General features: G+C 40.1%; 1 protein-coding gene across 1 annotated transcript; it reads right to left on the bottom strand.

Annotated features, from left to right (window-relative positions):
* Positions 1–13,627: 13,627 nt before the first annotated feature.
* On the bottom strand, positions 13,628–71,757 carry LOC122558096 (glycogen [starch] synthase, muscle-like). Its single transcript, XM_043706416.1, has 16 exons — positions 71,700–71,757; positions 70,262–70,281; positions 69,871–70,062; positions 62,906–63,091; positions 55,800–55,944; positions 54,887–55,004; positions 53,207–53,327; positions 42,466–42,572; positions 33,049–33,108; positions 30,666–30,744; positions 28,514–28,627; positions 27,052–27,178; positions 26,010–26,105; positions 21,859–22,022; positions 18,114–18,194; positions 13,628–15,484 (listed from the first exon to the last, which is right to left on the bottom strand). The coding sequence occupies exons 1-16, from the start codon at positions 71,755–71,757 to the stop codon at positions 15,188–15,190; spliced, it is 1,965 nt and encodes a 654-aa protein (XP_043562351.1). The 3' UTR covers positions 13,628–15,187.
* Between the last annotated feature and the right edge of the window lie 332 nt (positions 71,758–72,089).

The following is a 72,089-nucleotide window of genomic DNA, read 5'->3' as shown; positions in this document are numbered from 1 at the left end:
ATTCCATTTTGCCATGCAGTATATTCCTGGCAGAAGTGTAGTTCATACGCAACAGTTCGAAGTATTGTCCAGCTCTCTGGGAGTTTCACATCTTCCTGTCATGGTAGATTGAAATTTCCAGTGTCCTTGAAATATATTCTGCTGAGCATGAGTATGTTGGTTACAATTTTCAGCAGTGACACTTGCCTTGCTGACTCTCTTCCTTAAATTTCCAAGAACTTTTTTTGTCCTGTTCCACTTGGACAGAAACAAGCCCTCAACAGCATTTTGTTTAGTTGTTAACAAAACAGACTTTCTCCACTTCACCGTAGCAGTATCTTCTTTGTCTCCCTGTTTCTTAAAAGAGCAGCTGCCTTTATTTTATGAGTCACAGTATTAAAACTGTTGTTTGACATTTCAGTTAATTTCGATTTTGGATTCCTATTCACTGGAAATTGGATCACATGGACTCGTCTTTGAGCAATGTGTTTATTTGGAATTCATCACTTTTTCAGAACATTCTGTCTCTCATTAGGTTAAGCAGGATGTCTTGCAACACAACAGTCTGGTAAGGTTCATGATAGGGTGCATATACTTGGTTGAGGTACTAGGGATCTAACATCAGGAATGATACTCCCACAAGATTTGTACTTGGAGAGAATATTTGAAAGGGTATTTTGGTCAGTGTATGAAGTGAGACACTCATTATCAGTAAATACTAGGATCTGTATTTTCAAAGACTTATAAGCTGATAAGTCATGTGATTCCTTTGTTTCTTCTTCTCTTCTTCAGAGATCTGGAAAGCAGCAACACTTGCACTCCCTGAAACTACTGTAAGTAGAATTAAGTTATTTTACATGCACAAATGAAATATTGAGGCTCCACATAAAACTGATGACTATCCCCACAATTTGAAGATGCATCAACACAAAGCAGGATAGGAGAAAGTGAGGACTGCCAATGCTGAAGATCAGATTTGAAAAGTGTGGTGCTGGAAAAGCACAGCAGGTCAGGCAGCATCCGAGGAGCAGGAAAGTTGACATTTTGAGCATAAGCTCTTCATCAGGAATGAGCTGATTTCTGATGAAGAGCTTATGCTCGAAATGTCGACTCTCCTGCTCCTTGGAAGCTGCCTGACCTGCTGTGCTTTTCCAGCACCACACTTTTCAACAGAGCAGGATAGCCAATATAAAGTTTGAAATGTGAAAAAGCAATGCCATGAAGCAAGCGTCCCACAGCAATCAGAGGCCACTTGCCATCCAATCAGCCCTATCCTCTTAGCCAACCGATACATTGCTCCTCCCTTGACTTGGTATTCTTGTAAATGGTTCTGATGAGCGCAAGCCAAAAACTTCAATGTTTCTTTCAGCAATACTGGACAGCAAATGACAATTTGCATAATTAGTTTTCTTATGTCAAAGGATAAAAGCAAATTACTGCGGATGCTGGAATCTGAAATCAAAAGAGAAAATAGTGGAAAATCTCAGCAGGTCTGGCAGCCTCTGTAAGGAGAGAAGGGAGCTGGCGTTTTGAGTCTAACTGACCTTTTGTCAAAGCTTTGACAAAGGGTCAGTTAGACTCGAAACGTCGGCTCCTTTCTCTCCATACAGATGCTGCCAGACCTGCTGAGATTTTCCAGCATTTTCTCTTTTGGTTTCTTATGTCACAGTCCTGCTGAGTGCAAGATAAATACTTCCACTTCATGTCCCTTTTCAGCAATCTCACAAAATATGTAATATAGTCACAATCTACAAGAGAGGGCCCAGTTTTATGTACAGACTAATCTGTGAGTTGTGTTTCTGTGTAAATTTGTGTAGTGATGTAGCAGTGACGTTGGATTAACAGATGTATATGCTATCGAATCTCTACATTTGATGGCATGATTGTGTTCAGTCTCACATTATATGCTTTTACTCATTTAAACTAATCTGCTATGAACTTTCATAAATCGGCAAGCAACTTGTCTATAGCTTTTTTGTTTAGCGATGTCTGTAATGCAGTTCTTTTATTTGTGCTGTCAATCTGGTGTTTCAATTCCTCGCAACAGACGATTACAAAGAGTGCAACACTCAAATCAATAAACTTACCGGTTGCTGTCATCGAATGTGTTAGGATTGTCAAATCTAATTACTGAGTATGTTTAGTTTAGATTTTGCTGATGATTTATTTAATTCGGCGTGCTCATTTAAAATTGAGCTTTACCAATATTCACAGCCAGCACCCGCCTCTTCGCTGGTTTATCGATGGATTTGAGCTCGCTCATCCGTCACTCCATGTCCCCGAACACAAATAGACATTAACAGGGTCATGTCTCACTTGTCTCCGAGATTTGTGGCAAACTTTTGACAAATTGAATTAAGTCCTTCTTGCACTCGCTCTGCTCATGTGTCAGGGCTAGCGATGACGTCCTTGCATTGAAGTTGAGATGGTTTATAGAGGTCGCCCTCCTGTCCATACACTGGAGTCGGAGGGAGGGGAGGCCGGGATACCTGTGACTTCAGGAACCTTGCCGGCGTTCTGTATTTTCCAACAGAGTTCAGACTTGAGCAGGGCATGTCTGTGTGTGAGCAGTCTGAATGAAATCACATTGAGAGAGCAACTGAGAACTTGTGAGGGCCGCTGCTCAGAAGAAGAAAACATATGATGATGGTAAGGAAACGGGAGATTTATTTTGAATTAATTATTTTGAGAAAGAAATGTATAGTAATACAGGAGGGCTGTGAACTTAGTGTAAAGTGACGCTGACAGTCGCAGAATGCCTGAGAATGAGGAGGATGCTAAGTCATAAAATTGGGGAGAAATTATATTTCTTAAATACTGAAGAGCCATTGTACGGAATGGCAGGTTGATGGATTGTCAAAACCGGGCCTTCAGGAACAGAGACAGCTCTTGGCAAACATCTCGCAATTAAGATCAGAAAGAGCAAGTTATTCCTGTATTTATGGAAGAATAGTCCAAAACCTTCAATATGTACAGCATTTCAGAAAAAGGTTGATGAATGATTTCAACCTCGTCAGATACATTGTTCTGGATTGATTTCAATATAAAGAAGTAAACGGCTTAGATAAACCAAATTCTGATAAATTAAATGTTCAGAATTCTCAAACTTGATGTTACTCTGCACTCAAGCAGTACAGAATGTTCTGCTTTCTTCAGAGCAACACTTAACTGCACTTGGTATTACTTTCCTTGTGTGAAGACTTTTGAAATAACTGGTTACTTTATAAATGCAATTTTTCCATAGAAACCTTGTTCCTATATGCCTGTCAGTTATCATTCCCCCTGCTGTGAAGGCTATAGAAAACATTCCACTTACAGCATCAATATAAAATTGACTTGGCGTTATGTTCTACAGTATTGTGCCAGATGTGAGCCACCGAGCATCAGGTGTATGTTGTACCTGTATATGTGCAGAAGCTGACACCAGATATGCTGGAGCTCCACAGAGCAGGCTGCCTATTTGGAAGCAAGGACATACTGAGCCCGTGGTGAAATGTTAACGGTTAGTGGGTATTACAATGGATAAAAAGGTCATATCATAGCAGGCTTTACATGTCAAAGTAATTCATATCACACTAGCATTTTAAACTGACATTGAGAGGCTTGATAAGGCGCTCGATTTGGTGTGTTTTTTTTTAATTTTCAAAAGCGCTTTCCTTTTTCTATTTACAAATGAATTGTGTGAATTAGTACCAACTTTGTATTTTCATGTAAGGTTGTGACCAACTCACACGCTGTCTTTTCTCTTCCCAAAACAGGAAGTTTGCAAACTCTTGCTAATGTTGCTGAAAGTAACAGTGAATGGGTTGGATGTTTGGGGGGAGTTGCTTTGATGTCTTCAGTACATCGCTGCTACACAATGGTGCACGTACGCAAAGCAGTTTTCGCCTTGCATTTAGGGGCAGTACAAAAATTGGAACTTGCATTTTGTAATGCTTGAGTGCTGCGTAACGTCGAACTGCCTCGGACTCCGAAAATTTAATTTGTTCAAATTTAGTTTATCTAAGCTGTTTATTATACTGAAATCTCTCATTAACCCTTTTCAGCAATGCTGTACATATTTAAGGTTTTTGGGGTATTCTTTAATCTAGGTTTATCTTGAGTTGGTTAACCTGAGTTGGGACAGCTATCGGATGACCTGTTGTGTGCGTGAGTGTGTGTGTGTGTGTGTGTGTGTTGGGGGGGGGGGGGGTGTCCAAAGTTTTAATTCAAGATTTTGTACAATGTGCATGTGCATGTGCATGGATGTTGGGTAAGGAGAGAGTCAAGTTCAGCAGGATAACCACCCCACTGTCAAACAACAAGCTGATAGTCACTGCCATGACTGACTTTGGAAAAGTGGTCACTTAAGGCAAATATCACTGGCCTGTTGCATTACTAGAAACAATAGTATCAGAGGTAGTGGGCTGGTGAAATAGCAGTGAGCAGTTTTGATCAATAGTCCTACCCAAAGCACTAACTTAATTTTTTCTCTTTGAAGTTGTTTCACCCATTGTGTATTTGCAGCACTTGCTATTTTTGATGAGTACCATTTTCTACATCAGGTTAGCAATCTCTACAATGCAGAACAATGTATCTGACGATGTACACAGACTATCTTATCCTATTTCTTTTCAATTCTTTCTCTATAGAAAGTTAAAATGGCAGTAATCTACACTTGTGCTTTTTTAATGATCTTTCTCGTCGTCGAATCCTGCTGCACACCAAAGGTAAAGTTCTCAAATAAATGCTTAATTCTTGGGAACTTAATTCTTGCCATATTCGTTTATACTTGTTTACATTTCTTTTTTCTCTTCCCTAGAGTAAAGTTATTCCAAAAAACTGGGGTCCACAGTCCATGCTGTACCTTAAAGGAAGGTGTAAGTAAAACTTATTCATGTAATTGTTGAGTTGTAAGTGGCATGGATAGAATGAGAAATCTGAGAGAAGGGCAAAACCCATTCTGCAGAGGTCAGACTATGATAGCAATAGATAAACAAAAAAGCATCAGTTAAATGCTATACTGCAACCATTTTCTATAGTCATGGCTGCTTCTCCTAACAATCTTGTAATTCATCTAATCAAACCACTTTTATTGCAAGGCAAACCAAAGCTGATCACAGCCTTCTTCTGTATTAATTGTTTCAGTAGCATTTGGACAGTTAAATTACCTTTTGCCATTGAGTAATGACCGCAGTAACACTGGTATTAAAGTCCCCAGCTTCAGATAAAAAAAATCAATTACCACTGATAAGGCATCACACCAATTATTGACCAAAGGAGGTAGTTCATGGTTGGCTGAGCAGGACATAGAAAGGGAATAAGGTTGTAAGTGTCAGTGCAGTGTATTATTTTAATAGATCAGAGCATTACAGCATCAATGCCAATCCACTCCATGCAAGTTTTGTATTAAGGTCCAGAGGGTACTTGCAAATTGTTTGTACGATCTTGGCTCTTTTGCAGACATTACATATATTCATTGATAAACACATTAGAAGCAAAGTGATGTGTTTCTTCTCTTGCTGAAGGAGAACCATTATTTTATTTGTTAATTTTTCTCTCCTAATGGCTTATATTCAACTGAAGGAATTGACTCTGGAACAGTTGCACTAGCTGTCACAGTCTTTGATCAATGCCCATTCATTGCACTTTCCGTAGTGACCAAGTGGGTCACTGTGCAGTCAGTAAGAACGGAAATCACAACTGAATGGTTGGGGCACCTCATTTGCTGCCCAGAGATGAACTAATTTTATGATGTACAGGATCATTCTTATTTACAGCAAAACCTAAAATTCTATAATGCTACAAAATTCCAATAACAACTTATTTAAGTCACATAGTATCTAATTAAACTTGGTTTGCTAAGGATAAGCAAGACTACAGTTAAATAGAAGAAAATGAATATTTCTTTAAGAAAAGAACATGTCCTACAATTTTCTTTCCTCTGCTATGGGAGGCAGCAACTTACACTGAAGAATAATTATGTGGGTGTCAGGGCTCTTTGTTATTCCTCAATTCTGAGGCACGAGGCTGGATTCCAACATAAAACAAAGGTGATTTGCTCTGTTTCTACACCATGCTGATCTGACAATTGACTCAGTCATGGGCAGGGTAATCTGGCCACACTATAAACAATATTATTTGAGTAGACCGAGAATGGAGAGTTTTATAATACATCTAATCCATAACATACTTGAACTGTGATGGCCTTATGAAAGAAGCTTCAATATACTTAAGTATATATTTTGTACCAAAATGGGAGAGTGTTTTGATCCTCCAAAATGACATTTACTTTAACCTGTCAACAATCTCATCATTATCTTACCTATGGTCTCACAGAAACTTGAAACATGAACCTAAGTAGTTCTCTACTGACTAACAATCCTATGAAGAGAATAACGCTTCATTACTAAAATCCAGAATAACTGTGTTCTTCTTCCAGATGGAAGAAGATCTGCTGAAGGCAATGATTATTATCACTATGACATAAACACCTGGAATCTTCTCCTTGGAGGTAGTTGACCATTTCAACTTATTATTGTCATAGAGTCATAGAGATGTACAGCACGGAAACAGACCCTTTGGTCCAACTCAGATTTGCTTGCTAAACTAGATGAATGATGGTGGTAAACAAAAACAAAAAAAGTTACTGGCATGGAATGGCTTATTAGAAAATATATATTTCAGGTACCATTCTTTTAATAAAGAAATATTTTCCCACAATATTGTAGTCTTTGAATGGACCAGATTAGGATCCAAGACAATATTTTTTAAAATAGTAAAGCGCTGAATAGAATAACATTAAAACCTGAAATTATCAGAGCATTCCTGAAGAAGGGCTTATGCCCGAAACGTCGATTCTCCTGTTCCCTGGATGCTGCCTGACCTGCTGCGCTGTTCCAGCAACACATTTTCAGCTCTGATCTCCAGCATCTGCAGACCTCACTTTCTCCTCATAGCTACGAAGAGAAGGGCAGTAGGTATATGGGAACACCAACATATGAAAGTTCTGCTCCAAGCTCGCAATCCTGACTCAGAAATATATCGCCATTCATTCACTGTTGCTGGGTCAAAATTCTCGAACTTCATCTCTAACAGCATTATATGTATCTATTGCAAATGCACTGCAGCAGCTCAAGAACACAGTTCACCATAATCTTGTCAAGCGAAGTAAATAGGGATTAGCAATAAAGCAATGCCCACATCCAATGAATGAATTTTTAAGGAAGCCTGGCTAAAGTCCATATGAACCATATAGTATACATTACCCTCGTCAATACATATGGTTACTTCAAAACATTTGATAAAATTTGTCAAACAGGACTTTTGCTTAACAAATCCATGCTGACTAGCCATAATTAACTTATCCACTGTTACATTGACTTGCAATTTCCTGGTCTATACTTGCCTTACTTTTTAAATAATGGGGCAATGTTAGCAGTCCTCCAATCCCCTGACACACATATCTGAAGAAATTGCTAGGCCGTCCAAGAAGACCTGCTTCTTACTCTTGGAGTTCCTCAACAGAAATTATTGCAGCTCAGATGAATACCCCTCAAACCTTCTTTGAAATCTTCAAACTATTAAAAAGGTGATGGAATCCAGGTAAGATTGAATTGTTTACTCTAAGGGAATCCTGGCATTTAATGGGGTAATTTTTTAATCTTTAGTTGTTTCTTTGACTCAGAAAAGGCTGAGGACAGATAAGATTGAATGCCAATAAAGTGCATAAGTAGCTATTCACAGCACCTTGATCCTGTAATTTGGAACAATGGTGACAACAGGGATTCTGCTTTATTCAAAACAATGGAGCAGAACCTCCAGAATCTGAGACCCTTAGAACCATCTTAAACATTAACAACAATTGTGGTTTAATTTAATGCTGTTATAACCTTGAAGTGCATTGTAGGTGAATCAGTATAGTCAGGACTGCTGAACCACATAACACATTTTCCACTTGGGTAGATTTGTCGTGAAAAACATTCTGATACTAGTGTGAGTCACGCTTTGGAGAGGTGACTGTTCCGTCATGGTTTTGTATGAGACCTAAGAACATTTCTATTAATGAATAAATAGAAAGTCTAATTTTAAAAAAAGTTCTCTAAATCATGCAGGAACAAAACATGACAGCTTAACTGGGGCAGATATTGGATCCCATTGTGACATAAAGAAAGATACATTTATATAATGCATTTCGTCACTTCCAGATGTTCCAACATACTTTACAGCTAATGAGGTACTTTCTTAAGATTAGCACCTCTTGCTGCACAGGGAACATGGACAGTGAATTTTTACACAAAGAAGTTCCACAGCTGGCAATGAGATCATGATCAGAAAGTAGGCCTCTAAATGTTGGATGAGGGAGTAAAACTGGCCATGACAGTGAAGATGTTCCTTGATCTTCTTTGAATTATAGATTGGGATTATTTACATCTGAGAGGTCAGATGTGGCCTCAGGTAAATCTCTTACCTGCACTTTCTCAGCACTTCACTGTAATGCCAGTCTAGAGTTTAAGCTCAAGGTTCTGAATTGGGAACAAAAACGAAACTTGCTGGAAAAACTCAGCTAGTCTGGTAGCATCTGTGGAGAGAAAGCAGAGTTAATATTTCAGGTCCAATGACCCATCTTCAGAGCTGATTGTGGCTAGGAAAACGTTGGTATATATACTGAAGATGGAGGAGGGAGTGAAGTACACAATAGGTGAAGATGGGGCCCAGACAGAAAGGAACGCAATTGTTTTTGTTCCTGATTTCCAGTATTTGCAGTACTTTTTTTTTGTTTCTGGAGTCGGGTTTGACAGAAAACCTTCTGATTTGGGGGGAGAATGAGTATATCAAAAGAGGGAAAGCGAAGAGGATCCTAAAGGAGACCTTAAAAAAACTGTACCGATGAAAGCATAAATATTGCAAATAGGCTACAAATTGAAGTTTAGTACAAGAAAAATATACCCAAGTGTGAAAGTCAATGAGCTGAGTAATATTATATATCATCAGTATTATTTAAAAATAATTCAAGCCATTAACCTCTGCTATTTATGGGACCTGCCATGCTTCCTACATTGAAAATGCAAATGAAAAATGCAACAAATACTCAGCAAGTCAGGTAATATCTGTTGATTGAGAAGCAAAGTCAGCATTTCGATTGATAATCTTTGAGTAGAATTTTACATCCCTATTTCAAAATATTGACTATAACTCTAAAGTACATCATTGAATGGGAAGCATTTTGGGATGTCTTGAAAGACATTGTCAAAGGTATTATGTCAGTACAAGTTGTTTCATCTTCATGACTTTAAACATCTCAATAATAATAAACACCTCTTAAAATTCAATGCTTTTGCAAGTAAAAGTACCAGCTCTGTAACTGAGAATATTAGGATATTGCCCATCTTGTAAATGGAATAAGATAGCACACAGTATTCTAGATTTGGCTAAAGGTTTGTAATTTTAGTTTCATGTTTGAGTGTTCCAGTAAAATGTTTCAGCAACCTAGATAGTTTCACAGAAATATCATCCATAGTTATTAGTTCAACTATTGACCTATATCAATAACGTCTTCCTGAATATCCGTACCTCTATGGTCTTGTCCAGCTTTTCTTCATTACCCTAAAATTTGTCCTGGAGGCAAAATATAAAATTGAGTCATTTTTATTGGGATCAATGCATTTTATATGATTTTGTGATCAGAACATACCTTAAATATTGTGTTGTTCTAGTCTCAAATGAGCAAAGGACTCATTCTAATGCTGGATACAGTGCAAGTAAGAGCCGTAAGATTGATTACTGGTAGGTGTCCCTGATTTTGTTCTTGATGGATACTGCAGCAATCAGTGGCAATTGTACATGAGTTATCCAATCTTCTCTCCTGTTACTGTGTTCATCGTTATTGATAATAAGAGGATTGTGGAAATACTAGATTCCCTCAACTTTACATCTTTAGATCTGTCTTCAAATCATTAAAACCTGACTATTTAATACAGAGCATGTACAGAGTAAATTTTGAAAACTGGAGTTGCAGGGTCCTCTGATCTTATGCCATTTCTATTACGCTACACCACTCCACGATATGTTCTTCTCCCTAATGTAATCTTTTACAGCAAAGGTTTCTTGCCGTTCTGAAGTGCATGTTTTGGATTTTTGATACTGGTTTGAACTCTGTAGACAATTTATTTATATTCTTTTTAAAAGAAGTACAGTGAATTCATTTAGGTTGGTTTTGATACTTCCCCTTTTCTTCCAGATTACAAACGCATACGAGCACTTTTGGACCAGGATTACTGGAAGCAAGCAAGTGCGAAAAATATGAAGTTTGTGAATATGAAGTAGCACAGTCATCAACAAATTCAATATGTGGAAACCATTCATACTGTTACTTTATTTAAGCTCCAGGTCTTATAGTGACCTGTAAGAGGTGGGTAGGAGTAAAGTAGGGCCCAAAGGCTATCTGTATCAGAATCCTCAATATTTAACCTTATGTAGAACATAACTATGGAATTAAAATTCCAATTTCTAAGAAACAAAACTCTGACACTTCTTGGGCGCAATAATGCACTCTACCTTGTTTTCCTTGCCTTTTTTCAGTAGTAAATTGTATTACAAATAGAATACATTTGCAGGTGTTTCATCTCGGAAGGCTACACTCAGTCTCCCTGTAGAACTTACAAGAGTGGTCAAGCTTATGTTCTTCAACCTTTAAAGCTACCTAAAAAGTTACATTTAGGAATAAAAGACACTTAACAGTGCAAAATACATACATCCAAAAACACTGTTTCAAAGTAAATTATAAGAGGGCAAGGTCCGCACAGAATAAAGTGAAGTTTGAGCTAATCTTGGGTGATCAACATATTGAATAGATTTCGGATAGAGTCCAATCGGCAAGAAATTCTCGGCATTAAGAATGAAATGGATGCAGGAATGTAGAATGAAACCCTATTTCCCAATAGATGACCTATAATAAACTAATGACTTTGCTCATCTGTATTATTCTATGATTTCATTCTGATGTTAGACCAAATCTGGCAATAGTGTATCTCCTCTATCTTACCACCAAAGCTCTGGCCCGTTTCATTTCAGAACTAGCAGACAACTGGAATGTTTTAACAATTTCATTAAACTTTACCTCTTGAACACTACTTTCATAAAAATCATATATGTGACCACTGAATAGCATTACTTGATATGTTCACAATGTTTATTATCATGCACCGAATCTGAAGACTTGTTCTTTTTTTGAGCAGTTGAAAACTCCAGCTCTCAGTGTGTCTCACTGGGATATGATTGATTGCGGGTGTTGATTAACCCACTTGGTTTTTACATCATTGTGTTGTCCATTACTTATGGATCATTGCAAATTGTTTCTCAAAATGTATTTGCTGCTGCTTTTCCTTCCAAAAAAGATTCCAAGATTGTCAATGAATTTCCAAGAGTTTTGAGATTTCACCACACTTGCCGCTGCAGTATTCAATTTGACTGGTTTATTATAGGTTCAGAATATTACAAATTTACTTGTGGAAGTGGGGAATTTTAATGCCATTGTATTACATTTTAATAAAGAGTCTCATGAGTTGTGTGATAGTACAAATTTAATGATAATAAATTAGCATATTTGCAGCACTTTATGACTGGAGTTTTAATAATCAGCACAATTAGATGCCCTGGTAACTCAGCAGATTAACATTATACTATATCATTTTACCAAGACTCCCCAGGTTCAGGTTGACTTTTCAAGGTACCTCAGTGGAGAAATGTTAATGGTGCTGTGATTAGCCTGTGATATCTGATAACCTCTCGTATGTTGCAATTAAGGATTGCCATTGTGAGAGAATGGTTCTGACAGAGTTACTGTGACATTGTCTCCACTCATTCATCTGCTGTCATACACGACCTGTGGGTGGAGACAAAAGAGTTCTACTTCAACTTTTGGAGGGAGCAAATGTCTCTCTATCAGCTCCCTGAGATCCAAGTAATTATGCCTGACCAATAGCGATGAATATTACTATCATGCAAAAAGCCTACTTTAATGCATCCTCTTTTGCTAACTATATAGATCTAAGGCAAAGGCTTGTTTGGTGGCATGGAACTACCTCAAACAGGCCTTACCCACTACCACATATTGTTAGAGGTTGTATACCACCAAGTACCAAGAATAGTCACCTGGGAAAATACCACAGTACCTTAGCAGGAATCTGTACCTTTGAAAGTGGAGCAGCTTAGGATTAATAAAAGCTTGAAGAAATAAATACGATCGCTTGTGCAAGATTTACAGACTATTTTTGATGTTTGGGTTGAAGAGAGATGGCTGAAGCATATATTTATTTCAAGCAATCTAGTATATAAATGTTTTATTGCATGAGAGGCATATCACACATGACAAGTTCATAGCCAGCATACTTGCCAAGATTCAGAAGTCAAAACTAAGGGAAGCAACTTTGTATTTCTATCCCCATGTATTTTAGTCCTTTGGCTATAAAGGCCAGCAATCCATTGGTCTTTTAATTAGTTTTATGCTATGATTTTATGCTCCCATCAACACTTACAATAGTGCCTCTCTGTGTTATTGGTAAATTTGAAATGTGCTTTGCTATCTCATCATCCAAGTTGGCAATAAGTACAGTAAACAGATGAGGCCTCAACACATGTCTTTTAAGGCCATCACTTGCCCTATCCTGCTAATTACAGTATGTGCCTCTTGTACACTTAATATGTCCTGTCACTCAGGCTTTTTGAATATCTAACTAGTACTCTGCTTATAGAACCTGTATATATGTCTCTTACTCTTCCTTGATTGAATGGGCTACCACCCCGAACACAGCATGACACTTCCATTAATAATAAATTCTGTAATAAATCACCACCACTTGTCTCTGCCTATAGTGGTAACTGTGGCCTTTTAAACTCTATACCAACACCATACACTGTGACAACCAAATCCTTTTACCAATGGGCACCCCGAATACAAATCTGAAGGTTGCACATGCTTGATGCTGCCTTTACCCAAGTGCATATTATGGTATTAACCGATTCAGATGATGTAGGCATTTTGTCTCTATTATACCAAATCTGCTTGTACACTGAGTTTCACAGTTAAAGACCTTATACTTGCACATAACGCTAATATAAAGAAATTCCTTGATGTATTTATTAAAATTTGATAAAGATGTTGAAAAGCAGTTTTTCACTGTTGAACAGGATATAAGTTACTGTGTGAAGTGTGGTTTCTTTTATAACCTAAATTCCCAGTTGAAATTTCTCTCCTCACATAGAATGCATGTTCCTCCTTTCTTGGTTCAATTAAGCTACAAATATGTTGTCATATACAGTTTCCCTCCTCCACAAACTTGCACTTACATTGAAACCAAGATTAATTTTACTGTTTACAATTTAAATAATTTTGTCAGAATATAAAACATGGAATTTCTTACCTCTCAATTTTACAATTATGGAATTTTAAAAGTCAGGTGGAGCTGATTTGATGGAACAAATGATCTCCTGCGCCTACTTCTTGCATGCTTGCGCATTAGCAGTGAAAATTGCAATTGTACACATAAACAGATGATACCATGGCAAAACTTTGCTCATACACAAAGCTGGACAAGTGGCATGATGCTTCTATGGCAATGTGCTTTAGCCCAGCCAGCGCTTTCGAATGAGGCAAGAAAAAAGATTCACCTCCAAACTAAAAAAGTACTTTGTTTTATTTGCATGCTTTTAAAATAACTATTTGCACACAGTTTCACTTTTCACTGTCACTTAGAATATGCTAATGCATTACAATTTTCCAAGTTTACTTTCAACAGAGAAAATACACACAAACTGAACATCAGGAGTTAGGAGAAACTGCAGATGCAGGGAGGTCTGAAAGCTGTCATCAAGGTGCCCACAATGGAAAAATATCACTGAAACAGTATATTTCATAACTCGCAAATTTTAGAATTCTGACATTTGGAGAACAACAATTCTTGCCTCTCTTTAGAGAGTAAAAGAAACTAAAGGTCCAAAATTTCTTGATTAAAGTGCTGTGTCCTATCCGAAAAGACTTTCCATCCTCCAATTCTCTGTATTGTCCTGCAAACCTTGGTACTTTCCTCAGATCGTAGCAAGGGAAAATTACACACATTTACATCCACATTTGTTGGTTGGTTGTTTTATGTTTTTTTTAGATTAGATTAGATTAGATTAGATTAGATTAGATTACTTACAGTGTGGATGACAGGAAGAAGAAAATGTTTCAAGATTGGGCATCACCAGATAGACTCTCAGGACTGTCCAATGTTACAAGCCCCAAATAATTTTGGTGGTGTTGCTCCAGGTTGCTGGTGTCTTAAGAGGAGTCTAACAGGGAAGCAAGGCCAAGCTCACTTGGCTCATTAAAAAAAAGCACAATTTCTTTGTGAATTAATTTTGTACCTGAATAAAATGGAACAAAGGAAGTACCTTGAGTATTTTTCAGTTATTTCCAATATTAAAATATGAAAGGAGCTCCATTCCTTTAAAAATCTTAAAAGATACACATAGCAATCAAAGTTATTTTGCAAAATTTTCCATCTGATTGTGATAACATATAAATCACAGCCTTATAGTGAGGGTAGTGAGGAAAGAGAGCTAGTAACTGGGAGGTTTCTGAGTTGGCGTGTTTCAATTTAGAGTTCAGATGATGATTGGTCATTCAAGAGTACAATTTTAAGTAACGTGCAATATTTTGAAGTCCTTCAATACAACCGTGCAACAAAAGCATCTATTAGTTTTCCAAGGATTCTGTTCTACTTGCTGAAATACCTATTTCAAAAATACCATCGACTGTGAACAGGTAATGACACGTTAATTTATACAGAAAAATGTGCAACAAAGGCATTCGTGCAGATTTTGTTCAGTGTAACTATGTCACTCTGGGTATACAATCTCTAAAGCAATCTGACTATTTTAGGTTGCCACCCATCCTGTTTTGAACAGACAGTAAGAAATGTCTGGACAATCTATTCAAAACCTAAGGCCAGACTTCAGAAGTGCAGTTTGTCTGTCATTACTTCTATGTCTCATCATTTGGAAGCATTAAGCATTGAGGCTATCATTTTAAGTAATTCTTCCATACTAGTCAAACGTAAACATTAAAACTCAAGTCATGATCCCATCCTCTGTCTAAATTCTTAACCTTGCCAATCATCACAACCAGTTTTGGAGTTGGCAAAATATGGCAGCCCAGTGGTTATCATTAATAATTTCTCACATGGCTCTAGTTCCTTTCATCTATCCCCAAGTCACTATGGTTTTCAGGGTCACTAGAGCTGTGGTTAAGGCTTCCCGGTGATGTAGGCTCACTGGTCTGGCTCTTTTTCCTCACCCTTCTCTTCTCTAATTTTGAATTGATCATAGCAATTGGTTTTATGTTCATTCGGTCTTTTTCTGCTTCTTCCTCTTCATTATATCGTTCTTCATCTTCCTCGGTTTCACTGTGGTAGGGACTGGAATGAAGGGAGGTAGCAGGGGATGGTGGTTTGGAAGCAGGCCTTGGATAGCAGAAACCTTCACTCTACAATTTAAAACAAAGCTTAGTCATTCACAACACAAAGGAAAATGAAACATGATATATTTACATGATATATCAGATATAAGATATATGATATAAGATATATCAGCCATTCAGCCTTTCAAGTCTGCTCCATAATTAGATCATGGTTGATATGTTTCTTAACCCCATTGTCCTGCCTTCTCCCTATAACCCTTATTCCCTTTAATAAAGAACATATCACTCTCTGTTTTAAAGACACTCAATGACTTGGCCTCTACAGCCTTCTGTGAAAATGAGTTCTACACATTCACCACACTCAGTTGAGAAATTCCTCATCTCAGTTCAAAAGGGTTGCCCCCTTCACTCTGAGGATCTGCCCTCAGGTCCCAGTCTCTCCTAATTGTGGAAACATCTTCTCCATGTTCACTCTATCCAGGGCTCTCAGTATTCTGTAAGTCTCAATTAGATTACGCCGCATCCTACTAAACTCCATCTAATACAGACCCAGCGTCCTCAATTGTTCCTTGTATTACAAGCCCTTCATCCCCAGGATCAGTTGTTGTAAACCTCCTCTGGACCCCCTCCAACATCAGCACATCCTTCCTCAGATATGTTCACAATATTCTAAATGTGGTCTGACCAAAGCCGTATACAGCCTCAGCAGTCCATCGCCCTCCCTCACCCTTTGGAACAAATGCTGGCATTACATTTGCCTCAATACTACTATTTCCTCCATGTATCTTAGTGTTATCTTCCAACTGAGCAACAATAACTTCAGTTCTATTGTCCACAGCATTAATGTATAACATGAATAGTTGTGGTCCCAACACTGACACCTGTGAACTCCAGTAGCTATCAGCTGCCATCCTGAAAATGACCCCTTATTACTACTCTCTGCCTTCTGCCAGTCACCCAATTCTCTACCCATGTCCATACCTTGCCCATAACACCATGGCCTCTTAACTCATTTAGCAGCCTCCAATGCGGCACCTTGTCAAAGGCCTTTTGGAAATCTGAATAGATCACATCCACTGGTTCTCCTCTATTTAACTTGCTTGATATGGTCTCAAAGTCCCTTGATAATCCCTAAGCTAAACACTAGAAAATTTCCAAGGTCCAAAAGTAAATACTCAGTATGAAATCTCTTAATATTATGACATTACAATAACTTTGTAACTTTTGTGGTTAACGTCTAACATTTAAGGTATGAACACCATGAAAAGCCAAATTGTTTTTTGATACTCTGCCAAGTCACAGTTCCCATGCTTGGATTAAATGCTTAGGGATTTTTCTACACTGTGGCTCTCCATACAACCATTCATACCACTTAATTAATACACATCACACTTTTTCAGATATTCAGTAGTCCCTTTTTCCAAAAAGTAAACAGAAATATATCAATTCCACACAGGAAAACAGGTGTGCAATTGAGAAAAGGAAATAATCAAATACCAACTAAGTGCAGAATGAACAGCCTTAGTATGCAAACCACGATATAGAGGATATAATGCTGAAGGGCAAGAATATCAATACAGTGGAAACTCGATGATCCGAACATGATGGGCAGCCAATTTTTCGTTTGGATAATTGATTATTTGGAAAATTCATTAAATGCCTTTCCTCTGGAGCTCGGAGTTTTTAAAGTTTGTTCCCCGTTCAGGAGACTGCAGCAGCACACAGTGCACGAGACCCCACCCCAACATGGCCCCTGGCCAACCCCACCCCTAACCCGGTCCAAACCCGCCCCCGCCCCGCTCCCTACCCGGTCCAAACCTGCACCCAAGCTGGTCCAGACCCACCCCTCACCCGCAACCTGGCCCAACCCCGCCCCCGAACACCAGCACAAATCGTGCGATTCCCCGCCCCAACACAGCCCCCCGCCAACCACCTTCGGCCCCTCTCCGGGGCATCCGGGCTGTACACCAATAAGACTGATGCTGGTGCAGCTGCCTCTGTGGGATAAGTCTCCAAATAGCGCGCAGACACAACCACAGCCACACATACAACTTTTATACTGCAAGTTTTTGAGAGGTTCCACATTTGCCCTGCACAGGACAGTGTTGGAGAGATTATTCCTGGGAGGCAAAGTTGTGTGTGTGTGTGTGTTTAGGGTACACCCTTCTGTAGAACTCCAGGGAAAGTGTGGGGAGAGAGAGAGGGCAGGCAGTCAGGCATTTGGAGATGGTGCCTCTTTAATCACTGTAAACAAAAGATGCATCACTGCTGGAAACACATCTTTGATGTAACGTTTCTACCGGGACCTCGAGATCGCCTTCAGATAATCCAATTTTCAGATAATTGGTATTCGGATAATTGAGGTTCCCCTGTATAAGGACTCAATTCCCCAACATTACAGAGAGCTCCATTATGAACTGAGAGGGATGTAATGTAATATAGTCCAAAGGCTGGAGCAAAAAAGGGTCACATCAAAGCACAGGTGTGACACAATGTCATTGATGGAATTGTAAAGAAATTTTAGCTTGAAATTCCAAGATATTACAATTTGATCTTATTTTGCTTGAAGTAATCATAGACAGATAGTAAGTAGTCTGAACAACAAGAATGAACATTTCCTTTTAGGCAACTCCTAAAGCAGTGCTAATAATTAGCATTACAAACAAACACCCACATTAACAAAAATTTCACTTACTACTTCAGGTTCCCAGAGTGAAGATGTAAAGGAATCCGGAAAAGCCTTTGCTAACGCCATCTGTCTTGCATGTATGTAATACTGAAAACATAATCAAGAATGCACTCTATTAACAAAGAAGCAATCTCTCCACATAGTTTGCGCAAAGAAATAACATTGCTCTCATTTAGAGAGTACTCATGTATAGTGAGAACACAAAACGCAAACAATTCTGTACTGCTCTTCATGTGCAGAATGACCTCTGAAAGTACTTTACATTTACAAACAAAGAGAACAAGCAGTGAGAGTAATGGGAAAAGCAAAGCTCATGATGCAATGGTCAACCTGAAGGTTTTGAAGGAAGTAGCATTTAAACATAGGGAGAAGGTGTCAATGTGGCAGGATCTCAACAGAGATTTGCAAAGAGCAAGATGTAGTACTTGGACATCAGGATAAATAGGTCATTTTCATGTTGTGAACCTGGAACTATGGTTACATTATCACTGGTATTACATTGGTTGCTGCTGGGGGCTTAACCATATACAATCTATATCAATGACTTGGATGAAGACATCAACTACATTATAGCTAATTTAGCAGATGATACAAAGATAGGTAGCAAAGCAAGTTGTGAAAAAGATAAATTACTTGGATGAGGAAGTGGAAGGGTGGGTTAGTAAGTTTGCGGATGACATGAAGTTTGGTGGAGTTGTGGATAGTGTGGACGGTTGTTGTAGGTTGCAATGAGACATTGACAGGATGCAGAACTGGGCTGATAAGTGGCAGATGGAGTTCAATCTGGAAAAATGTGAAGTCATTCACTTTGGAAGGTCGAACTTGAATGCAGAATACAGGTTTAAAGGCAGGATTCTTGGAAGTGTGGAGGAACAGAGGGATCTTGAGGTCCACACCCACAGATCCCTCAAAGTTGCCACCCAGGTTGATAGGGTTGTTAAGAATGTTTATGGTGTGTTGTCTTTCATTAGCAGGGAGATTGAGTTTAAGAGCCGCGAGGTTATGCTGTAGCTCTATAGGCATCCTGGTTAGACCACATTTGGAATATTGTGTTCAATTCTGGTCGCCTCATTATAGGAAAGATGTGGAAGCTTTAGAGAGGGTGCAGAGGAGATTGATGAGGATGCTGCCTGGACTGGAGGGCGGGCCTTATGAATAATGGTTGAGGGATCAAGGGCTTTTCTCAGTGGATAAAGAAGGATGAAAGATGACTTGGTTGAGGTGTACAAGATGTTGAGAGTTAAAAATCACACAACACCAGGTTATAGTCCAACAGGTTTAATTGGAAGCACTAGCTTTCAGAGCGCTGCTCCTTCAAACACCTGATGAAGGAGCAGCGCGCCGAAAGCTAGTGCTTCCAATTAAACCTATTGGACTATAACCTGGTGTTGTGCGATTTTTAACTTTGTACACCCCAGCCTAACACTGGCATTTCCAAAAGATGTTGAGAGGCACAGAGTGGACAGCCAGAGACTTTTTCCCATGGCAGAAATATCTATCACAAGGGGCATAATTTTAAGGTAACTAGAGGATGTTTTAGGGGAGATGTCAGAGGTAGGTTCTTTACACAGAGTGGCGTGAATGTGGAATGGACTGCCAGCAGTGGTAGTAGTGTCGGATACATTAGGGACATTTAAGCAACTCTTGGATAGGACATGGAAGTTAATACAGTGAAGGGTATGTAGGTGAGTGTGAACATAGAGCAGGATAGAGGTCCGGCACAACATAGAGGGCCAAAGGGTCTGTACTGAGCAGTACAGTTCTATGAACAGTCTGCAAAGGGTACACAGATTTGGATGGTTTGTTGGCAGAGGTTAGAGAAGATAGCATCCGTTTTACCAATGTGAAATGACAAGGCATTTTCAACTCATTCATATCTAAATTTCACGAATGTAAATTACAGTATAACTGGACTGAAGCATGGAGAAGCATACAGCTCAGCATTTGTGTACATATGAACTAGGAGCACAAATAGCATCTGTGATCCCTTAGGCCATTCAATAAATCATTGTTGGTTTGATGACTCCACACTCTTGTTTAATCCTGATAATCTCTCACCCCTTTACTTTACGAAGGATCGATCTATCACTGGTGTAAAAATATTTAAAGACTTTCTTTTAGCCAGCTTTTGAGGAAGAAATTCCCAAAGATTTACCACTCAGAGAGAAAGAAAATTCCTAATCTCGGCCTTAAGTGGGTGACCATTTATTTTTAAACATTGGAGCTCTAGTTCGAGATTCTCCGAGACAATAAGGAACAGTCTTCCTACATCCACCTTGTGGAGATCTCTCAGGATCTTACATGCTTGAACCAAATCATTCGCTACCCTAATAAGCTCTGGTATGCACATGTCTAGCTGTCTAACCAACCCGAACAAGGCAACATATCCATTTCAGGTATTAGGCTGGTAAATCTTCTCTGGCTTTCTTCTAATGCGATGACATCCTTCCTTAAATAAGGAGACGAATATTGTACACAGTATTCAAGATGTGGCCCCACCAATAACTGAAATATCACCTCCATTTTCTTTTTAATTCATTCACAAAACATGGTGGTCACTGGCTGGCTAGCATTTGTTGCCTGTCTCTAGCTGCCCTCGAGAAAGTGGTAAAGAGCTGCCTTCTTGAACATGTAAGTCTGCAGCAGTTCACTGTCCCTCCTTCATAGTAAACAAAAACATTCTATTGTTGTTGCACCTGCAGACTAACCTTTTGTCATTCGTGCATGATGGCAGCCAGACCTCTGAGTCTCAGCTCTAGAACATCTCTCACCATTTAGATAACATGCTTTTTCCCATTCTTGCTACCAAAATGAACAATTTCACATTTTCCCACAGTATACTCCATTTGCCAAACTTCTACTCACTCATTTAACTTTACATCCTCTTCATGATTTACTTTCCTATCTATCTTTGTGTCATCAGCAAACATAGCAACTTTATCTTCTGTCCCTGTATCCAAGTCATTTATATAAACTGGTAAATATTGAGGTTCTAACATTGATTCCTCGTCAACTAGAAAATGACCCATTTTTCTGTTTCCTGTTCGGCAGCCAATCTCCTATTTACAACAAAGTGTTGCTTCCCACAATGTCAGCTTTTACTTTCCACAAAGACCCTTGATGTGACCCCTTATCAAATGCCTTCTGGAAATCCAAATACAGTACATCAATTGGTTCTCCTTTATCCTCAGCATGTTAGTCCACAAAGAACTCCAATAAATTTGTTAGACATAAGTTGATTCAGAGGTGGTAACGTGGACAGAAAATAAATGATGGTTTTGAGACAGAAGGATTACAGAGGAACCTCAATTATCCGAAGGACACGAGTAGGGAGTATTTCGTACAGTTAAGTGAATTCTGGATAAATGAATGCCAGATAACATAGTTTAGCCAAACATCGGGACCTTGGAATTTTGCCAGATAACCTGATATTCAGATAATTGAATGCCAGATAACTGAGGTTCCTCTGTAGATATTTCTATAGATCTTCTGACACAGTCAGCATAGATAATCAAGAGAACTCCTGATGAAATAAATAGCAAGAGCCTACTTAGAGAAAATTAAGAAACGGGAAAGCAAAGATAGGGAGCAGTGAAATCAGAATATAACAAAGAAAGCAAAGTGTGAAAGTGATCAAGCCATTCCAGCTTTTAAAACCATGCAATAGGTAACTGCACAAAACTAATACTTAGTCAGAGTTGAATATCGATTAAATTCTTTTTTAAAACTGAGAAGGTTTGTTGAGTATTACCCTTCCTAGATACTTCCAGTCCAGCAGATCAGAGAGGCGCTCTGTGCGATTCCTTTGAATGATACGCTGCCGACGAGTCTGTTGACAGAAGCTGTAGATGAACGAGGTCAGTTGATTGCATGAGTCATCCAGAGATCTAAAACGACGATCAAGGATGTAAATCCCTGAAGGAAAAGCAAGCCTAAACTGAGTCATCTAATGCATAAGGCAATTACTGGCCAAAAAGACAGTTTTGGGCAGGTTCTCACTTAAAAATTACAGTGGGACTGAAAACGTAAGCAGGTTTTAATTCTCATGAGCCATATAGTCAAAGTTAGGGAGGCTGCCTGTACATTGGTCACTGAGTGATCATTATCACTTTTTATTACTTTAGTTTGATTAGTTTCTTTTCTTTGAATAAAACCAAAATATTACGGAAGTTGGATATCTGAAATAAACACGCAAAAAGCTGGAGAAATTCAGCAAGTCTGGCACCATTCACCTAAAGAGAAACAGAGTTAACATTGAGTCCAATATGACTCTTCCTCATTTTCTGTGTTTACATCATTTTCACCGAAAACCTGTGTTGTTCAAGCCGTTTCCTGCCAGCAAGGTCAAATCATACTGAAGATCTCTAAGACTGAACCCTATACAAAGTATGACCTCCCCTTCAGTTTGAAATCAAATCAGCTAATTGGCTTCATTCTATATATTCTGCCACACGTGCGGAGTCTTTTCCAAAATATTCACATTCAAATCTTGTATTCCATTTAAAATCTGAAACTGGACTGACTAGTTCATTTCCAGATGTGCTCAACGGAAATGAAGGGCTATAGTTGAATACATCACACTGCCTTTTTCTAAGACTAAACTGTCACTTTAGACGTCACCATACAAAGGCTGGAAGCAGAGCTTGTGGTGAGTATTAGACACTTCGTGGTTTACTGAAACAAAGTGAGAAAACTTTGTTCTCACTAATGCACTGTGCCCATCTCACTCTTGACATTGCACAGTGCCCATGTTATTATTGTTGTCATACTGCAAATGTATCACCAATGTGCTTTGTTATTACATCAAACCCATATTATTCTGAATACATTCCTTCTATATTATTTTAACATACCATATTCAAACAATTTGAACTTATGTACTGCATGTTTATTATAGTATCTAATATATTGTCCCCATTCCATTCGTTTTAATTTCAAAATGTATTTTTGTAAATGAACTGCACTCGCACAATTTTCACAAAAATGTGGTTGCATTATTCTCTAATCTACTGCACTTATAATATTCTTGCTAATAATGCTGTGCCTGTATTATCTTTTCTGATGGACTGTAATCTTGTCATTCTCACTAATATATGGCATTCTGTTATTCTGACTGATTTATTGCTCCATATTTCTTATTAACATACTATGCTTGAACTACGCTGACCAAAATACATACTATGCCTGTACTATGCTAGCCAAATACTGCAGCAATGTAATTCTCACCAATACACTCAGCCTGTATATTTGCAATAGTATACTATACTTGTATCGCTCTAATACACTTTAGGTGTATTACAGTTATCCCTCAGTTAACATTTTTAATGTGCTCCTTACAGAGTGTTAACAAAAATCACTTTCCTGTAAGCAAATAAGTAATAAAAGGGGATCATGTTTCTGACCTGTAATGTTTAAATTAAATTAGCAACCTATTGGCTGTCGTGAATTTAACTGGCCCAACTAACCTCCTACTAACTTTTAATAGCTTCAAATTTCTCAGTAACTGGCTAATTCTTCCAACTTACTCCTGCTTGTTGCTTTCCAGTTCCAGCTCTCCCATTCCCTGACCCTCCCATACTCCCATTCTCTACACTCACTACCTCACCCTGACAGTCCCATTCTTCACACTCACGACCTCACCCTGACAGTCCCATTCTCCACTCTCACTACCTCACCCTGACAGTCCCATTCTCCACCTCCTCCCTGACCCTACTATTTGTCTCGTCTCCTGCTCACTAGCTCTTCTGTTCACTACTTCCTTATAATTCTCCCTCTCACTAACACTTTGAGCAAGAGCATGAGACAGGGGCAGTGAGACTGACAGAGTAAGCAGTGAGAGGAGTTGGGAGATAGCGCTGGTGGTGGGGGGGGTGAAGGAACATGCAGATTGGGAGGAAAGGGTTGGGTAGGGACTGCAAAGTGATAATTTGTTTAGAAAAATAGGTTGCGCTTGCTCAACTTATGAGTTTAATTAAACATGACAGCAGTGCTAATTTATCAAACACATTAAACCAAAAACATGCTGTTAGAAATCACGTGAAATGTAATGTGTTCTTTTATTGTCACTGATATACTCTACCCATGTCACTTGCACAAATATGTTGTACCCATTTAATTCTCACTAATATACTTGCCCATGTTATTTTACTAACATATTTAATCTATATTATTCTTATGAATGTTACTGCACCTATATTGTTCTCCTTAAGTATTTTCTGTACACCACAATGTCTGTTTTATCAATAACATACCAAAGAGTGGGTACCTGATGCACGTGTCTGCATAAAGGACCAGATGTTCTTTGCCTGTCACATATCATTCTCCAAAGTGCGTTTTGCCTGCAGTTCTTTATATAACCACGTCTGCTATTGTGCCCATAAGGGTTTTAATGATACTATTTGTATCAGAGCTCCAACGCACCCTTCATTGCAACTAGATTTAGTTATTTCTGAATCCAATCAGTTTCCGTGAGGCTGAACAATTATTTACTTGGAAGGAAATGTAGGGTATTATCCAATTTGCTTGTGGCATTAGTACCATTGAGGGTAATTTTATTAACAAAGAACTGGGCTCTGACTGGTCCTTTCTCTAATGTCATTACACAAGGAACACATCCCTCACGGCACAGCTCGCCTTTAAGCCAGGCCAATTTGAAGGCGCACAGCAGGCAGTAGAGGAGAGAGCTGTTTCCAGCTACAGTGATTATATTACTGAAAACTACGCAAGACTGTGGCCCCATGCAGTGATCAGTAATAATTACTGTATCAGATAAAAGCATCAGATAAAAGGTGAGATGGAGGCCACATTATTAGCAAAGGGCCGGTCCAAGCTCATTTCTGTGTTATTGAATTAGTCAGGTGCGCTAAGGTAAAATACATCAATCTCATTGTACTAACTGCTCACTGTAATTAAATTTTAAATGTATCATACTTGTCAGATAACTCCTCTGTATTTACCTACAGCTGAAAGAATGCAAATTATGAAGAGAAAGTCCATTTCAATTAAGGCTTTTTAAGGCTGGTGTAGGGGAAAATAAATTGCTTTTCCACTTCCTCAAACTTTTCTAAGTTACTCTGCATTTTCAAACACTGAATTTTAAAAAGAACCAAAATTAAAAATCACTCAAATTAGCTAATGGACAGTATGTAAATAAATATAGGTCAGCTGCCCAGCACTACAGTTTTACTGCCAGCATTCCGGGGCTGGTACCTGGAAGAATTGTGCTGTGGAACATGAGCCACTAACCACTGCCAGTTAGGGCAGATGTTGGAGGTCAGGATTGAACTTGGCTGTTGAAACTCAGGCTTGGAGATTTCAATCACCTTATGCTGATGAAGGTGCTAGGAGTTTGGGATGTGGAAAGAGAATCAGGGTGATGGTATATGGGATTTCTGTCACATCTCATTTACCTGATCTACCCTGCGAATAAGCCATGTGCTATATTGGATGCTTTTCAACGGGCCCAATAGGATTAGCATGTAATAGGCAATTGCACATTTATATAAGGATCCAAATGTTGGTTGCAGGATGCAAACTCATGCACAAATGGGAACAGTCTGTGCCTGATATCAGTCTGTGCTCTTCTAGCACCACTAATCCAGAATCTGGTTTCCAGCATCTGCAGTCATTGTTTTTACCAAGATCTGGTCAAATCTAGAGAGGGACTAGCGGAAACCCCTTAAGTTGTAGTCCCCAAACCTTTGAAAAGTTACATTTCTATAATGCTCTCCCTGTCTCTGCACTGGATTTAGTAATAATATACCCTGATTTTCTTTTAAATTTTCCTCACCAATTTTCTCCAGAACTGCCTTTTACCTGAGTAACATTATTACTAATGAATATGGTTAAAAGGTAGCACGCCATCAATTTCTAGGGGGTATGCAAAGTAAGTGCAATACCTACCGTATGCTGCTGGATCAGCAATGTGTTGCTGCATAAAGCACCCAAAGCCAGATAAGTTGGTGGTGATGCTAGGGATTCCCATCACTGTGCACTCCGCTGGGGGAAGGAAATAAATGGTCAATCCCATTAGAAACCACTTAGTCCTGACAGCAAAGTGATTAACTATTAAATAATGTTATGAAGTTGACCTTTCAGTATAACACTGTGCATTGCTGGAGAACTAAATTATTTCGAACTCACACTTAATGGTCAACAGTCATTCTATCGAAATAAGCAGGATTTGCAGTGCAGCTGCAATTCCATTGGCAATTTTTTAATATCTCCACCAGGTGGCCAATGTTCCCATGGCAGCTTAGATAGCAAGTATTTTGAGCAAGTATTACCTACTGAAAGACTTGCAAGGTGTCAGGAGATAGTAAACAGGAAGCCGAATCCTGGTTGTTTTTCTCCTGTAGAGCTTAACAGCATGAAGACCATCTCCACTATTCTGCCTGAGACCAGTTAGCTCAGTAGAGTTTGGAGATCATTTTCCTGCTCTTTCTGGCTTGGTGTCACACCAAACACAGAGGAAATGGCTGTTAGTCAAGTTTAAGATAAAACTAGATTTCAAATTGAAACTGAGGATTTTGTGGTCAGTATAAGCAAGAGCACATTGTGTCAACTTTGAAGTTAAATTGCTCACTAAAGCATAGTAATCCCAGTAGCAAGATTTTCCTCTTTCCTGACGAGTTTGAATCTGGTGTCAAATCAAGGGGTTCTGTAGACACAAGTGGCATCAGCAAGCTTGTAAACAGCCAATCAAATTGAAGTATTCCCATACATCAAACCGGGGAGTCAATATTCTTTGCTTTTTATTTATTTCACGATGTGAATTGTTATTAGAGATATTTGACCTTCCACAAACATACAATTAGATGTTCAGGGATTGTTTGGACTTCTTTGCAGGTGAATTTTAATATGAATGATGATTTATTGTTACGTACTCTACAATGAACAACTTGGTAAAATATAGTGAAAAGCTTCAATATTGGTTGCAACTCACCAGGAGTATATCCCCATGGCTCATAGTAAGAAGGAAACACACCCAAATGGCAGCCACGTACAAACTCCTCATAATCCAAAGGAAGCAATGGGCTGGTGGAAGACAGGAACTCAGGGTGAAAGATGACCTGGAGAACGAACATAAGCTATTTAGAAGAAAGCAGAGATAAGGATGCCGTTATAAACCCCACCTGAAGCTGCAAGTGGGAAAGCCATGTGGCACTGGCCAAATAGGTTCAAGGTATAATCATTGCTTTGTGTTACCCAGGACTGCAGTGGGAAAATACAACTAGCATAAAGGCATGGATAATTAATAAGATTTCCACTCTGGATTGCTAATCAGAAAATATAAAACTTACCCAATCCACTGGTTTGAAACTAATCTTTGCCATATTGTATGTTTTATCTTTCAATTTGATGCTATCCTGTTAACTACAATTGGCTCATCCCTTTCATAGAATTCTTCTTTCTCTCTGGATATGTCTTTGTTGTAAGTCATGGACTACTTTTTAAAAATCTGTTTTGTTCCATTGCTGCTAATTCTCTTGCCTAAACAACCCAATCCTTCGGACTGCCTTGAGAATGAGATCATTGGCATCATCCAGCATGTTGTGTGTACAAATAGGAGGTAACGAACGCTGCTGTTTAACAACATGATACACATTTCAGAGAAGTGAAAAGGGTAAGAACTTGGTCAAAGAATGGTAATCCACTCCATCTAACTTTGCCATCATTGTTACTTAATTACCTTTATTTAAGTTTAGCACAATTGTTTCTGACCAAAATTTCTCCCGCTCAAACTGAATACTAAATTACACTATTTACTGTCATTGTATCCTAGGGGATCTTTGACTCTGAGATAACTTATTACACCTGCCTCATTACGCATTAATGTCTACTTTTTCCATGCAGAAGGTGGTGCTTGTGTGGAATGAGCTGCCAGGGGAAGTGGTAGCAGCTAGTACAATTGCAACATTTAAAAGGTATCTGGATGAGTATTTGAATAGAAAGGGTTTGGAGGGATATGGGCTGGGTGCTGGAAAGTGGGACTAGATTGGGTTGGGATTTCAGGTTGGCATGGATGAGTTGGACTGAAGGGTCTGTTTCAATGCTGTACATCTCTATGACTCGATGACTCTATAATTCTATCATCTAGTGACCCAAATGAACACATCAGGTGATGACATTTCTTTGCTGTTATTTCTTTGTATGAATTTCTATAGAAAAGCACATATATACATGCTACAATTTATTCCTTTGTTGATGACAATCATACGAAGTCAAAAACAATACGTTGTTACAGAGTGTAATTTCTCCATTTACTAGAGATTCATGTATATAATAACCATTCTTAGACTATTAGCACAGCTTTATCTAATTGAAAATTGTCAGTCTCTGCTCATATGACCCATTCAGATTCATTAAAAAATTTTCATAACAGCTAATAAAAGTAGCTTGCTTACCTTAATTCTGTCACTCATGCTATTAAACAACCCAATCCTTCGGACTGCCTTGAGAATGAGATCATTGGCATCATCCAGCATGTTGTGTGTACAAATAGGAGGTAACGAACGCCGCTGTTTAACATGATACACATTTCAGAGAAGTGAAAAGGGTAAGAACTTGGTCAAAGAATGGTAATTATTTTTAACACAATTTTCCCTTTCCAGAGTTAAAAATCACACAACACCAGGTTATAGTCCAACAGGTTTAATTGGAGGCACTAGCTTTCGGAGCGCTGCTCCTTCATCAACTGGTTGTTTGTCTATAACCTGATGTTGTGTGACTTTTAACTTGGTACACCCCAGTCCAATACTGACGTCTCCAAATCATGACTTCCCCTTCCAGAATTGACAGTCACCAGTTTTTTTTTCTTGTTTGTGCTGGTTATGTATCTATGGTCTGCTCTGAAATTAAACCCATTTTAATCAACAGGCTAGCAGTTTGCAGAGCAGCAGTGTAGGACATCTGTGATTCCCATCTGAGCTTGACAGCATTCTTACCTAACTTCCGCATACACACATACACACGCACGCACAGAGTTTTCAGTGAACCTGTGAATGATTTTCAACATTTGCCTGAGTCAGGCAGATGCTAGGAATGATCATCCTGCTGTCCTGGTACTAGTTGTGAAAAGTCCCAACTATTTTCAAGTTAGGATCCATTTGTATTAGTCGCAGGTAGTACTTAATGAGAATGGCTTGTCACTCTGGGAAATCTCATGGCAGCAGTGGTGGCAAAGAATACTAAATAAGGCAAAGAAGTATTCCTGTTACTCTCAGACTCACAGGTGAACACAAGTATTTGTGATCAGCTTGTAAGCAGTCCAAGAACTGTCAGGTAGGTAGCTTACCCTACTTCACATCCCAATCACTGCTGCTGCAAATTGTAAATGGACCCCACATCACTGCAAGATTCCTGTTTTGTATACTTTCTTTCGCTTGATCATGTTGTGTGGGCATCATTGACTGGGCTAGTATTCATGTGCCATCCCTCAAGAAGGTGGCGGCTTTTTGAATTGCCACTGTCCTTAGGGTGGGGGTGCACCTGCAGTGCTGTTCCAGAATTTTGATCCAACAGCAGTGAAGTAATGATAACATATAGTTCCAAATGAGGACAGTATGGCTTCGAGATGAACTTGCAAGTGGTGTTCCCATGCCTGTCGGCTACCCTTGTCCTTCTAGATGATAATGGTTATGGTAATAATGAGTTGCAGCAGTACATATTGCAGATGGTACACACTGTATTGGTGGTAAAGAGAGTGGTATCTAAAGATGATGGACAGGTGCCAGTTAACTGATTTACTTTGCCTTGGACAGTGTCAAGCTTCTTGAGTGTTGTTAAAGTTGCAGTCATTCAGGCAAATGCAGACTATTCCATCACATTCGTAACTTTGCCTTGTAGATGATGGAGTCAGGAGGTGAGTTACTCACTTTAGAATTCCTAGGCTGTGACCTGCGTATGTAGCCACAGAATTTATTTACATGGCTGGTCCACTTCAGATTTTTGGTGATTGGTAACAGCCAGTACATTGATAGTTGAGGATTCAGCGATGGTAAAGTCATTGTTTGTGAAGGGGATGTAGTGAAGTAGACCTGTTCTGGGCAGCAAAACAGACCTCACAAACGTGGGCTTGTCGAAAATTATCACGTGGCTAAATTTTAAACTTGATTTTTTTTAACCTCCGGTTTCTAGATAAACAAGGGGGAGAGGCACAGAAACTTAAATAAAACGAATGCTACAGAGGCTGGAAATCTGAAATGAAAACAGAAAATGTTTGAGAAACTCAGTCAGTGACGTTCGATTTGTGAAGAGAGAAAGAGAGTTAACATTTTGAGTCCGACATTATCTCTTCAGAACATTGGAACCAGGAATACGGAGGCAAACTGTGACTGTCCTACTACTGACCAAGGTTTAGAACTACATTTCACGTTCTTTTCGATTTACTCATTACCTAATTATTTATTTCCAAACCTTAACAATGGTTATCAGTGTGTTTTAAGTTTATTTAATTTCTTTTGCATTTTTCTTTATTGTGATATCGTTTACATTGGGTAAAGCCTGACAATGGGGACTCCAGAAAAGAAACCGGAGATTTCTCTGTTAAATACTTACCTGAGTAGCATATATGGCTCTCTTCATCATAGTGAAGTCCTCCTGATCCAAAATTGAGTTTATATTGGGCATCTCCCCTCTGAAACCAAATAAAGACTTTTTAAAAACAGCATCAAAGCTACAGTTTTAACATTTCACCTTCCCACAATTATTTAACTTTTTTTCACATTTTTTTTAAGTGCGTATTCAGGATATGACTACATGGACAATGAATCAGAAAAAAAAATCTCCTCTTGCTGAGTAAAGAGGCAAGCTGTCAGAGCTTTTCATTCTGCATTCATGAGGCTATGCAAGCATGCTATTTAAAAAAAATATTCAAAGGAATGTGGGCACTTCTCACCATGTTAATATTTATTGCCCCTCCCTCATTGCCAGAGGGTAGTTAGAGCCATTTCTGTGGATCTGGAGTCAAATGTAGGGCAGGCAAAGATTTTTACAACATTTGACTATGGTTTTATAGTCACCATTAGACCCTAAATTTCAGATACTTTGAACTGAATTTAATTTCCATCTGCTATGGTGGGATTTGCACCCAAGTCCCCAGAACATTGTGGATCCCTGGATTAATAATTGAGCCATCACCTTCCCCTAAGTAAATAGGAAAATTAAAAAATAAATAATTTATGCTAAACGAGAGAAAGATGATAGTTTGTCAAGTTGACCAGTTGGCTGAGGTATTGCCATGGGGAATGGATCAGGGAATAGTTGTCCCTCAAGCTTTCGTTTGATTAAGAAAGGCAAAACATACCACACACTCTGTTTCTTTATAGAGAACAGGGCCCTGCATATGAATACAAGCCACTTGCGAACATAAGCGACCCACATTGTGAGCCTGACAGGTCTTAAATTGGTTGTTAATTTAATTCTTTGCACACCTGGATTTTTCAGGCAATATTGTCCAATCATGTTAGCCACTAAGTTCTAAGCTTGATAAGCATGGCTGATTGGCTGCAGTCAGTATTCTGCCTGTTACAAACAGCCAAAGGGGCGTGTTGCCTGTTATGATCCACCTGTCACTGGGATGTAAAGCCTACCAAACTAGGCATCACTCCAGTACTAACATTAATGTTCCATGTTACTCATTTGTGTAGTAGGTAGAACATTTTTGGTTGCTTTTTCTCCAGCAACAGATTTTCTTCTATTTATTATCTACTGTCAGCACTTCAGGTCAAACATAGCATGGCATGGACACACAAAATTCTCCTCAAAACAATATGATATAATTTAATTTACTGCAAAGCATTCCTTTTCCATCACTATTAAATTCATCATGTCCTACACTAATTAGTTTTATGACCCATTTGGGTAAATTTTGCTTGTTTCTTTGCTTCTTTATTTTACTGCCATCGTTCTGAGCTTGTTTCAATGCCAGGTTCCAGAATGGACAGCCTTGGTTCATCATATATTGCAAACAATGCTACACTCCGGTTTACACCCATGATACCTTCTTTATGATGGTTTTAAGCATTACTTGGGATACAACATTCCAGCACTAATCATTTTTAATGCAGAAAGTAAACTTATAATAATGCACACTTATATTTCACTTCATCAAATCTCAAAGAACCTCACACAATAAACAACCTTTTTCTCATGCTAAAGTCCTATAAGAAAATACAGGCAACATTCTGTGTTAGCAACATAGTGGGCGGCACGGTGGCACAGTGGTTAGCACTGCTGCCTCACAGCGCCTGAGACCCGGGTTCAATTCCTGCCTCAGGCGACTGACTGTGTGGAGTTTGCATGTTCTCCCCGTGTCTGCGTGGGTTTCCTCCAGGTGCTCCGGTTTCCTCCCACAGTGAATTGGCCATGCTAAATTGCCCGTAGTGTTAGGTAAGGGGTAAATGTAGGGGCATGGGTGGGTTGCGCTTCGGCGGGTCGGTGTGGACTTGTTGGGCCGAAGGGCCTGTTTCCACGCTGTAATGTAATGTAATCTAATCTAATCTTATGTAATCAGGTATAAAATCAATAATTTTCTCATTGCAATTGAGCTGGGGAGGAATATTGATCAGGACACTAGACTCACTGTTCTATTCTGAATAGTGTTTTGGAAACTTTAATATATACCTGAAAAAGAAGAGATTTTCCCACCAACAGACAGCAACTTCAATAATATTGCACTTTTTTATTCCTTCATTGGAGTGTTCAGACTCATGTTGAACTTGAAAGTTACCAACTCAAGAGTCAGAAAGTAACAGAACTGAGCTGATGCAGTTTTACAATTGTCACAGTATTGTAAAGAAAGGCAGAACTCCAAAGAGACAAAAATATTTAACATCAAGAAAATAACAAACAAGTGTCCAAATTGTTCAAACAATGTCTTGCAATGCAGCATTTGTTGTTATTAAATGACTGTGCTTGCATTGTCTGCAGAGGTACTTACTCCAAAAGAGACTCATAAAGCTTTTTGCCAAATTTTTCTTTGATCACATTGGCGGTGTCCCTGAGACAAAAATAAAATGAGAGTTTAGATAATAGGAATCTCTCTCTGTCACAATCTCATCTGAACCTGGAGACAGAATTTAATGATCTTCCTTTTTGCACCAGATGATGTTTGATCATCAATAAGAAAGCACAGAAGGCTTTATTTAACTGAAATAAAATATTAACTTGCCGATAATATAACTCCTCCTTTTGATTGACTCAAATTTACAACACCCACATTGGCTATGAACATGATAAAGGCTATTCAAAGTTGGCAGTTACAAGTTTTGAAGCTTATATCAATCAGCTGAAGTACCCTTTCCACTATATATCAAGTTTTGTACACGTCGCTCAGTGTTTGCAATATCCATTATACCTGCGCAAGGAATTGTGATAACTATTTTAATTTTTAAAATGTCAGATTCTATTATACACAATGTTTGCTATTTCATGGCATGAGCATATCGCCCCATGATTGTGTAACCGGACAATGGATTACCACAAATCATTCAAAACATACTCTAAATTTGTTTTTATTTAAAAAGGATTCCCCCAGCAATTGAAACTCGTAATATCCAAAATAATGGTTGGTTTATTTAAAAAAAAGTCATGCAGTTTACAATTACTTGATTATAATTACTCCCCTGAATTGTCCTGTTTCTCCTAATAAAGCTTTCATTTGAAGAATTTAGCTCCTTTTAACTGGTCTTGGACTTCATATTTTAAGTTGAAACAATGACATAATGAGCTGAAGTTGCAAACTATAATTAGCATGTGTCTAGAAAACTCTCCCCAGTTTCTCAGAATGTATCAACACTCCTTATGCAATTATTTTTCTAGATTCTATCCATTGAAGATAAGGAAAGTAGTGGGCAATTGAAAAGGGCAAAGGGCAGCTTCTGAAAGGACCAGAGTCAATAATACATATGCCATTAATATCTTCAAGCAGCTCCTCATATCAAAAGGCACACTGAAGTACAGTCCCCAGGATCTCTGTGATGATAACTGCTTGCTTCACGTTCAATGACTGAAAATAAGAGGTCAAACCCTGATTGAGGCAGAAATCAAAAATCAGAAATCATGCTCAGGCAAAAGGCAGATAGAGGCCATGCAGTGGCAGCTCTAGACACATCAGTGGAACTAGAAAGACTGATATATACTGGGGCGCTTACAAGAAATATTAAGAAAAGCTTTTGAAACTGGGTAAAAGATCCTCTTGTATTTTTGAGTCTGTATGAACAATGCCACCACAGATGACAAATACTGATACAGTCTATGCTGTTTCCATTGAGTTTCCAAGCACTCTAATGGAGACAGCAATGCAGACAGCTGTTCATTCATTGCTGTAAAAATTCAGTAGTTGCCTTCACCAGACCTTGACAAGTATTGTGTACAGCCTTAAGTGACTTTCACAAATAATCTTGTTTAAATAGCAATCCTATTTATAAGCAGACCCCAGTGAGGTCTAATGAAAGGGAATAACAGTGCTTGTACTCCAGTCAGTGTCTATACTCCATCTTAGTCCTCAGACTTGTGTCAATTAGCCAAGCTAGAAAAATGTACATTCAAGCCCTAAAACAGCACGCAATCCAGGCCAACACTGCAGAATAGTACTGGATGTAGGAAATGCCTTGTTTTGAATGATATTAAATGAAAACTCCACCTGCCCTCATAACAAATCTTATATTACCATTTGAAGAATAGTCAGCAAGTTCTTCTGGTGCCTTGACCAACATTTATTTCTTAATTTTAAAAATTAAGAACAGTTTTGTCATTCATTCATCACCTTACTGTTTATATGGCCTTTCATGAACAAATGAGCTTTCATACTTTGCTTTCAAATCAGCATTTCAGAAGTACTTCATTAGCAGGATGTCCTGAGGAAATAAGGGGTGTTACATTTATGCAAATACTTTCCCTCACTGCTTTTGCTGTATGATTCACCCAGTAAAAACTCAAATTCAATAACGCTAACCTATGTGCTATTGTGAAGAGGCGACACCCTCATGATATTATCACTGGACTATTAAGCCAAAGACCCAGCTAATGTTCAAATCCAACTACGGCAAATGGTGGAACTTGAATTCAATAAATACAATCTGGAATTAAGAGTCTAATGATGAACATAAATCCATTGTTGATTACCAGGTTCACTTATGTCCTTTAGGGACGGTAATTGCCATCCTTACCTGATCTGGCCTACATGTAAATCCAGAGCCACAGAATGTGGTTGACTCTTAACTGCCCTCTGGATGATTAGGGATGGGCAATAAATACTGCTCTAGCCAGTGACACCCTCATCCTGGGAATGAATTTTTTTTTAAACTTGGCAAAGGTGGTGCTTAGATGTTAGGGTGGAACCCAGTTTAGAAATATTGCAAGTGGCATAAATTTTCTTTTTCAACCTCATGAAATGAGAAGAACATGTTAAAATGCACCCAAGAAGTAGTTTGAATCATTTGAGGTTCAACAATGCTATGTAGGAAGACATAGTAGTAGGTCTGACCTTAAAGGAAGTCCTTAATTACCAAACTCTGCGCTTTCACATATATGCAGAGTGAACCTAATTTGGATCTTATAACATTTCTTCTCACTCTGACTTCACATAATCTCTGATTACTTCCAATTCTATTTCTATGCCTCTGCCAATTCTTGGTACATCTTGGTTATCCTCTTCACTGCTAGTTCCTGGTTCCCACATCTCTGCTAATTTGGTTCACATCCTCACAAACAGCACCAGCAAATCATCTGGCAAAGACATTGCTCCCAGCTCTATGAAAGTGCAACCCAATCAGCCTGGCCCCCAAGAATTGGTCCCAACATCCTAGCAATCAAAAGCTCTTTCTCCTGCACCACCTCTCCGGGCATGTATTCATCTGTTCCATCCTGTACTGGGATGTGCACTGTACTGGGAGTGGTCTGGAGATTACTGTCTTTAAGGTCTTTCTTGCTTGTTTCCCTCCTAGCTCTCTAAACTAGGAGAGGTCACATCCCTCAATTCACCTGACCTCATTACCATCTGACCACTGGCTATTCATCCTCCACCAACCTGGGATTACATCTGCTATTGCAGAAATACCTGTCTGATCCCCATTATTTATTTTTCAAAATTCTCTTGAGTTCCTCAATACAGTTGAGTCACCTATCTTGCTGTAACTTGTCTATGACTGTACTCCTCAGTTGAGCCATTACCCCCATTAATATACAGAATAGCATACTAATTGGAGAATGAAATTCACTCAGGAGACTCCTTTGAATGACCAGATGACTCCTTGTTAACTGTCAGCCTCCCTTTCCCTTTCTGCTTGCATAGAATTAAAATTGTGGGTGACTACATCTATAAATTAGATTACATTACAGTGTGGAAACAGGCCCTTCGGCCCAACAAGTCCACACTGACCCGCCGAAGCGCAACCCACCCATATCCCTACATTTACCCCTTACCTAACACTACGGGCAATTTAGCATGGCCAATTCACCTGACCTGCACATCTTTGGACTGTGGAAGGAAACCGGAGCACCCGGAGGAAACCCACGCAGACACGGGGAGAACGTGCAAACTCCACACAGTCAGTCGCCTGAGGCGGGAATTGAACCCGGGTCTCTGGCGCTGTGAGGCAACAGTGCTAACCACTGTGCCACCATGCCGCCCACAATAAATGTGTAATCTCATTCTCTTGGATGTGCCACCGTGACGCCAATGATTGCTCAGGTTCTAAAACCCTGAGCACAAGCTACTGCTGATATCAAATGAACATATTGTGAAGTTGCAAATCTACACATTTGTTGAATGTGTCATGAAGGGGTAGAACAGCCCACCTTCTATTGCATTCATGAACAGGTTATTTCACCCTCAGGGTGAGAGGAAAGGGACAAAGTGATTGTATCCTTATAATCTGTTGTGCATTTTGTCTAAATGTTGTCAATTATATGTCACAAAAATACCAGCCAGATGTCACTAGTTACCTTCATAAATTTAGTAAACAAAATAAACCAGCATCACCTATCAATTCACACAACAAATCACTCTCAAAGTGTATTGACTACTATTAAGCAAACAAATGAGTCAGGCATTTCAACCAGGATCATTTAGCAAACAACGATAAGTCGATTGAACCTTTTGGTTATATTGGTTCAGGAAAGATTCCCTATTCTTCAAAAATTGTCAAGCGATATTTAACAAGACAAACAGGTTCTTGGTTTAACATTCTGTTCAAAGGATACTCACTTCAGACTCAGACTAGGTTATTCATTTACTTTGGGCACTCAAACATTTGTTTCCAAACTACATGCTACAAAGTCGAATTGAAACATATTTCATCAGATCAAAATACAGACATTCACCTGGATCCTTTAACTGTTGCTTATGAAAAGGAGCTTTACGTTCTTAAGCAGATGAATTTTGTAAGTATATAGTCAGAACAGAAATCTAAGCATGTATACCTATGAATCATAATTAAAAGACCACGGTAATCATCTCAGACATCCCCTATGTGGACAGAACCATAGACCTCTTGCATAATGGAATTCTTAATCTAATCCCGCCTCGGGCAACTGTCTGTGTGGAGTTTGCACATTCTCCCCGTGTCTGCGTGGGTTTCCTCCGGGTGCTCCAGTTTCCTCCCACAGTCTAAGGATGCGCAGGTTAGGTGAATTGGCCATGCTAAATTGCCCGTAGTGTTAGGTGAAGGGGTAAATGTAGGGGAATGGGTCTGGGTGGGTTGCTCTTCAGAGGGTCGGTGTGGACTTGTTGGGCCGAAGGGCCTGTTTCCACACTGTAAGTAATCTAATCAATGTAGCAATGACAGGAACCTGCCTTCTAAACTTTTTAACAGAACTGTTGTTATCTCTTATTGCCACTTTTCTCCAAGCCCAAAACTAGATGTTTCAGGGTGAGGGGGTGCAGAAGACAGGTGAGGCAGGGTTAAATATATTTAAATCTAAATAACACAAATAAAAATAGATAAAAACCAAAAGAAGTAATATCTAACCCTAATCGATCCTGAACTTCCATACTTCTGTCTCACCTAATTTAATAATAATAAATAATATTGGGAGCACTTGAATCTTTTGTCAGCACTTTTTTAAAAAAAACAATTTGATTTTTTTTTTAGAATTTATTTTCAGCTATTTAAGTTTTCCTTTTTGTCCTTCTGGTTTGACTTACTTTGAAGTACTTAATTATTAGTCCATGTTTTATGAGGTTGGAGAGAAGTGGAACAAATGGGCTTCAATTTTAAGGAACTCTACTGGGGCTAAGTTTCATTCTCGTTGTCTCTGATTTGCAGAGATACTGCGTCAAATGGAGATTGGGAAATTAGCTTCCTATTGGTCCCAGCTCTTTGGGGTCATCATTCAGATTATCTGAAGATGTGTTCTCAAAACCAGCTGTGCCAAAGTGAAGGTATTATAGATTCCATTATTTTATTTTATTAACTCTGTCATAAGGTGACAGAAATACAAGCTAAAAGGACAAAAGGCATGATAGTACAACATAAACATGAAGAAGGATGGAAATTGGACAAACAAAGAAATAAAATTGGGGCTTGAGAGGATGTGAATCTGAAAACTTTATCACTGTCAACAGCTGCTGTCCAAAAAACGAAGTTAAATGAGACAAAGTGAGGGGATAGGTCATAGCCTGAATAATGGAATTCATTGTTGAGTCCAGAAGGCTGTGAAGTGCTTAACTCAAAGGTGTTATGGACCAGACCAGACCCTCTCAGAACATTTCAGGAAGGTAGCCCAGACTCTAACTTTTCTAGTTGATTTAGGCAGATAAAAGGTGGATATTCCAGGAGTGATGCAGCCGGTTAAGCCACTTGGCTTCAATTAATACAAAATTTAATTACACACCATCGAATGAAACACAAGCAAAAGAAAACAGAATTTAGATTAACACTTATTTGAAAACCCAACAGACATGATAACCCTGCAACTTAACAAAGAAGCTGTTCCAATTTCCTGCAACATCTCCATTTACCCTTTGTGAAAAGAAAGTAAATTCAAACACAGGTTCTTACAGGAGAGATGTCAGAGGGAAGGAGAGAGAGCGGATCAGCCTGGGATCATTTTCTGAAGCATGGAACCTCTTTCCATTGTAGCTGCTTCTCTGTCCCCATCAGTTTCTAAACCAAAACTAAACTATAAAAATCCCTGAACTGGGAGAACTGGCTTCTCCCCTTTCTTTGTACAAGTGTTTAAAAAAAACCTAAAGGCCTCCCCTGATTGTTGACTTAGGCAGAGCCTGGTGGCCATGTCGACACCTCTGCCTTTTACAACCCCTTTTGAAAAAAAGGACAACATAACCTTGATAAAGGAGCAGCATCATCACAAAGGAAACTGCTGTTTGTCAAACCTACATTGAGCTTCACTGGAGTGACACAGGAGACCAAGAACAGAAAAGCCAGATTAAGAGTGCAGTGGAAATTAAATAAAAGTGACATTAAGTCAACTGAATGGTGTTATTCTTCAAAGTGGTCACGCCATCTGTCCTTGGACTCCCCACAATAGAGGGGAGTCCAAGAATATACTTAAAAGAAGTGCACTTTTATCACAAGTAATTTCATATGGAAGGATGTTTGGAACTTTAAATGGTGAGAAGAAAGGAGATAAAAGGAATATGCCATGTTCAGGATTGCATAAAAAGGCAAAAAGATTCAAAAGTTTAATGAGTTCAGTGAATTCAGGCAAGTCACTTGACTAAGACACAATATGCAAAATTGTAGCATTTTAACAAATCTCAAACACACCTTTCTTGTCCAGAGATATCTGACTATGTTTTGCTACTGAAAACAGTCCTAACATCCCTGTACCAGTCAACTCCCTCCCTCCACAGAATGAGCCTCCTAACAAAACCAAAATCTTTTTTGGGATTCAACAAAAACAACAAAGTTACCTGAGTCAGCATTGAGAACCAAGGCAGCATAAAGCCCATCCCCACTATTGTTCAGAATCAACAACAAAACCTGGGCTTTGATACTTCATGTAATTCAAATACCAGACTATCTGATTCAGAAACAAGAAATACACCTATACAAGATGAATACAAATGATGGATAACGTACATTGTGACAGAAAACAACGCTTCTTTGTTCCAATGCCCACAAGCAGGTGCTAAAACTCTCACTCATCTTAATGTAGTTACTCTGAGTGAAGGTGCTTATTAAATAATAACAATGAGATCTTTCATACAAAAACAGCCTTTGTGTTGCAAATGTAGTCAGAACTTGAAATACTTGAGCTTTTCAAGACCAACTGAAAGAGAACAGCAAGAAATTTGAGGTACAGAAAGTAGAGGAGGGAAGTTATCAGCATGTTATTGATGTATTGCAAAGTGCGCATTTTTTTTGTAAGGCCATGCATGAGGTGGTATTGTTCACCAGCCTTCATAAATACTCTAGTTGACATCGCAGCTGTTTGTATGAAAACTGCCATTCAAATTAGAGAAGAACAAACTAGAGCTGAAAAAGTGCAAACGGTCATAGACTTCAATGCAGTTTCTTGTTTAAATGAATACAGATCTTTAAATACTAGTCAAATCTGGCGTCTACAGCAAGTTGAGATAAAGGGATCACTAGCTCTAGTAGAATACGATAGCCAACAGGAAGAGAAACTATGTTGCTTTTTAAAATCAAATCTTAGCAAAATTTCTTGTAAATTAAATACGCAACAAGTAAGTTTTATAGCAATCCACACATATGAAAGCTATCTTAGTGATTTGCATTTTGGAAGAGAAATAAAAAAAAGGATGCAGAGTGGAGTGGAAATGGAAATGCATTGGAAGGAATCAATGGCTCAGTCTATCTAGGATTTGTTAAAGCAGTTTGAGATTTGACAAGGTAAAGGCGTACTAACTGTAGGAGAACAGAGTTGTTGAACAACCAGTGATGGGACAAAGAGTGTGTGGAGAAATATGGAGAACTGTGGTGTTTGAGGACTGGAGACATGGGGGAGACAAAGTGGTAGGTGATGATAAAGCTGGTTGGATTGAGGTCTTGAAGGTGTTTGAAACTAAAAATGCAATTTGAAATTAACTTCCTGAGGCAGAGAAACTGAGTAAAGCCTTCAAAGTTCAGAAATATTTGGACTCAGGGACAAAATGTAGATTAGCATGTAAGTTGCAGCATTTTGTTTAATTAAGGTATATGATGTGCTGAGACAAGGCAGCCAGTTAAGAAAATGGGGAGGTAGAGTGCTGATGAGCTGAAAAAAGGAGTGGGGCAACCATTAGAATGTAACTGCAAAGGGAAGCACTGGCAGTTTTAACAATGCAATGATTCAGTGCCCCATGTCACATTCAGAAGGTAGAGGTACATTACCGAGAGAGTAAAGAAAGGACAAAGAGGAAATGCTAGCAAATCCAGGCGTGCCAAGTCCCCAGCCTTTCTATTTCAATGCTACCCACTAATCATCTTCCTATGATTTCAGTGACAGTTAGTTTCTTAGGACACAGGGTTTAAAGTAGCAGAACTTTTCTAGGCTGATTTCCTGCATACAATTCTCCTTCAAGAGTGGAAATGGGTAACAGTTTTGAATCCTTATGATGTACAAGGATCTAGCAGCTTACCACTGTGCACACAATGACAGATAGCAGCATAATTAAGGCCAAGTAGCAGAAAGTGGGTGCAAGCAGTTTGCCTCACTTATTGAAATCTCGGGGCGACTCAGAAATTATGATGGGTTCTCTGTTGTTTTCTTTAAGTGGCTGCTGCTCTCAACTGTCCAATTCCCGCCTGGAAAGTGAAACTGGCCCTGTTCCCTTCCTCGGTAATTGGACGGTAACCATGAGACCAGTGGCAAATGATCCCATCCATAGCGGGCACTGGAACACAACTTTCGATTTTTATTAAGATGTTGGGGGTAAGTCTTGAGATTTCACAATAATGTTAATTTGGTGATGATAGCAAATAGGCAGACCCTTTTTTTAATCTGGCAGGGTTTGTTTTTGCGGATGGTAATGAAAAAGAAAATTGGGGGAAACCACAAGACAGGCTGCTGCCCTATCTTACACCATTACAAAGTGAAGACCTCCCCTCCGTCTATTTTTGGAGTAAATCTGCTGTGAATCCAAATCAAAACATTCAAAGGTCCAAATGGTTCCATAGCCATCCAAGCAATTTCACTAACATTGCTCTTCCTTCTCTTAAGATTACTAAAGATGAGCAGTTGGGTTTCACGTTCTCATTCAGAGTTTGTTAGAATTTTCACCTTCAGATGACTAGGCTCCAATATCATTACAAATACAAGTTGTACTTGTATGTGTTACCCACAGGTTCTACTGTAATCTAGTATTCTTTTAAATCATCATTTCAGTGACTTTTACACATAACTGCAACACTTCTTGGGGACTATTTTCAGTGCGTGCTTTCCTTACCAAAGTTGTTTTCGTACTGCTTGCCCCTTAAGTGTTTCCACATTGAAGTTATTGGTCCTTGCAGGCATGATGAAAAATGCAACCACCGTTACTTCACTTCGGTTTGCCTGTTTCAGAGCAGAAACATTAAGTGAGGTCTTACTTTTCAGGCTGAATGAACTGTTCAAAAGTAATAGTACGTTAGTGAATGTTAACTTGCAGCTCTAACCTGCGCATATTATTTTTCTTATTTCACAACGTCCCATTGCCCTCAGTACACCGGGACAAATATAAAGTGCAAATAAATGGCATTAAGAATGCCCACAAGGGTAATATACTGGATTCTTGCTGGCATCTGTGGAGTTAAACTCCTGCAACGGACAGTCTTCAGAAGAAAACTGAAGGTGCAGAAAAATGCAACTTCTGCCAATAAATAAATGAATTCTGCACTCGATGGAATTATTAATGACCTGATTCATTTTTAAGTTGCAGGCTGCTTTAAGAGTGTAATGCTAACCTTGGCTGGCAGTCCTGCTGAGTGATGAATAAAAAGATTTCTTCACATTTGTGAAATTGCTCTATTCCTTGCATTTTCAGCTATTACTGCAAACGATGAGAGGGTTTGTTGGCCCAATAGAACATTGCTCCCAAGAGACCTACAAGATGATTCCTACTGTAATGGTTTAATGGATGTCCCCCAGTGAAATGTTAGGATTATGTAGATGCCTATACTCAGCCACAGAAGCCAAATGGCATATTTAATGTGAAAGGCAAAAGTGAGGACTACAGATGCTGGAAATCATTTTAGATTACAGTGGTGCTGGAAAAGCACAGCAGGTCAGGCAGCATCTGAGGGACAGGAAAATCGACGTTTCGGGCAAAAGCCCTTCATCACAAATGAGGCAGGGTACTTCCAGGTGGAGAGATAAATTGGAGGGGGTGGGCTGGGGAGAAGGTAGCCAAGAGTACAACAGATGGATGGAGGTAGGGATGAAGGCGATAGGTCAGAGGGGAGGGTGGAGCGGATAGGTGGGAAGGAAGATTGGCAGGTAGGACAGGTCATGAGGACGGTGCTGAGCTGGAATGTTGGAACTGGGGTAAGGTGGAGGATGGGGAAATGAGGAAATTGTGAAGTCCACATTGGTGTCCTGGGGTTGAAGTGTTCTAAGGCGGAAAATGAGTGTTCTTCCTCCAGGCGTCAGGTAGTGAGGAAGTGGTGGTGGAGGAGGCCCAGGACCTGCATGTCCTCAGCAGAGTGGGAGGGAGAGTTGAAATGTTTGGTCAAGGGGCAGTGGGATTGATTGGTGCGGGTGTCCTGGATATGTTCCCTAAAGTGCTCTGCTAGGAGACATCCAGTCTCCCCAGTGTAAAGGAGACCGCATCGGGAGCAACGGATACAATAAATGATATTGGTGGATGTGCAGGTGAAACTTTGATGGATGTGGAAGGCTCCTTTGATGCCTTGGATGGTGGTGAGGGGGAGGTGTGAGTGCAGGTTTTGCAATTCCTGCGGTGGCAGGGGAAGGTGCCAGGAGGGGGCAGTGGGTTGTTGGGGGGCATGGACATATCCTACCTGCCAATCTTCCTTCCCGCTCCACGCTCCTCTCTGACCTATCACCTTCATCCCCACCTCCATTGACCTATTGTATTCTTGGCTACCTTCTCCCAAGCCCCACCCGCTCCCATTTATCTCTCCACTCCAGAGGTCCACTGCCTCATTCCTGATGAAGGGTTTTTGCCGAAACATCGATCTTCCTGCTCCTCGGATGCTGCCTGACCTGTTGTGCATTTCCAGCGCCACTCTAATCTAGACCCATATTTAATGAGAATATCACGTATGCCATTTTTACAAACTGAAGTCTGCATCTCAGGACAAGTGATTCTGTTTCATTTTGGAGTCAATTTATTTTAGTCAGAAAAATAGTTCTGAGCACCTCTATGCTCGAGACAACTAAACAGTGAAAACCTGGGACCACAGGAGGTCCAAGCCAAGTCAGGGATTTATATGCATGATCTGGTAAACTGTAGAAGACATAGAAAAAAATTAAAACATCTACGATAATGCTGGCCTTTATATTTACAAATCTTAATTAAATATAATGGGCTAAAAGTTACACTTTACTCATGGAAGTATCAACCATTTATTCAGGACTATTAACAGCTCCAAGCACGATATTTTAGGAAGAATATATTGACCTTTCAGGGAGTGCAGTGTAAAGTTACCAGAAATGATACCTAAACCCTTAACATTAAATTTGGAATGAAGATGACACAATTTGGGGTCATATTCGTGAAACTTCAGTTTACTGGAGATTTTCTCACATTTTTATTAATATCACAAGATATTAGACAGGAACCTGACAGGGTAGTTGAAGAAACAGCTTTCACTGATTGACAAGTCTAGAGCAAGTGGATATAGGTTAAAAATTAAAGCTAGGTTTTCATGGGTTGAAATTACTAAACACCTCTACAGTAAATAAATTCTACCTTTGGTGCAAAGAACTGATACTGGCAACAAAGGTTGGATGAAAGAAGCAGTTGTTTATTATATCTTGATCCAATCTGGAAGGTACATGAGTGCGCATTCTGTTTGGTATTCTATTGTGCTAGAAGAGCATCAATGTATATAGCAAAATGTAGTGAAAGATACTCCAGGAATGGAAGCAATTGTTAAAAAAAATCTGCTTGTCCATAGCTGTGCAGTCACAATAAAAGAAACCAAAAAAAGAGATGTTGATGATGCCAGTGCAGTGTGTGAAAACTTTAGATGCAAGGTAAAGCAACAGCATAACACGTTCTGGATTTTATCAACTCTGCGGAAACATTGAAACTGACAGATAAGTGTTTTGCTAAGATAAAATAAAACTACAAAATGAGATGCAACATATCAAGTACTCCAGGAAGTTGAGATGAAAGGATGGCCTGAAACCAATAAGAACACATGGTTGCTGGAAGAGCATATTAGATATACAGAGATAAAGTGATCACTGAAGAGGATATCATGTACAAGGAACTAAAGTCATTACCTCTAAAGAGATGGGAAAAAGGCACGTTATACATGTAAGATGTTGTTAGCTGTTCATCTAGTGTCTCTAGTATCCCCACAGTACTATTTGGGAGGGAGATCCTGGACCTCTCCATCTCCAGCGACCGACTAACCACAGACATCTATGACAAGCCCACTGTCAGCCACAGCTACCTAGACAACCCTTCCTCCCACCCTACCTCCTGTAAAAACACCATCCCTTATTCCCAATTCCTCCACCTCCACCGCATCTGTTCCCAAGATGACCAACTCCACCTTAGAAAATCCCAGATGGCCTCCTTCTCCAAAGATCACAATTTCCCCTCCCACGTGGTTGATGATGCCCTCCAGTGCATCTCCTACACTTCCCACACATTCGGCCTCGAACTCCACTCCTTCCAATGCAACAAAGACAGAACTCTTTCCCCCCCCCCCCCCAATCCCTGGTCCTCACCTATCCTAGTCCCAAGCCTCCAACTTGGCACCACCCTCCTGACCTGTCCATTACCTTTTCCATCTATCCGCTCCACTCTCCTCTCCAACCTATCACCTTCTCCCCCATCTTCATCTACCAATCGCATTCCCAGCTACCTTCCCCCCAACCCCACCCCCTCCCATTTATCTCTCAGCCCTGGCCCACAAGCCTCATTCCCGATGAAGGACTTGTGCTGATCTCAATAACCAGCCCACCTTCCATATTATGGGATAAGCTCGAGATGGGGGACTGGATAGGTGGTAGACCACTTACCTCTTGAACAATTTTCTGTCCACCAATGCTAAAATCACATGAGGAACGGCGCATAATATCTGGTCTGATATCTGATATCTGCATGGTTAGCAGAAAGATGGAGTACAAAGCAGAAGTAGCTTTTGCTGCTTCAGGCACAGCAGACTCTCAGTCAGGAATGCTGGACCAGTCACTAATCAATTGGAAGAATGCAACTAATATAGTATCAGTTTCTGGAGTTGAGGTTATGATCCAGCCGGGCTTGGGAGATTTACCCTGTTCTTCAAGGAGGTTTGCCTCCTCACCTTATCCCACACTTTCAGAATGGTACACCTCATATAATCTATAGTCAAAAAGTGTGGTGCTGGAAAAGCACAGTCGGTCAGGCAGCATCAGAGGAGCAGGAGAGTCGACGTTTCGAGCAGAAGCTCTTCATCAGGAATGCGGGGTGGGGCGGTGATGGCAAGAGGGCTGAGAGATAAATGGGAGGGAGGCCAATAACCCAAAAGTTCCTTGCTTGAAAGGGAAAAGACTGAAGGCAACTTCCAAAATTTCCACAGGGAAATGATGGAGAAAAATAATTGCTGGTAATAAAATTCAAATGTTTCATAAGATTTGTTGGAAATTTCATAAGAAGAAGTTTATGAAGCATATAGAATAAGACATCAAGGGTAGCAACTAATGGAGCAAATCTGAATTTACAGGATGATAGATCACAGGAGGAGAACATCTGGATCATTGTAGCTGCAGCAGCTCCTTGAAAGAGCTATCCAATTCGTCCCATTTCCTTTGCTCTATGCTGCTGACTGTTCAAGGTGGAGCTTATCATTTCAGGACTGATCTCAGCAAGTATCAATGGCTTCAAGTTAGGTCAGAAGAGAGAAATTAAATATGTAGTCAAACCAAATCTTGAAGGGACAGCACATTAGTAGTTATATTGCCAACTTCATGCTAAATTGCCCGTAGTGTTAGGTAAAGGGGTGAATGTAGGGGTATGGGTGGGTTACGCTTCGGCGGGTCGGTGTGGACTTGTTGGGCCGAAGGGCCTGTTTCCACACTGTAAGTAATCTAATCTAATCTAAGTAAAAAGATGTTGTTTCCTGCCATCTTGTGGAGAAAGTGAGGACTGCAGATACTGGAGATCAGAGCTGAAAATGTGTTGCTGGAAAAGCGCAGCAGGTCAGGCAGCATCCATGGAGCAGGAGAATCGATGTTTCGGGAATGAACCCTTCTTCAGGAATGAGAAAAGGGTGTCCAGCAGGCTAAGATAAAAGGTAGGGAGGAGGGACTTGGGGGAGGGGCGTTGGAAATGCTTCTTCCTGACTTCTCCACCCCCACCCCCACTCCGGCCTATCACCCTCACCTTAACCTCTTTCCACCTATCGCATTTCCAACACCCCTCCCCGAAGTCCCTCCTCCCTACCTTTTATCTTAGCCTGCTGGACACACTTTCCTCATTTCTGAAGAAGGGCTCATGCCCGAAACGTCGATTCTCCTGTTCCTTGGATGCTGCCTGACTGCTGCGCTTTTCCAGCAACACATTTTCAATCCTGCCATCTTGTGGCCAAACACTAACAGCAAGGTACTTGTCAAAACAGCAAAAATCAGCTGAACACTTCTTTATAAAATGTTCTTTTATCTTGTTGTATCTTCCTCGGTCAGTTTTCTCCATATTTTTTATTAAGTCATCTGTCGTCTGATAGGAAATTCAGTGGACAGATACACATATGCCTATTCCTGCCAATAAGATCTACTTAGTTAAAATGAGGCAGGAATAGGAGGATAGAGCAGGTGAATGCATGGCTGAGGAGCTGGTGTATGGGAGAAGGATTCATATTTTTGGATCGTTGGAAGCTCTTTTGGGGTAGAAGTGACCTGTACCAAAAGGACAGATTGCACCTAAATTGGAAGGGGACCAATATATTGGCAGGGAGATTTGCTAGAGCTGCTTGGGAGGATTTAAGCTAGTAAGGTGGGGATGAAGGGGTGGGATATTGAGGAAAGAGATCAATCTGAGACTGGTACAGTTGAGAACAAAGGTGAGTCAAACAGTCAGGGCAGGCAGGATCAAAGCAGAGAACAAGGTAGGACTGATAAATTAAACTGTATTTATTTCAATACAAGTGGTTTAACAGGGAAGGCAGATGAACTCAGGGCATGGTTAGGAACATGGGACTGGGATATAATAGCAATTACAGAAACATGGCTCAGGGATGGACAGGACTGGCAGCATAATGTTCCAGGATACAAGTGCTACAGGAAGAACAGAAAGGGAGGCAAGAGAGGAAGCGGAGTCGTGTTTTTGATAAGGGATAACATTAGAGCTGTACTGAGGGAGGATATTCCCAGAAGTACATCCAGGGAAGTTATTTGGGTGGAACTGAGAAATAAGAAAGGAATTATTACCTTATTGGGATTGCATTATAGACCCCCTAATAGTCAGAGGGAAATTGAGAAACAAATGTGTGGGGGGATCTCAATTATCTGTAAGAATAATAGGGTGGTTATGGTAGGGGATTTTAACTTTCCAAACATAGACTGGGACTGCCATATTGTTAAGGATTTAGATGGGGAGGAATTTGTTAAGTGTATACAAGAAAATGTTCCGATTCTGTATGTGGATGTACGTACTAGAGAAGGTGCAAAACTTGACCTATTCTTGGGAAATAAGGCAGGGCAGGTGATTGAGTGGGGGAGCACTTTGGGGCCAGCAACCATAATTCTCTTAGTTTTAAAATAGTGATGGAGAAGGATAGACCAGATCTAAAAGTTGAAGTTCTAAATTGGAGAAAGGCCAATTTTGACGGTATTAGGCAAGAATGTTCAAAAGCTGATTGGGGGCAGATGTTCGCAGGTAGAGGGACGACTGGAAAATGTGAAGTCTAGAAATGAGATGACGAGAATCCAGAGAAAGTATATTCCTGTCAGGATGAATGGAAAGGCTGGTAGGTATAGGGAATTCTGGATGACTAAAGAAATTGAGGGTTTGGTTAAGAAAAAGAAGGAAGCATATGTAAGGTATAGACAGGATAGATCAAGTGCATTCTTAGAAGAGTATAAAGGAAGTAGGAGTGTACTGAAGAGAGAAATCAGGAGGGCAAAAAGGGGACATGAGAGAGCTTTGGCAAATAGAGTTAAGGAGAATCCAAAGGGTTTTTACAAATACATTATGGCCCTCAAAGATCAGCAAGTCAGCCTTTGTGTGGAGCCGCAGATGGGGGCGATACTAAATGAGTATTTTGCATCTGTTTTTACTGTGGAAAATGACATGGAAGATATAGAATGTTGGGAAATAGATGGTGATATCTTGAAAAATGTTCATATTACAGAGAAGGAAGTGCTGAATGTCTTGAAACGCATAAAAATAGATAAATCCACAGGACCTGATCAGGTGTACCCTAGAACTCTGTGGGGAAACTAGAGAAGTGATTGCTGGGCCTCTTGTTGAGATATTTGCATCATCGATAGTCACAGGTGAAGTGCCGGAAGACTGGAGGTTGGCAAACGTGGTGCTACCGCTTAAGAAGAGTGGGAAGGACAAGCCAGGGAACTATAGACCAGTGAGCCTGACGGGGTGGTGGGCAAGTTGTTGGAGGGAATACTGAGGGACAGGATGTACATGTATTTGGAAAGGCAAGGACTGATTAGGGATAGTCAACATGGCTTTGTGTGTGGGAAATAGTGTCTCACAATCTTGATTGAGTTTTTTGAAGAAGTAACGAACAGGATTGATAAAGGCAGAGAGTGGTAGACGTGTTCTATATGGACTTCAGTAAGGCGTTCAACAGGGTTCCCCATGGGAGACTGGTTAGCAAGGTTAGATCTCACAGGGAATACAGGGAGAACTAGCCATTTGGATACAGAACTGGCTCAAAGGTAGAAGAGAGAGGGTGGTGGAGGAGGGTTGTTTTTCAGACTGGAGACCTGTGACCAGTGGAGTGCCACAAGGATTGGTGCTGGGTCCACTATATTTCATCATTTATATAAATGATTTGGATGTGAGCATAAGAGGTATAGTTAGTAAGTTTGCGAATGACACCAAAATTGGAGGTGTAGTGGACAGTGAAGAAGGTTACCTCAGATTACAAGGGGATTTTGATCAGATGGGCCAATGGGCTGACAATTGGCAGATGGAGTTTAATTTAGATAAATGCGAGGAGCTACATTTTGGGAAAGCAAATCTTAGCAGGACTTATACACTTAATGGTAAGGTCCTAGGGATTGTTGCTGAACAAAGAGACCTTGGAGTGTAGGTTCATAGTTCCTTGAAAGTGGAGTTGCAGTAGATAGGATAGTGGAGGAGGCGTTTGGTATGCTTTCTTTTATTGGTCAGAGTATTGAGTACAGGAGTTGGGAGGTCATGTTGCGGCTGTACAGGACATTGGTTAGGCCACTGTTGGAATATTGCATGCAATTCTGGTCTCCTTCCTATTGGAAAGATGATGTGAAACTTGAAAGCATTGAGAAAAGATTTACAAGGACATTGCCAGGGTCAGCGGGTTTGAGCTATAGGGAGAGGTTGAATAGGCTTGGGCTGTTTCTTCTGGAGTGTTGGAGGCTGAGGGGTGACCTTATAGAGGTCTATAAAATCATGAGGGGCATGTATAGGATAAATAGACAAAGTCTTTTCCCTGGAGTGGGGAAGTCCAGAACTGGACAGCATAGGTTTAGGGTGAGAGGGGAAAGATATAAAAGAGACCTAAGGGGCAACGTTTTCACACAGAGGGTGGGATGTGTATTGAATCAGCTGCCAGAGGAAGTGGTGGAGGCTAGTACAATTGCAACATTTAAAAGGCATCTGGATGGGTATATGAATAGCAAGGTTTTGGAGGGATATGGGCCAGGTGCTGGCAGGTGGGACTAGATTGGGTTGGGGTATCTGGTCGGCATGGACGAGTTGGATCAAGGGTCTGTTTCCATGTTGTACATCTCTATGACACTAAAAATCACACAAGACCATATAGTCCAACAGGTTTATTTGGAAGTTTAAACTTTCAGAGCACTTCTCCTTTGTCAGGTAGCTAGTTGGACAGATTCATAGGACACTGAATTTATAGTTAATGATCAAAGTAAAATGCAACTGATGAAACATATTGAAAGGTGGCACGGTGGCTCAGTGGTTAGCACTGCTGCTTCACAGCGCCAGCGACCCAGGTTCAATTCCAGCCTCGGGTGACTGTCTGCGTTTGCACATTCTCACCGTGTCTGCGTGGGTTTCCTCCGGGTGCTCCGGTTTCCTCCCACAATCCAAAGATGTGCAGTTCAGGTGAACTGGCTATGCTAAATTGCCCATTGTATTAGGTGCATTTGTCAGAGGTAAATGGGTCTGGGTGGGATAATCTTCAGAGGGTGGTTGTGGACTTGTTGGGCCAAAGGGCCTGTTTCCACACTGTAGGGAATCTAATCTAATCAAACCTAGATTGCTGTTAAGTCTTTAGTCACTAAGAATGGGTTGCAGGTTTTGATTCATGAATATGTTAATCAAATATGAATTGAAACCTGCAACCACAGTCTAAGTGACTAAAGACTTAACAGCAACCTAGGTTTGTTCAATACATTGCATCAGCTGTATAATACTTTGATCTTTTTGACATAAATTCTGTGTCGTATGATTCTGCCCCAATAGCTACCTGATGAAGGAGCAGCACTCCAAAAGCTAGTGCTTCCAAATGAACCTGTTAGACCTGTGTTGTGACCTGATGTTGTGTGATTTTTAACTTTGCAAAAGTGAGGACTGCAGATGCTGGAAACAGCAAGTGCTATTCAACACAGGAATCCTAATGAAGGGCTTTTGCCCGAAATGTCGATTTTCCTGCTCCTTGGATGCTGCCTGACCTGCTGTGCTTTTCCAGCACTACTCTGATTTTTAACTTTGTCTACCCCAATTCAACACCGGCTCCTCCACATCATGAATAAGATCAACAGTAATTCTTAAAATTTGTAACAGCAGTGAAATTTAAGTTACCAGTTCAGACACCCATAGTTTGGCCCAGTATTCATCATCTTAGTTCTGCAGCTACCAATTTACTGAATTACATGCTCTCCTTTTATATTTGATATTCTTGCTCCCATTAAAACCATTACTTCTCACCCCAGCCAGTCTTCCCTACTCCCCTCATCTCCTCACCATAGGGTTAGGCAATAGATTGAATGTCTATTGCAGACAATTCGATTAATCACCACAGTGGAATGTGGTTGGACTACATGAAGAATTACAGGGCTCAGCTCTCTTTCAAAACTGTTCATGACTCAAACATCATCCAGGACACTACACCAACCCAACCTCAAATTGCTCTCCAAAAGCTTTGAATGTGCTATCAACTGAAAAATCATGCTTGTTTTTTGTACAATTTGGTTTGATTTACTCCAATCAGGCTCATCTGCCACTTCCATTCTTGTTAGCAATCACTAACTTTTAGAATCCTCATTCTTGCTTTCAAAACCTTCCGTCAGTTTGGTACTTACCATATCTGTGCGATCCCCTTCAGCCCCAGAAGTCTGCAAGGTCTTTGGCCCTCCTCCAAGTCTGGCAACTTGTGCATCCCCTGTTTTTATTTGCACCACCTTTGGCAGCTTATTTTTGAGATACCTAAACTTTAAGCTCTGCAATAACCTCCCTAAACTACTTCTCCACTCTACCTCACTTTCCTCCTTTAAACTGCTCCTTTTTGACCAAGATTTTGGTCCCCTGCTTTGACATCTCCTGCTGTGGCTCCATGTCAAATCTTTACAGATAGTGCTCTTATTAGGTGCCTTGGGTCTTTCTGATAAAGACACAACAGTAGTGCAAGTTGTTTTTGTGTCGTTTTGTTCAACGTTGGATTATTTAGCACTGTATGACAATTGCTGGCCAAGGATCATCATAAAAAAGCTGATGGAAGAATGCAGCATATATTATGGGAACATGTTTCCTAAGACTTTGGAATTGGCTCGGTGGAATACATTTTCTGCTTTTAGGCTCACACTTGACAACAAACAAAGGATGATCCAGTTTGGATTCTGCTTCTCACCTTGAGTAGATAATTTAGACGAGCCAAAGCTTCCAGAAATATGTCAGCACCTTTATTTGAGAACTCATATCTTCCTGCGATGAAAATAAACAAGGTCTTATCCAAGTCAAAGTTCAGGCATCTGGGAAAAAATAATTATGATTTTATAATTAAAAACCAGAAGACCTGTGGATGCTGGAAATCAGAAATAAATATTGAAATTGCTGGAAAATCTCAGCAGGTCTGGCAGCATCTGTGGAGAGAAATCAGAGTTAACGTGTCAAGTACAGTGACCCTTCTTAAAAACTGGGTTTCCATATTTTCCAGCAATTGCTGGTTTTGTTGTTGTTGTTACTTATAATTTTATAATCCTGTGCTCACTGAGAAAAGATAATGAACAGATAAGGCAAAATCTGTGATCCCTTGTGTGTGTGCATTGGGGAAGAATCAAGATCAAGGAGTTCTAAATTCAAAGTAAAACAAACCAAATTAATGCTGTGCTTTGTATATGATGCAGAGAGAACTATCAATAGCACCCAATAGAGGAAGGTGGCTAAATATCCTTTCAGCACTAGTTATCTATCCTTGACATCTAGCAGATTGATAAGGCTTCAAGTTAAGGCCTCATCCAAAAGGCACCAACTCTGACAGGGGAATGCCACCTCAAAGCCATCACTCCAGTGCATTACTGAAGTTTTGTGTTTAAGTCCTTGAATAAGATTTCAATCTCCAACCTCATTGCTCACAATGAGACTTGCTAAAAACTGGGCTACAATTGGAAATTCAACTATGCCTTCTTCAAAATGTGGAAAGGCAATAATTGCAACATTAGTCACTTTCGGGGTGGCACAGTGGCTCAGTGGTTAGCACTGCTGCCTCACAGCGCCAGGAATCCGGGTTCGATTCCTGCCTCGGGCGACCGTCTGTGTGGAGTTTGCACATTCTCCCCGTATCTGCGTGGGTTTTCTCTGGGTGCTTCGGTTTCCTCCCACAATCCAAAGATGTACAGGTCAGGTGAATTGGCCATAGTGTTCAGAGATGTATAGGTTAGGTGCATTAGTCTGGGGTAAATTTAGGGGACTGGGTGGGTAACTCTTCGGAGGGTCAGTGTGTACTTGTTGGGCCAAAGGGCTCGTTTCCACACTGTAGAGATTCTATATCTTAGGGTGCCATTGCCATATTCAGATGATTTCACTTAGCTATGTGTTGTAACTGTTCTCAGTGTCCATTATATTTTAAAGAGGAAAAGATATGTATTCCTTGCGAAATCATACATCTTTACAATATCGAGCTCAATACAAAATGAGCATAAAGCTTACTCGATTACATGAGGCCATTCCAAATGACAGCAAATGGAGGCAGTGAGGTAAATGTCTATTCATATAAAGGGGTGTCCCGCTACCATACAATATCATAAATAACTACATCAAAACCACACTAATCAAGTCGATTCCACAAAGAAATGCCAGTTTAGATCTTTGACACATCTGAAAGCTACTGCTTCATATCTTTCAATGTTATTTCCCACTTCCTACTCAAGAAAGGGTTCTGAAGGAGACATTGTTCTATGGTCATATGCTTAAAATAACATTTTCACCCAGGAACACCTTCCAGTACGGAGCGTAATGTGAACCAACTACATCAAAGGAAAAAGGCCAATTCCCTACTTTACACCATGTCCTCGCTTTGTTTTGAGCTTACCCATAGAAGTGGCCCCGGACAAACTCCTGGATGTGACTTTTACTGCGTGCATGTAGGTTCTGGAATTCATGCATAGCAGAGAACTTCTTTATGTTGAGTCCATTAGGAGTGACCACATCTAAGAGGAAGAAAAAAAGTACTTCAAAACATGCAGATATAAAAAACACAGTAAAAATCTCCAGTTGAGTTAGAGCACATAGTTGTGCAAGAAATGAATGACTGACTTTCTGTGTAATTCCAGAATTTGATATATTTATGTTTCCTTGTGATTACTCCAATGCTACTATGCTGGTCTGGTAGGATCAAAATACTGCAGATAGTGTAAAGCTAAAAGAAAAACACAAAAGGGTGGAAATATTCAGCATGTCTGGAAGTAGGTGTGAGAGAAAGAGTCAATTTCTCAGGACGATGATCTTACTTAAGGTCATCAAACTGAATCATTAACCTTATTCACATTAACCTTATTTTAAGAAGAGTCATATTGGAGTCAAAATATTACCTCTGTTTCTCTCTCCACTGATGCTGAGTTTCTCCAGCAATTTTTATTATTGTTTCAAATTTCCAGTATTTTGCTTTTACTTGACTCATCTATCAAAAGACACGTTTTTAACTACCATGGAGGAAGTGGCCTTTGTTAAATAGGTTCAGGACAAGCCAGAGCCTGTGCACAGTGTAGCTGCATCACTCAGTGCAAGAGCCATATGAACTTGGGCAGAGACACCAACAATGCTGCATATTATCTGTTTAGGAGATACTCTTTAGCAAAATGGCAGAATAAACCCCTTAAACGTAACAAATAAGGAAGTGGTAATTTGGCTCCCCAGATCTGGAGTAAATAATTGGATAAATAAACAGAGCAAGAGAGTAATATTAGAAGATCTCCTAAACACAGGACTGATTCAGGTGAACTCACCTGGTTTGCGTTTCAGCAGGTGCTCTGCCTCCATGGCAGTTATCTCTGACACTGTGGTGAAGACATGGGCACAGTGAATAGCAGCTCGCTCCATGCAGTATCGATGGTAAATCTGCCTTGAACCAGCCTCTTTATCAACATCAAACTGTTTCAAGAGAGGAAACAAGCTATGAGGAAAGCGCACAATTTTAGATAAAAAGAGGAATCATGAACTGAGGAAATTTGAAATACAAACAGGAAATAATGGGTAGAATATATGAAGCATACTACAAAGGAAAGGAGTTCACCAGCCAGTCCATCGATATGGAACATCTATCGCTCCCTTACCTCCCCATCCCAGGCTTCACGAAGCTAGCATTCCCAGAAAACAAAACCCTTCCCAATCTCTTTGAACGTCTCATATATTCTCCAGCCAACAACGCATTAAAGGGACAAAGGCCAGTATGCACAGAGCCAAAGGGAAACTGGGAGTTGAAATACGTAAGCAGTTAATAGTTTTAACAAAATATTATTTCAGGTGATTGTGCTCCTTATGTAGTAAATCAGTTCCAGTCTGGATTACAAAAGCAAAATATAGCAGAAATTAGACATCTGAAACAAAACCAACCTGAAACAGTCAGCAGACCTGACAGCACCTTGCAGAGCGAGGGACAGAGTTAATGTTTCAGCTCAATGTCATCTCAATCCATTGCTTGATTTAAGACCTACTTGTAGTCCAGTGTTGTTAACACTCAGTTTGAGTTTGACCTCCGTTGGAAGACGAAGTGCAAACTTTGGATACATTAAGTGACAACACAACAGGTAGGAGGGGGAAACTGGCTAAGCCAGTTAAACTAACTAACTGTTTTATACTCTTCAGTCATTCCATGTCTATGGTCATTGCGTTTCCTAAACTGACAACAGTTTTCAATTCAATTGACGGAAAGTTGCTATCTACAACCATTGCCAATACTGATAGGACAGAAGATTGATAGATAGACCAGGTCAAAAGGGCTGACACAGAAATTACTGAAAATGGCAGGACATGTTGATAAATGTAACAGCTCTTTCTAAGAACCAGTCAAGAAACAAAAGGCCAAAGGTCCTCCATTTATCATATGATTCTATGCCAAGGACACGTGGATGCAAACCTGAATTTGCAGCCGATCATCTGATCTTCATTTGAATTCCTTGAATTCAAGGAGCAGCAATTACTGTTTTATATGCTGTTGCATTGTTTTGGAACTTTGGAGAAAAAAAGTCAAAACAACAGCAGTTTAAAAGGAAGAAGAGCAGACAAAGGAAGCACATGGTGAGGGAGAGGGAGAGAGAGAGAGAAAACCTGCGCAGTTACCGCCTTTGCTGTTTGAATTCATGTATCGTTGGACATCGGAGTGCGTGTAGGAAAATTAACAAAGTGAAATTCACAACTAATCTTGGAGGAACTGTTGGGCGAAGTTCACAGCACAGAATCAGCTAAGTTCATTGTTGTTTTAAGTCTGTCCAAGAGAAAGGCTGCAGTAGTGAGTATAGTGGATTCTTTCTTGATTATATGTTTTTGGAGATAAGTCTCTTGATTAAACTTGAAATTAATAGCTATGGCTTATATTTTAACCTGGGGCAGTGTTTGTAGAGGAATAAGACGGTGTTATTTTCTGGGTCTGTAGATTGTGAAGGAGCAAAAATGGCCTTTGTAGTGATATGTACTTCTTGACAGATGTGGGAGTTTAAACAGATTTAAGGGTTATTGTGGATTATATCTGCCATAAATGCTGTTGGATGCGAATCTTATCAGATTGAGTGAATTGGTTGGAGAGACAGATCCCATGCAACAGCAACAGTATGTGATGGATGGCAGTTATAGAAAGGGGGAAAAGTCTCAGATACAGTCACATAGATGGGTTAACTCCAGGAAGGGTAAGAGAGATAGGCAGCTAGTGCAGGAGTCTTTTGTGGATATACCCATTTCAAACAGGTATGCTGTTTTGGAAAATGTAGGGGGTGATGGATTCTCAGGGGAACGTAGCACGAACAGCCAAGTTTCTGGAATCGAGACTGGCTCTAATGTAACGAGGGGTATGTCGGCTTCCAAGAGATCAATTGTGTTAGGGGATTCTGTAGTCGGAGATACAGATAGACGTTTCTGTGGCCAGCAGAGAAAAAGCAGAATGGTGCTTTTCCCTGGTGCCAGGATCAAGGATGTCTCAGAGGGTGCAGCATGTTCTCATGGGGGAGAGGGGCCAGCAAGACGTCATTGTCCACATTGGAACCAATGACATTGGAAGGGAAAAGGTTGAGATTCTGAAGGGAGATCACAGAAAGTTAGGCAGAAATTTAAAAAGGAGGTCCTCAAGGGTAGCAGTATCTGGATTACTCCCAGTGCTATGAGCTAGTGAGAGCAAGAGTAGGAGGATAGAGCAGATGAATGCATGGCTGAGAAGCTGGTGTATGGGAGAAGGATCCACATTTTTGGATCATTGGAATCTCTTTTGAGTGACTGTACAAGAAGGACAGATTGCACCTAAATTGGAAGGGGACTAATTTACTGGCAGGGAAATTTGCTAGAAATGCTTGGGAGGATTTAAACTAGCAAGGTGGGGGGGGGGGTGGGGGGGGGTGGGACCCAGGGAGATAGTGAGGAAAGAGATCGATCTGAGACGGGTACAGTTGAGAACAGAAGTGAGTCAAACAGTCAGGGCAGGCAGGGACAAGGTAGGACTAATAAATTAAACTGCATTTATTTCAATGCAAGGGGCCTAACAGAATAAGAAAGGGATGATCATCTTACTGGAATTGTATTATAGACCCCCCAATAGTCAGAGGGAAATTGAGAAACAAACTTGTAAGGAGATCTCATGTATCTGTAAGAATAATAGGGTAGTTATGGTAGGGGATTTTAACTTTCCAAACATAGACTGGGACTGCCATAGTGTTAAGGATTTAGATGGAGAGGAATTTATTAAATGTGTACAAGAAAATGTTCTGATTCAGTATGTGGATGTACGTACTAGAGAAGGTGCAAAACTTGACCTACTCTTGGGAAATAAGGCAGGGCAGGTGACTGAAGTGTCAGTGTGGGAGCACTTTGGGGCCAGCAACCATAATTCGATCATATTTAAAATAGTGATGGAAATGGATAGACCAGATCTAAAAGTTGAAGTTCTAAATTGGAGAAAGGCCAATTTTGACGGTATTAGGCAAGAACTTTCAAAAACTGATTGGGGGCAAATGTTCGCAGGTAAAGCGACGGCTGGAAAATGGGAAACCTTCAGAAATGAGATAACGAGAATCCAGAGAAAGTATATTCCTGTCAGGGTGAAAGGAAAAGCTGGTAGGTATAGAAAATGCTGAATGACTAAAGAAATTGAGGGTTTGGTTAAGAAAAAGAAGGAAGCATATGTAAGGTATAGACAGGGTAGATCAAATCCTTAGAAGAGTATAAAGGCAGTAGGAGTATACTTAAGAGAGAAATCAGGAGGGCAAAAAGGGGACGTGAGGTAGCTTTGACAAGTAGAATTAAGAAGAATCCAAAGGGTTTTTACAAATACATGAAGGACAAAAGGGTAACTAGGGAGAGAGTAGGACCCCTCAAAGAAAAGCAAGGCAACCACAGAAAATGGGGGAGATACTAAACCCGTATTTTGCATCAGTATTTACTGTGGAAAAGGATATGGAAGATATAAACTGAAAGGAAATAAATGGTGACACCTTGCAAAATGTCCATATTACAGAGGAGGAAGTGATGGATGTCTTGAAATGTGTAAAGGTGGATAAATCCACAGGACCTGATCACGTGTACCCTAGAATTCTGTGGGAAGCTAGAGAAGTGATTGCTGGGCCTCTTGCTGAGATATTTGTATCATCGATAGTCAAAGATGAGGTGCCGGAAGACTGGAAGTTGGCTAACGTGGTGCCACTGTTTAAGAAGGGCGGTAAACACAAGCCAGGGAACTACAGACCGGTGAGCCTGACCTTGTTGGTGGTCAAGTTGTTGGAGGGAATCCTGAGGGACAGGATGTACATGTATTTGGAAAGGCAAGGACTGATTCGGGATAGTCAACATGGCTTCATGTCTCACAAACTTGATTGAGTTGTTTGAAGAAGTAACAAAGAAGATTGATGAGGGCAGAGCAGTAGATGTGATCTACATGGACTTCAGTAAGGCGTTCGACAAGGTTTCCCCATGGGAGATTGGTTAGCAAGGTTAGATCTCATGGAATACAGGAAGAACTAGCCATTTGGATACAGAACTGGCTCAAAGGTAGAAGACAGAGGGTGGTGGTGGAGGGTTGTTTTTCAGACTGGAGGCCTGTGACCAGTGGAGTGCCACAAGGATCGGTGCTGGGTCCTCTACTTTTTGTCATTTACATAAATGGTTTGGATGCGAGCATAAGAGGTATGGTTAGTAAGTTAGTAAGCTTGCAGATGACACCAAAATTGGAGGTGTAGTGGACAGCGAAGAGGGTTACCTCAGATTACAACAGGATGTTGACCAGATGGGCCAATGGCCTGAGAAGTGACAGATGGAGTTTAATTCAGATAAATGCAAGGTGCTGCATTTTGGGAAAGCAAATCTTAGCAGGACTTTTACACTTAATGGTAAGGTTCTAGGGAGTGTTGCTGAACAAAGAGACCTTGGAGTGCAGGTTCATAGCTCCTTGAAAGTGGAGTCGCAGGTAGATAGGATAGTGAAGAAGGTGTTTGGCGTTTGGTATGCATTCCTTTATTGGTCAGAGTATTGAGTGCAGGATTTGGGAAGTCATTTTGCGGCTGTACAGAACATTGGTTAGGCCACTGTTGGAATATTGCATGCAATTCTGGTCTCCTTCCTATCAGAAAGATGTTGTGATACTTAAAAGGGTTCAGAAAGATTTACAAGGATGTTGCCAGGGTTGGATTCTGACCTACAGGGAGAGGCTGAACAGGCTGGGGCTGTTTTCCCTGGAGCGTCGGAGGCTGAGTTGTGACCTTATAGAGGTTTACAAAATTATGAGGAGCATGGATAGGGTAAATAGACAACATCTTTTCCCTGGGGTCGGGGAGTCCAGAACTGGAGGGCATAGGCTTAAGGTGAGAGGGGAAAGATATAAAAGAGACCTAAGGGGCAACTTTTTCATGCAGAGGGTGGTACGTGTATGGAATGAGCTGCCAGAGGACGTGGTGTAGGCTGGTACAATTGCAACATTTAAAAGGCATTTGGATGGGTATATAAATAGGAAAGGTTTGGAGGGATATGGGCCGGGTGCTGGCAGGTGGGACCATATTGGGTTGGGATATTTGGTCGGCATGGATGGGTTGGACCGAAGGGTCTGTTTCCATGCTGTACATCTCTATGACTCTCGTACTGCCCAAACTGTTTGCACCACTCCAGAGAAGCATGCCAGAACTTAACACATATACGATCCATTGCACAAACATGCAATGAAGTTTCAGGCCATAGTGATTGCTACTGTTCTGAATGTATGCAATCTCAATGTCATATCACGTCATTGTTATCCTTGAAGCAGATAACACAGCTTGGCTATCTTGCATTCTGCTGTATCAGACCCTGCAAAAACAGGTTATCACACTCATATTTGCCTACATTTGCAGAATTGGTTGGTGACATCTGAGCATAAGGTGCAACCTAACAAGCAATGCTAGGTCCTGTACATGATGACATGTCTTCCCGCATTTGTCATCATATCCAGGATGGAATATTGTGAGTGGAACATTTCTGTAGGACATTTTAATGTAAGGCTTAGACATACATTCATTTTCATTGCAGTGCTACTGGCGTCAGTTGGCACTGCAATCACTGAAAGACTAGTTTCCACTGTAATCTGTACCAATGCGAGGGTCTCCTATTTTGCAGGTGATGGGGTACAGGTAAGAGTATTCATCTCAGATATCCTAAACCTGACATAAAACTGCTTCCTCCACTCTCAAAACCTCTGGAGATGTGACCTTGTGGGGCTCCTATTATCATTAGTTAATGCTTTGGAAAAAGCAAATAAATAGCAACTACTGTAGCGTGCCACATGAAAGCCTAATCGATAGCTGGGGACAGTTTGGGAACTGGGGTGGTATTAAAAAGGCTCAACACCCTTGTCTTTAAATTGTCTAGCTTTTTAATGAACACACATTGTCTGTGCTTGCAACATCCAGTGCTAAGCAGGGCTTATAAGCACCAACAGCATTACACCACTCATTTTGTGTGACAGGTTAGACCAAATTCTAACCAAGCACATGGAAATTCATTACTTTGTCTAAGCACATCAAAATCATATGAAATACTAATGAAATAATTTGCAATTTTACTTCTAAAAATATACACTATTTCGTAAAGTGCCCAGCGGGAGGTGGAGCCAGTGAGTTTGTGGTCTGTGATTCATCACCAAACTGGGGCTCGATATCAGGATTGCAATCACACTGACTAACCAGAAGGTGCCCTTGTGTTTGTTACACTGTGACAACTGGCACGTCCACATGTAGTAGGCGAAACAGCCTTTGTGAATTAGATACTGAAACAACCCTCAAAACAATTTTGCATATTACAATTACAGAAATTTGCTGATTTTCTGTTTTTCGAGTATCTTGTGCTTTTGTGCCAGGTTTCCATTCTTTATTCCTCTCTCTCTCTTTGCCTGGTCTCCATCTCTACCTCACTCCTTTTCTCCCCTCCCACCCCAAACCTCCTTCATCAAGATTAATAGTATTGTTTCCCCCGAGATGCTATCATCTAGCTCTGAGGAAGAGTCACTGGACCCAGAATGTTGATTCCACTTTCTCTGTACAGATGCTGCAGGCCCTGCTCAGTATTTTCAGTAATTTCTGTTTCAGTTTCAGATTTCCAGTATCTGCTTTTTATTCCATTCTTTTCTTTCTTGTTATTACACTGTCACAGTGGAGAAAATAGCTTTTCCTCATCCTATGATAATTTATAATGTGCTAAATTGTTCTTGGATGGGTTTATAGCCAAGTCCCAGAGGCAATAAACATTGCTGTTCTTTGCAATATTCAGTTCTCAAAGTAGATCCACAAACTTTACTTTGTGTCATTTATTACCTGCACACCATGACATTCTTATCAAAATAAATAGCGTATAAACCATAGAAAGGACATAGATGCTACAAAGACACACTTACGTTTTTCAGACTATTGTAAAAATCAACATTGCCAGCACAGAGGTAGCGTCCCAACAATGTTGCATGAGTTGTAAAAATTGTTGCAACGGGTAGTTTTCGAATGCGAGTCATAACCAGGCCAATCCCTGACAGCCATTCATGGAAGTGAGCAAGGATGAAGTGCTCACCTTTCGACTGGGCTGCAAACTGGAAAATAAAGTTTGTTTTAACCATAAAGACCAACATTTATTTCAGTGAATACAGCATACTTCCAAAATTCAATCCTTCAGATTGATTATTCTAAAGAGCCAACTCCCTAACAAATACTAACAGTGGTAGGGGAATACAATAAATAGTTGAAACTTTATTGCTGGAACAGCACAGCAGGTCAGGCAGCATCCAGGGAACAGGAGATTCGACGTTTCGGGCACAGGCCCTTCTTCAGGAATGAGCAGAGAGTGTTCAGCAGGAGAAGATAAAAGGTAGGGAGGAGGGACTTGGAGGAGGGGCGTTGGAAATGTGATAGGTGGAAAGAGGTCAAGGTGAGGGTGATAGGTCGGAGTAGGGTGGAGGCGGAGAGGTCAAGAAGAAGACTGCAGGTCAGGAAGGCGGTGCCGGGCTGGAAGGATCCGGCTGAGACAGGGTGGGGGGATCACCCTGTCTCAGCCGGATCCTTCCAGCCCGGCACCGCCTTCCTGACCTGCAGTCTTCTTCTTGACCTCTCCGCCTCCACCCTACTCCGACCTATCACCCTCACCTTGACCTCTTTCCACCTATCACATTTCCAACGCCCCTCCTCCAAGTCCCTCCTCCCTACCTTTTATCTTCTCCTGCTGAACACTCTCTGCTCATTCCTGAAGAAGGGCCTGTGCCCGAAACGTCGAATCTCCTGTTCCCTGGATGCTGCCTGACCTGCTGTGCTGTTCCAGCAATAAAGTTTCAACTTTGATCTCCAGCATCTGCAGACCTCACTTTCTCCTCGAATACAATAAATATTCTTGATCAGAGCTAAAACAACAGAGTGCCCTTGGGCGTAATTGCAGGTTTAAAAAAAGGAAGAAAATTTTTCATCAGTTCCTCCTGTTAGTTTCTGTGTTTATAATGTGGCATTGACCAAACATCCTTACAATGTAGTTTTTTTTTCTAAAGGTGATCTAAACACAGTTTACATCATTTTCCCTCAACCTATTCTGAGCTTGCTGATTTTCAGAAAACATTTATCCTCGTGTCTGATTGGACAGTTTCCCATTGCCTTTTCTTTAGCTTCGCTTTGATGCTATGGTTAGCTCAAATACTGCCATGATTCAAGACTATACTAACATTCCTGAGCCAAGAATGTGAGACAAAATTAAGGTGAATGCATGGGGCAGATGAATGTTTCACACTGGGCTAGACAGATCCTTAGAATTCTTCCAAAGAAATGTATGGCCTCTCATTCCAAGTACTATGTTCTGTGTTATGAAGAAAGCAAGTCAACAGCAAAAACAGATTTTCAAAAGGATAACATGCGATCTCCACTTTTTTTTCAACAATTGTTTAAAAAGTTATGATGAGTAATTCATGAACTTCATGATAGGCATCTAAAAGTAAACATAATCCAGTCTAAAGCAATTTGTTCATGTGATGGTAATAACAAGACAGCTGAAAGGAAAGTGGAGATTAAGCAGCAATGTGCAGTCAAAAGATTGACCAAAGGCCAGTGGTAGTGGTGCAGAATTGTGCACAAGTAGCCTCAAGGTACAAGGCCCAGGCTAAATAAAGAGCTCAGACAATGCAACTGACAGTTAAAAATATGGAGCAAGATGGGATTGACTTGGTGAAACATATTGCTGCACATTGCTGCTTAATCTCCACTTTCCTTTCAGCTGTCTTGTTATTACCATCACATGAACAAATTGCTTTAGACTGGATTATGTTTACTTTTAGATGCCTATCATGAAGTTCATGAATTATTCATCATAACTTTTTAAACAATTGTTGAAAAAAAAGTAGAGATCGCATGTTATCCTTTTGAAATTAAATTAAATCAAATCAATTACAATTCAAGTTAAATTGACTGCTCCAGATGTTAAGAAGGGAGCAGGCTATTGTTGGGCAAATGCTGCTTGACAACACTGATGGTGCCTTCCATCACTTTAGTGTAGGAAATCACCAGGGGATCCAACAGGGAAACCTGCAGGTTTTTATATCTTTTAAGTATTCACACTGATGTGTGATTCTATGACTCCTGGCAACAGATTATACTTGAAGCTAGATCTTCTGTCTACAAAGCAAATTATTTCCTTTGTTATTTTTGGAAGCATTCTATTTCATTAGCACTCTTTGGTGGACAGTGACCATATTAGTACATTGTCATTATGGATTTTGTACCAAGAAAGGAAATGGTTAAATACCACAATCCAGCTGATGACACAAGTTCTTGTATTATGCATATCCAAGAGTTGTAGGTCAGCTAGATTGGACAGATTAATTTGTTAAAGATATAAAACATATATTTTCTAGTGGAGACAGACTCTAACACTGTGTAGCTGCCCCGGAGCAGACTTTGATTGGCTTCTCATGATCTTTACCACTCAGAGTTGCTGGCCAAGAATATTATGTGTGTCAGAGTGGTGTTTAGAGCAGACTGTTACTTACTCAGTTCAAGTAACAAGGGTTGCACTATGTCAGAAGGCAGGGTAAGGAGAAGTTTTTTGGTTCATCAGTGGTATAATCATTTGTACCACTTTCCCATGTTGCTTAATTTTGGGTGTAGGTGTGAATGTGCTTTATCAGTTAGTTGTTAATGAATTGAAGAACTGAATTGATAAAAACAAATTTGTGAAGGAGTAATTGGCAGATGTTTGGTAACAGGACAACTCTATTGGGGTGGCCAGAAGCTATCACAGTTACTTTGGTCAAGTATGAACTGAAACTTCAATATTGGGGAATTCAAACAGCAATGTGAATAAAATGGTCTGATGCTGGGTGCCATATCTTTACCTTCAAATTCTTTCTTGTTTCATGAACTCATTAGATGATGAGCTACTAGTTTATCTTCCATCTTAGTCGTTACTGTTAGGATATGTTCTGCAGAATGTAGCACACTACAATTATGCTAAAGACTCTCGCTGATGAGTCCTGAAAGGGACCTCCAGACCTGAGGCATACAACCACAGTTTCAGCATATTCCTTGCTCAATAACATATCCAATAGTCATATCGCTGTCAGGGGCAGCACTCACAGGGGCTGCTCATAAGTTCACTAAACAGCTTTTGCCATCTAATTCTCAAAAGTATTTCCAGATATCAAGGATTGAGGATGTAGGACGATTGCAGTGTGAAAGCATCATGGAAACTCCCAATGGATCAAATGCAGACCTACATGGACCTTTTCTTGTAGCTGGAATCTCATCTGCCTATGGTGTGAGGAACAACCAACTTGGAGACGTTTTAACATGTTTTTGATAGTGCCTCAGAAGGACCAGAGGCAAACACCTTGATGGCAGTGGCATCTCCCACAGCCATGGGTAATAGGTAACCACCAGCTGCGACAGGGAGCAGGTCTTCTTTGAGAATTAGGGAATGAAGGAAACGGCTCTGACCACTGAGCTACATATCTACATCGATCTACAGACCCTTCCCCTTTAACTAACCCCTTAACAGTTATCTCCATTTTAGAATTGCCTTCACAAACCATATGTTCATGCAGGAGGCATTAACTTCAAATTAGGGCAAATATCTCTTTAAAAGAAGCCAACCCTAATATTATAACTGTTAGCACACCACCTCAGCAGGAATTATGCAGACACCCAAAAAAATGTCTTAAATAAAATCAGATGTTTAAGTAGACACTGATGTCAGATTTTATCCCTGGAACTTTAATCATCATCATCACCCCCCTTCCCCACCCCCTTTCCTTGTCCACCATCTATTTGTTCTGTAGTTCTATGAGATGTTCTGTTTCCTTATGGAGCTGGTGGTTATGAAGTACTGTCATGGTCAGCACTGCCATCGATATTTCGCCTTTGTACATTTCAGGGCACGACGAGAGACAAAAGTTTCCCAGTTAGTGAATCCCAAATGCACAAGGCTGAACTACTCAGAGTATTTTAATTATTTAATACATTGTTAACATGCTGCTATATCCTATTCCCATAAAATGCTATTTCCAACACTGATCAAACGAGAAAAGAAACTTCCATTTTGCTGAACAAAATAAGAGCCCATGTTGTTTGGAGGCAAGGTACTGGCATGGATAGAGGACTGGCTGTCTGGCAGAAGGCAGAGAGTCGGGATGAAGGGGTCTTTTTCAGGATGACAGCTGGTGACTACTGGAGTTCCGCAGGGGTCAGTGCGGGACCACAAGGTATTCACGTTATAAATTAACAACTAAATGAAGAAACTGACAACATTTTTGCTAAGTTTGAAGATGACACAAAGGTAGATGGAGGGACAGATAATGTTGAGGTAGCAGGGAGGCTCCAGAAGGACTTGGACAGGCTATGTGAGTGGGCAAAGAAGTGGCAAATGGAATACAAATGTGGGTAAAGTAGGAGGTTATGCACTTTGGAAGGAAGAATAGAGGCATTGACTATTTTATAAATCAGGAAAGACTTTGGAAATCTGAAGCATAAAAGGACTTAGAAGTCCTAGCTCAGGATTTTCTTCGGGTAGCTTGCAGGTTCAGTTGGCAGCATTCATTTCAAGAGCGATGGAATACAAGAGCTCTAATGTACTCCTGAGGTTGTATAAGGCTCTGGATAGAACACATTTCCAATATTCTGAACAGTTTTGGGCTCCATATCTGAGGAAGGATGTGCTGGCATTGGAGGGGGTCCAGCGGAGGTTTCTCAGGAGGAATCCTGGGGGTGAAGGACATTACATATAAAGAGTGATTGAGGACTCTGGGTCTGTGCTTGATAGAGCTTAGAAGGATAAAGGGGGATCTCATTGAAACTTACAGGATACTGGGAGGCCTGGATACAGTGGACATGGAGAAGATGTTAGCATTGGTAGGAGAGACTGGGACCTGAGAACACAGCGTCAGTGTGAAAGGATGAGCCTTTCGAACTGAGGAGAAGGAGGAATTTCTTCAACCAGAACTTGATGAATCTGGGAACTCGTTGTTTCAGATAAGGCCAAGTCATTCAATGTCATTGTGACAGAGATAGGTTTATGATTAGTAAGGAGATCAAGAGTTATAGAGGAAGGGCAGGAGAATAAGGTTGAGAAATAGATCACCCAAGATCAAATGGTGGAGGAGTTTGATGGGCCAAATGGCCCAATTCTGGTCCTTTATCTTACGGTCTTCTGGACAGGACATCAAATCCGGGATGTCATGGCTGAGTGGTGAATGATGGGTTCAAGTTTACCCAAGAGTTACAGCTATTGTTAAACATTTGAATTTTCCTGGGTAATTATTTAGCTTGTATGTTGAAACTCTCTAATTCATTCAGTGTGCCAGATGTCAGGTTATTGTCCCAAAGATGTGGACATTCTTGCAGAGTCAGCTGCATCTGCATCGAGATTTCAGCGCGGTCCCAATGCACAATTGTAATCTGCTCTGTTCCAAAGACTACCTAGTCATTGGAATTTCTGCACCACGAGTTCATGATTGTTCACAAATTGACTTGCTGATTGATGTTTGTGAGAAGCAACATGCTGATTCTCTTAGTATCTTTGTTTTGCAATTCTGTTAGTAGTGTCTTGGTTAATATTATTTGGTGCAGTTGACAGAAGGTGAGTACAGTGAGCCAAACCCAGCATCCAATGTTTTCAAAGAGGTGGATTGGGAAGTTTGCAGAGAATCTTGAGGAGCAATGAAGAAGAAGGTTTAAAAAAAAAAATCTGGTGCCCATTTGTGATTGCTCCTTACAAAGTTTATTGTCTTATAAATTATAGCATTCGTACAGTATAAATGAGACAAATGGACGTACTAGTATGATGAGGTGTGTTGGGTTGTATGCCCGTTGAATATGATCATTCTTTATCTTTACACGTGGAGTGTATTGCAATAATTGCAGATGTGTCTGAATTTTAATGTTATTTAGCAGAAGTTCTGTGCAGGGATCAAGGAAAAGGATACTGTTGTAAATAAAATGCAAGTACTTCATCCCAACTCTGTGACTGTATGGTTAATTTGTAAATAAATCTAATCATATTGTGCATTGCCAATCACATACTGCTAAGGGTTCTGTACAGCAGTCTGTTAAATGCACATGGTATTCATGTGCACTGTTTGAAACTCATCCTTTGAAGCTGTCCACGCTGAGCAGCTTCTCTTTCTGGTTGTTGCTTTAATCAGATGATGTGGCCAGGAATAACATATGAAGTAACGGAATTTACAAACTCTTGATTTAAGTTATCCACTCCTCTGATATTTCAACTGTTCACTGATGCTCAAAGTGTAAAAGGAAGTTGCGTGAAAATGTTTCATCCAAAGATGGATGAAATAGTAAAATAAATTACCATGAAACTGCTACTTGAACAGACTGTATAAAAGACTTAAACAAAGTATTACAGAACCAGACAGCACAGAAGGAGGCCACCCTTGGAAAGGTCTATCCATTTGTTCCACATTTCTGCCCTTTCCCCAGAATCCTGCATTCCATTCTCAAGTATTCATTCAATTCTCTTTTGAAACGTATTATTAAATCTGTTTCCACCATCCATTAGGTAGTGCATTCCAGATCATTGTAAGTCAATGCTTCAGAACTTTCTATCTCATTTCACCTCTTGTTCTTTTTGTCGATTACAATTCATGTCCTCTGGTTACTGACCCTTCTGCAACTGGAAGCATTTTCTCCTTCTGTACCTATATGCTTGGAACACCTCTGATAAATCTCCCCTCAATAACCTCTGCTCGAAGAAGAATCCCAGCTTCTACATATATCTGGAGTCCCAACCCCATGTAACATCCTGGGAAATTCCTTCTGCAGCAAGTTCCTAGGACATTTCAGGCCATTATGTTCTCAAATTGAACTGAAAAGATATCTGAATACTTACTTCTCCCAAGAACCATGTGGTGAGAAACCCAAAGAGCACTGCATCATTAGCTTCCTTGTCAAACCAGGGAATTCCAATATTGCAAGAGTCCCACAACTCTGTCTTCCACTGGTCGAGACTCCAATTAGAAGCACCAATGTCTAACAGCACGACATAAGGACTTCCATCAATCAGCCATCTGCCAAAATAGACCTGTAAAACAGAACAGATTTTGTGTCAAAAACCTCTGGGTTGTATGGTCAATAATGGTCTACAAATTATGCATTGTCTCTAAAAGATATTGCAAGGAAGAAAGATGAAAACTTCATTTAAACTGCATCAAGCTGTTAAATATAATGGTATAATGGCTATCACTAAAGGACTCTGATCACTGGTATAATTATTAACATACCAGTAAATGAACACCTTCACCTATGTAACAGCATAACAATTGTGGATCAAGTTCATACAACTCAACAAGCACAGCAAGGAGTATGCTCAACTGACATTGAAAGGAGGTTATTTCAACCATAATTGGAGAAGTTTTAAAGTACAGTAAACAGTGAAAAAGACAGTAGAAAGCTTCAAGAAGACTCACAGCATATACAGACACATAACAGGTAAAATTCAATGCAGAAAAGTATGATATGATAAAATCTGGCAGGAAGAAAGCTAAATAGTAAAGGGGAAAACATGGGGTTCCTCAAAAGCAGCAAGACAGACCGACAAATAATAAAGCATATAGGATCGAAGCTTAGAAGAGTAACAGGATTCAAAACGTCAGAAAATTATGCAACACTGTACAAAACACTCGTTCAGACCCTGTTGGTGGAGAGTCCAATTCTGGGCACTGCATTTTAGGATGTGAAAACTTGCGACAGGGTGCAGCGCAATTTACTGAAAGAGTAAAGAAGGTCAAGAAGAAATTTGATAAACGGTGCTTAAAAGCATAATGGTTGCAGATAGGATGAACAAAATATTTTCAATAGCTGAATAATCAGTAATCAAAGGCTGTAGGTTTAAAGGTGAGGGTCAAAAGAAGCAGATGTAACATGTGTAACTTGCTGTCATGTAACAAGTTGTTAGGATGTAGAATGCTACTCCTGGTGGTGGTTACAGAGCCAATAGAATTTACAAAACTATTTTTGGAAGTTCTTTTTTGAGCAGCGTACTGTGGTCCCTATGTGGCCATTGATTAGGTTACTGAACATCAAGTACCAATAGCCTTATTGTTCACAGTATACAATCCACAAATCAGTACTTCAAATTGCTCTGGGCCTGCAGAAACCAGGATTTCCCATGTCAAGACTCCTACCAGAGTAGCAGAGACATAAATGGCCCTATGCTATAAGCTATGCTATAATAAATGCTATAAGCGCTGCCCTACTTTAAGCACACGCCTGCCTATTAATGCCAGACAGAGGGGATTCAATTCAGTGTCCTGGACCTAAAATTAATAAATACAACAACTAAACTGAATAAGGGAATTAAACGGTTAAATGAAAATGGAAACTTTTTGCTGCAGAATAAGAATCCTCAAATATATTTAAAAAAGAGATACCAAGGTTGCAGCAAGAGGTTAATGTGAACATTAAGCACAGTATTGCAACACTCTGCCAGTATCATGGTGCAAGGCTACATAGTGAGGAAGTCTGAAAGATAAAAGTGGAGTTGAGCCAAAAAAAAGTAAGATGTCAGATAGCTGTCGGAATTCAATTAGAGATAGTAGTATTGCTGAACTGACTTCACCTTTGTAAAACTCCTCTCTCAGCTCCCTCTGAACTGTGCAATTGTCCTTGCTGTATTTGAAGATACAATTCAGATGGAGGTCAGTGCCAACTGCAGATTACCCTCATTCTGAATCAGCTGCTCACACAAACCAAGTGTAGCAATAACATGAGCAAACATGCTCAACTGGTGCAGATAACTGATCACAACTGAAGGATAATTAGCCCCAGCAAAGCCGAAATATAAACTGAGGAACATAACACTCTTTTTAAAGGGGGTATGGACTGGTAGTAGCTGATCAAGGCAGGTTGATATGAAGATCTTTGTTATTTTGTAAAGATCCATATACCATCCCACAAAAAGAAGCAGACCAGCCCCAATGCAAGAACGACCCCACAGCCCGGCTCGAACCTTCAGTTCCATGAAGATAAATAAATACTTAATACAACATAATGGGACCCTTCTTTGTGATTATTATCTGAGTTTGTGGACAGTACATGGCTTTAGTCACA

The sequence above is a fragment of the Chiloscyllium plagiosum genome, chromosome 16, assembly GCF_004010195.1.
Source record: "Chiloscyllium plagiosum isolate BGI_BamShark_2017 chromosome 16, ASM401019v2, whole genome shotgun sequence".
Classification (NCBI taxonomy): Eukaryota; Metazoa; Chordata; class Chondrichthyes; order Orectolobiformes; family Hemiscylliidae; genus Chiloscyllium; species Chiloscyllium plagiosum.
Note: the sequence above shows the minus strand (reverse complement) of the source record. Positions and strands in the feature narration are given on the sequence as shown.

Excerpts from the sequence above, each read along its gene's own strand:
- LOC122558096 (XM_043706416.1), bottom strand. The coding sequence starts at position 71,757 with ATGTTTGCTCATGTTATTGCTACACTTGGTTTGTGTGAGCAGCTGATT. Across the intron at positions 55,945-62,905 it reads TTTACAATAGTCTGAAAAAC|TTTGATGTTGATAAAGAGGC; the intron begins GTAAGTGTGTCT and ends CTCTTGAAACAG. Across the intron at positions 30,745-33,048 it reads CTTTATGAGTCTCTTTTGGA|AGGGGAGATGCCCAATATAA; the intron begins GTAAGTACCTCT and ends ATTTGGTTTCAG.